The sequence below is a fragment of the Prionailurus viverrinus genome, chromosome B4 (assembly GCF_022837055.1).
Source record: "Prionailurus viverrinus isolate Anna chromosome B4, UM_Priviv_1.0, whole genome shotgun sequence".
NCBI classification, from domain to species: Eukaryota; Metazoa; Chordata; class Mammalia; order Carnivora; family Felidae; genus Prionailurus; species Prionailurus viverrinus.
The window spans coordinates 23,453,058-23,525,146 of record NC_062567.1 but is presented as its reverse complement, the minus strand read 5'-3'; the positions used below and the strand labels follow the sequence as shown (position 1 = coordinate 23,525,146).

Here is a 72,089-nt window from a genome sequence, read left to right as displayed (position 1 = left end):
AAGTGGTTGTTTACACAGTAAGAAGAAAAAGAAAAAGAAAATCGAAATATTTTCTTCCACGTGCATAATATTCTGTAATGTCTTGAAGTCAATGGCCTGCTTCACAAGGTGAGGGAGGTGTGGTATGCAAGCCAAATAATGGAATTTAATGACAATATGGTTGTCAACTGCCAAACTACAACAGCATGTCCCTTCCAACCTAAACTCTAGTTTCAGAAACACAGAGAACCAAAACAAACAAACAAAAAACCTAGCACCAGAGAGAGGCAGATACAAATGGGCACAGCCCACCCAGAAGGACCATTGAAACTGTGGGTCTCCCAGGGACCCTGTCTTTGGGCACAACCATCGGCACATGCAGAAATTCATCATTCCTACCCAACCTCCAACAAAATTCTCACTGTAAGACTTATCTGCCCAAACCAGGTTACTAAAGCCCGAGCAGAGGCTCGTCCTCGCCACAGATCAGACGTCACTTATACTTGCCACGTGCTAGGCTGTTCCGAACTCGGAGATCTTAAGAGCATTTAGCGGCACATAGGGGCGGTTCCATAAACGTTTGTTAAATTGAATGGAATCACTGTTCTCGGCTAATCTGCCTTGCTTGCCTGTTTCTTAATACCAAATTGAACCCTGGTAACCACCAACCATCTCTTGGACCTTCTATTGTCCACATTTGCCATCAAGGTTTATATCCTAAGACACCAGCTCAATTTGCCTTCTAGACCCTGAACTTGCCTAGGATTTCCACTCGGACACCTCAGAATGACCTCTGCTGGGACTCAAGACTCACCTGTCTCCACCATCTGGCATCTCTTGGTCTAGCCACAGCTACAAATGTCCAGCTATGACATTTAGAAGTGAGATCAAGGAGGGCAAGGATGACAAAGCAAGAGAAGGAACTAACACTCGTTTCTCCCCTAGTTCTGTGCCTGGCTCTGTGCCCAGCCGTTGCATGTGTTACCGCTTTTAATTCTGTTCTCAAGAACACCAGGGAAGAAGGAGATGATACATCCACTGTCTGAGACTTTGGGTCAGGAAATAACTCATACCCCAAGATCCCAAGTGTTTTTCCAAATGGAAACACTGAGCCCTTCCCTTCAATTACTGAGTTTTAATTGCAGGGCTGAGAACCGATGACCATCCATAATGAAATTTTCACCCATCCACAACACAATGAGAAAAATAAAGGCAATGAAGTATGTTTCCCATAGGCTGAAATATTCTGTTTAAAGGACTATCCTTTGCTCTGAGATCATAGAGGAACCATTTCTTTCGATGGAGTAAAGTCATTCCTTGTAGCAAAAATTACATAGAGCCAAAAATAGCCTTCGAAATTCCTTAAGAAGGTACAAAATGAAGTTCAATTTACTATTTATTGGCAAGGCCAATCACAGCCTATTTTTCCTCAGTATAGAAAAGATTCTTAGCACTACGGTAGAGTATATCCGATGAAATACCTGGCTTTCCTTGAAACATCATGTTGTTTTTAAAAACAAACAAACAAACCTCTTCCTGACCAGAACGACACTTTGCTGAGGAACTCGGGGCTACCCATGAAGGGGAACAGGAGATCCGCTGCTTTATTTTTCTTACATCAGTTACCACCTTCCAGTATAATATACATTTTATCTGTTTATTTTTGTACACGACACATAAGTTTTATGTGTTTTGTTTTATGTGCTTTATGTGCTTTGTTTATGGCTATTTACCAGCATATGGTAGATACTCAATATGTATTTGTCGAATGAATACCATTCACTCCAATTATCATATTCGTATAATCATGAATATGATTAGTGGAGTGCCTGGGTGGCTCAGTCAATTAAGTGTCCGACTCTTGGTTTCAGCTCAGGTCATGATCTCACCTTTCATGAGATTGATCCCGGAGTTGGGCTCCGCGCTGAGGGCACGATTCTCTCTCTCTCCCCTCTCTCTCTGCCCCTCTCCTGCTTGCATTCTCCATCTCTCTCTCTCAAAATAAATAAATCAGTAAACATTTAAGAAAGACAATATAATAAAAAATAAAAATCCTTAGCAAACTGGGAATATAAAGGGAAGTCCTTCAATCCGACAAAGGAGTTCTGTAGCTGACATAACAGTAGTGAAATAGTGAATTCCTTTCCCCTACGATTAAGCGTGCAAGAATATCCACTCTCACCATTTTGGCTCGACATTGCCCCGGAGGTCCTAGCTAGTGAAATAAGGGAAAAAATTAAAAAGCATACACATTAGCAAAGACAAAGCTAAACTGTTTTTAGTCAAAGATGACGTGATCGTCCACGTCGAAAATCCAAAGGAATCTACAATAGATTAGCACCGGTGAGTGAACTTAGCAAGGTGGTGGGGTATAAAGTCAACACCCCCAAAATCTATGTTACTTCTAAATGACAATAAAAACAATGGAAAAAATAAAAGCCTAAAATGCCATTTACATCCCCAAAAAGGTTAAACGTAGAATTACCATACGATCCAGTAATCTAAACAAAAGAATTGAACACGGGGACTCAAACAGATATTCAACACCAAAGTCCACGGGGCATCATCCACAATCGACAAAAGACGGAAACAAGCTAAATTTCCATTGACAGATGAGTACATAAACAAGGTGTGATATACACGTACAATGGAATGTTTTTCAGCCTTAGCAAGGGGTGCAATTCTGACCCCTGCTACAACACGGATGGACATTGAAGACATCAGGCTAAGTGAAATGAAACACACACAAAGGGATAAATACTGTATGATTCTACTTACCCGAGGCACCTGGAGTGGTCACATTCTTAGAGCCAGAAAGTAGAAATGTGGCTGCCAGAGGCTAAGGGAAAGGAATGGGCAGTTATTTCTTAATGGGTACAGACTTCCAGCTCAAAAAAAAGGGGTGCAGGTAGGTGATGGTAGCGAATGTATTCAATGCCACAGAAGGGGACATTTTAAAATGGTTCCAATGATTAATTTTGTGTTATGTCTTTCTTATCACAATAAAAAAAGATCGTTTACAATATCATCAAATACCTGGGAATAAAGTTAATGACAGATGTGCAAGTCTTCTATACTGAATTTTATAAAACATTCAAACATTGCTAAGGGAATTCTTTAAACGAGATTCTTTTTTTTTACATTTTTTAACGTTTTTTATTTATTTTTGAGAGACACAGAGAAACAGAGCATGAGTGGAGGAGAGGCAAAGAGAGAGGGAGACACAGAATCCGAAGCAGGCTCCAGGCTCTGAACTGTCAGCACAGAGCCTGATGGGGGCTCAAACCCACGAACCGCAAGACCATGACCTGAGCCGAAGGCAGACGCTTAATCCGACTGAGGCACCAGGTGCTCTACTAAGGGAATTTTTTAAAGGCCTAAGTAAATGGAAAGAATTACCTCATTTGGTAATAGACACACTCAATATTATTAGGATGTCACGTCTGCCTGAGTTGATCTGTGGGTCCAATGCAATTTCTGTGACAATTCCTGCAGGATTTTTTTTAAATAAACAAATGGATTATAAAATGTATGTGACCTAAAAGCAATCTAAATATCCAAAACGATCTTGGCAAAGAAGGAAGAGGAGGACGAGGAAAAGGAAGAAGATGGGTAGGCAGCACAGAAGGATTTTGTACTACCATTATTTCAAGACATACTATAAAATTATACTAATTAAAACTGTGTGGTATTGGCATAGGAACAAATAGATCAATGGAACAGAATAAAAAGCCCCCAAATAGACCCATACGTATACGATCATTTGATTTTCAACAAAGGCACCAGTGAAATCAACAGGGGAAAGAAAACTCATTGATCTAGAGTGAGAGCAGCTGTGGATATCACCTGGATGTCCTGTTACTTCACACTGTGCGTGCACACACGCACACACACACACACACACACACGCAAGAATAATTCTCAGTGGAGATGGGTCTAATACCTAAATGTGAAGGCTAAACTATAAAACATTTGGAGGAACTCACAGAATGGCATCTTTGGGGGGCACCTGGGTGACAGTTACAGGAATCTATACATGTGTAACAGATACGAACTGTATATACATAGAAAAAAGTGAGCACAACTGCATGTAAATTTAAAATTATTTACCTGGAGTGAAAGAAGCCAGACATACAAAAGAAAACATTCCTTTTATCTAAAGTCAAAAAACAGACCAAACTAACCTATAGTCACTGTTTACCTCAGTAGGGGTGCCTGGGTGGCTCAGTCGGTTAAGCGTCTGACTTTGGCTCAGGTCACGATCTGGTAGTTCATGAGTTCAAGCCCCACATCAGGCTCTGTGCTGACAGTTCAGACCCTGGAGCCTGCTTCAGATTCTGTCTCTGTCTCTCTCTGCCCCTTCCCCACGCACGCTCTGTCTCTCTCTCAAATATAAACAAAACATTAAAAAAAATTTTTAAATAAATAAATAAATTTACCTCAGTAAAGTGTTATAAAAAATATTTATTATTGGTGGTCTCATGATTCTAAAGAGAATTCTCCCTTCGTTTTCCCACAACTGAATTTAAATCAATAAATACATTTAAATGCCTAAAATTCCGAGATTTAAGGTCCCTCCCTGACAGGCTATTAGGCACCTAAAGAAGATTCTTAATTCTGTCAGATGTTAAGTGCAGAAGCCAGATCTGTAAGCTCTGCACTTATTACTAAAAACAGCCTTGAGGGCCAGGGAACCTGGGCTTTCACTGACCTCTTTACAGACTTTTCCCTCACCTTAGCTGAAACAGTATTTACCAAAATCAAAGTGTAGGTAATCCAACAGGAATGTGTTTCCTTTTGGGGTTACAGGCCCAAGAAAAAATGCTAAGCCAAATGTTTACTGCTAAGCTAACAAACAAAAAACGAAAAGAAACAAAAAACTCAAATCTCCAGGAAAAGCTATATGAATGACTTGTTTAGTTCTACAAAACGAAACAAAACAAGAAAATGTGTTAACTCTTGATTAAGAAAGAAATCAAAACAATACTTCATTGTTAGTATGAAAACAATCTAGAAAATGGTACAGTAAGAAAGCATTAGCCATCAAGTTAGCTATTAAACAGCTTCCTTTCCCGGTCCCCACTCAGCTCCAGAGGAGAGGTCATTAACTTAAGGGGCTAAGTTCACATTAATTAAGCTTAACTGCCCTTGACCAGTTGGATAGTTAATCTGTAAAACATGCAGCTGCTTTTGGGTATATAGATACATTGATCGATAGAGAGAGAGAGAGAGAAAGAGAGAGATCTAAGCTATTATCTATTTATAGATACATATCTACATGCACATACATAATTATGGACAGTTCTTTCTTTAATGTCTCTGTTGCTTCAACCAGACTGCATTACCAGCATGCGTCATTAGTGGGCAAATACATAATGATGAAGCGTTTCCTTTCCCATGTGCAGTGTTTTTCATGTTGCAGAAAATTGAAATAAAACCAGAGCATCAGCCTTGTAAATGGAAGCGCTCCCCGTGAGCGGGGGCGGACTTTCCCACTGCGGATGCTCAGTGTCTGGAATCCCTAACCCTACGCTGCCAAGCAAGCTCAAGTTGAGAGCCCCCCGCCGACCAAGAGAGAGCCTGACAAAAGAATAGCGACCGTTAATCGCTGTTCCGTGTCCACTCCGACCTCCCAGTTCGCTTCATGATTCCTCCTCCGGCCACCTGCCGCCAAGCACTCAGACCAGATCACTCTGGCAACTGGTGAATGCCCTCTGCTCAGATAAGAGGACTGTTTTTCCCCTGCGCTCTCTCTACGGGGCTGCTTCACAAACAGCGGGCGGCTGGGAATGGGCCTGCTCGCAGCGCTGAGCTGGCCGGATCCGCTGGGCCCCCCTCGCCCCTACAGCCACAGGGCTCAGGAATAGGTCGCTAAGGCCTTGGCGTTGCTCACCCTGAAGACGCGGCCCCGGGACAAGCTGGGGCACAGATCGTGCTACCTATCTGAGTCACAGTGAGGACGGGGCTGCTTCCGTTTAATAACTTACATTCCCACAGGCCTGCGACAATGTCCCAGAGTTGGTGGGGCTTTTCTCCCTCGGGCCCAGTAACTATCTTCACTCCGGCTGTCTGGGCAGGCACGTCCACCTACAAGAGAACGACAGGTGTGCTTCGGGTTTGGGTTTGGGTTGTGAAGTTAAAGGGGGAAGAGAAAAGAGGAGAAAGAAGTCGCATCCGTGTATATGACCTGAATGGGCAAGTGCGAAGTCGGGGGAAGACTGGAGGAGGCCATCAGCAGTGCCCCCTCCCCCGCCCACATGCCCCCCAGAGGGACCGGAGATTGGGAGATCCCACCAACCACGCCCCACTCACTTTGCTGCGTGAATGAGTGCGTCTGAAACTGCGGGAGCTGGGGAGACCGCTGTGTTCTTGCGGCCTAACTGGCCTCAGAGGCTGTCACAGTCGCCACGGTGACGGACGGTCACAAAGTCCCAGGCAGGCTAACGGCAGAGTCCACATGCACCCATTTTACTTCCATCTTCTACAGAACACTGAGCCATAGAGAAGAGCTTTCCTAGCGGCTTCCTCCACCCATCTTGTCTTTCTCTTCCTGTAAGATGGCTTCCCCGTGGCACCACCCCATACTCCGACGGTTCTGCTACAGCGTGAGCCCGTGCTCAACAAAGAAACATTGGGATTTGGACGTCTGTTCGCTGCCTGCACGTGTAGAGTCAGATGAACAGATTTTCCTAGAGTCAATGATGTGGACACTGAATCTGGAAGGTAAAGGAAACACTCTGTCCCAGGGCTTGTCCAGTCCCGACAGTAGACAGGGGTCTCCTAGTTTACATGACGAGAACAGATACATAGGTGCAGACTCCCCCAGGGACCAGGCTGGCTCCCTCCTCGCCGTCTGCCCAGCCTGAGAGGACAGGGCTTATTGGGAGATGTTCCGTGTTCGCTTGAACCATAACTTGTCCTCCCCAGGCCTTGGGACCTTTGAGCTGACCCCTCCCTAACACTTACAGTCACCTCCCAGGGGGAGCAGAAAACAGGCATTTGGGTGCAGAGTCTAGAGGCACACACACCACAGCCAAAAATAATTTACCCAGAATGGCCAGGGGCACATCTGTTCTCAATTAAAAATATATCTGCAAGCCAGAGATCTTGATTTCAAACAGACCCAATGGTACAAAAAAGAACTTTTAGCACATAAGATCTAGTACATAATAATACGGGATATAAGGTTTTGTTAGAACAAATAAGTGTTAACTACATATATTACATATTACACACATATTTTATATATAATATATATACTATATGTGTGTGTATATATATATGTATATATATATATACATATATGTGTGTATATATATGTATATATATATATATATACACGTATATATATATGTATATATATATACTGGAAAACGTTTTTGTATCATACAAATACACTGAAGCAGGTAATAAGTACTTACTGTCATTTTGTGTCGATCATAAAATTCTACACGTACCTGAAAATTAAAAAAAATTTCATAACATTACACTCTGTTAAAGACTAAACATAATTCAAACTTTATCCAATCTAACCACACCAAAAAAAATACAAATTTGCATTTTTGTATTTTTCTTTACGAGATCTTCAAAGCTGTCATTATAAAAATCATAGTTAATCAAAATTCCTGTTGATCTACGGAGCAGCATGGCAAAATGACATAGGAAGATCTGCTGTAATTTCATCCAACAAAACCAGAGGAAAGAGCGATGGAATGAGAATTTGGAAAGATCCTGCAGTATTATCTATTCTTTCTACAGGTTTTCCTTTAAATTCTTTCAAATTCTCTTCAAGCTTGTACATCTGGACTTTTTCTAAACAGTAAGTCAGTCTCGTTTCATAGCATTTATGAGATATTCACAACATGAAAGAGGGGCGTATTTGATCCATTTTCTCCTGTCTGTGTTATGTAAATTTGTTTCCATGACAACACCAGCTGCTCAGTCATATCATCACCCCCAACAACGCCATGACCCACAGCAAGCCATCATTCAGTTTTTAAGTAGATGACCATTTACAAAGAAATCTTTTGGGGACTATTCTGCTGTTTGGATGTGTCTAGTATTTACATTGCCGGAGAAATGGTTTTCTCTGTATTTGGTAGTTTAGTGGCAGAGGGCCATCAGGGGGCTCTGGGCCCTGGAAATCATTCCTAATATCTTAACATGGTCAGTTCAGTCGAGCTGGCTTCCTAGGGGTCGTTCCGACCACAGTGTGACTCTCCCAGCCCCCAGGGTCCGCGCGAATACACACAGACAGACACATTCATCACAGGGAAACATTCTTGAGGCTCTGTGGCAACTAAAGCTTCATTTGTTAAAGGTTAATCCAAGGCTGAAGCAAAAATACTCAATAAGGGGGTTATTAAATTTTCTTATTAAATGTAATCAGGGAGCTTTGTTGTCTGAATGTCAGGTTAAAGCCATGACTGGGAAACTTTCTTCTGAAGACAAAAAAGCACAGTGTTATGACTATAATCATATATCAACATACTCTGTCACTTGCACTTGAGAGTTCTTTAATCTTAATGAAAAGTATCAAGTGTTGAGTGTGCATTTTACAGCTTACGCAGAGCCATAAGCCAAGGGAGCTTGTCCAGTATTTCAGAAATGCCCTTCACTGCTAAGCCATTGACTCGGCACTAGGGTTTGACAGGAGGGTGACAGGCCATTATCCCCTTGTCAGGCAAGACTCCTGCCAGGGTCCCCTTCCTGCCAGTTCTGGATCTTTCAGCTAGAAGACATATTACACTCAGAGACATTTCAGAATGAATTCATGTTAATCACAGACAATCAAGTACCTTATAGATCATCTGTCCAGACCATTTATTTTTATAAATAAGAAGCTCGACACCCAGAAAAGTAAGAGGAATTCTCAAAATAACGCTGAGCTCAAATCAGAAATCAGGTTCCCGAATACCGGCCCACTACAGGAAATGGGGGGTGGAGGAGAGTTGGGAGGGGGGAACATGGACACCAAAGGGCAGGCCTATGCTTCCCAAACTGGGGCAGTGATATCCTCAGACACATTCCCCACATGGAGGCTTTGACTATGAACGCATCAAAGTGGAGAGCTGGAACATTCTTCATGCTGAGGATGAACACACTGAGCAGGTAACAGAAAGGTGGGTTCAGCAAGGAATCAAACTACCCACCACTAAAGGGAGAAAGCCAATCGGGCCCCATGTTTCTTGAGAACAGACCTAGTGATGCCAAGAGAAGCCAGAAATCCAAGATTATTTCATGTCAAGTCTCCTAATTTCTTAATGCTGGCACCCTATTGAAAATATTTTTTAGGAAGCATGTCTACAGAACAGATTGATCTCCGAGATCTACAGCTTTCAAGTTCTGTCCCAAAGCAGTTAATAACAGATGCTTTTCTTTTTCAGACAACCATGTGAACCCTGCTGGGTGACTCTATTCATTCGGTCACGTGGTATTAACTGTCTACTGTATCTATCCATCAAGGTCCAGTTAAATTCAGCTCTCGGCCTCCTCCACACCTGTGCCCAAGAAGTGAGACTTTGTAGGGAAAAAATAGTCAACCATGAGCCACCAGTGTCACTTCATTTTAATTCCGTGGCCACACAGCTCAAATGAGTCCTTAAAACTGCCTGTCAGTCTCTCGGGAGCACCTGTTTCAAATGTTCTTCCTTTTCAGACCCCCAATGCCCGCCCCCCGCCCCCGCTCTGCTCACCTGCAAGCCAAGGCCTTGCTGCTGAGGACCTTGAGGCCCTCCCACCAGCAGCTCACCCCCTGAGGTCCTGACCTCTGCTGCCCCTCTTCAGCGGGTGAGCTGCTCTTTGCCCTCCTTAAGGCCCCTCCCCTTAGGCTCAGGGCCTCCCACAACTGCCCTTTATTTCTTCTTCATTCATTATTTCCCCTTCTCTACTGGATCCTTTCCATCAGCATACAAATATGCTGCAATGTTTGCTGTCTCGAAAATAACCAAAATCGGGGTGTCTGGGTGGCTCAGTCGATTAAGCGATTAAGCGTCTGACTTTGGCCCAGGTCACGATCTCACGGTTTGTGAGTTCGAGCCCTGAGAACAGCTCTGTGCTGACAGCTTGGAGCCTGGAGCCTGCTTTGGATTCTGTGTCTCCCTCTCTCTCTGCCCCTCCCCCTCCCCCAAAATAAATAAACATTTAAGTAAAACAAAATAAAATAAAATAAAATAAAATAACAAAAACAAAAACTCCCTTACCTTCAAACCCCTTCCAACTGCATTCTCATATTTCTGTTCCCCTTCATAACAGAACGTCTCGAAAGAATTGCCTATATTCTCCTCTCTCGTGCTCTCCTGAATCTGTCTCATTTAGACTCAATTCCTTGCCACTCCACAGGAAACCGCCCTTGTCAAGGTTGACAATGACCTCCACGCGGACCACTTGAGTGGTCAACGCCCTCATCTTCCCACTTAAGTCACCAGTGCTGGGCACACTGGGACAGTCCCCTTTCCTGAACACTTTGCTCGTTTGGCTTAGGAGACGCCATTCTTCTTCATTCCTCCTCCTACCTCTCAGTCCCCTTTGAGGGCTCCCCTCTCCCTTCTTGACTTCATGACAGCGGTTCTCAACGCCACTTGCACATGAGAACCACTTGGGCTGTGTCCACACAATTCCGATCCCTGGGCCCTACACTAGATGCTCGAGCCAGGAGCCCTGAGAGGAAGGCCTCGATATCACTGTGTGTTTTCAAAAACCTCTGAAGGTGACCGTGGGAAGGACCGCTGCTCCGCACATGGCCATGGCTAGCCTGAGGTGCTCAGGCTTCTCTGACCTTCTCCATCCATACCCACCTCTTAGATGATGGATCCCATGCTGGTGACTCTCGGGTATGCCTCTCCACCTTACCTTTCCCCCACACTCATACTTTATATACCTCACTGCCTCTTAGGCAACACCTCTCTAAATGAAGAAACAATTCCCAAAAAGTCCTTTTGGCAACAAGAATCCCCATTACTCTAAAAGCCCTTTAAATTTATTTTTTGCCCACTTCACCTGTTTTTGGCATATGCTCAATAAGTGACAGTGACCAGTAAACTGTTCATGGTTCAAAGAAGCAAGGTATGAATTCTCTCAGATTGAAATATAATGTAAATGAAATGAACCAGACGATTCTGCAGATAGAATACAAAATGGCGCCTACAACTTACAAGTTAAAGTGAATTCCAGATTAAAATGAAAAATTATATTGCACTGATTCACTGGGAAATGCCAGGGAACAAGAGTGTGTTATTTTGTAACCTGGAACTAGGCAAAGAATATTCTTAATGTTTTAGGTCTCATTCAGGAGAAACCCCAAACTGGAAATGTCTTCTTCAATCATCAAAACATAGTAAGCACTGATCCAGGGCTCAGAAGAACTGGTCCAGGTCCGAGCAGTTCCCAGCTTTCGGCAAGTCAAAAACTCGCATTTCTTCTATCTTCCGTAGAAAGCGAATATGTGTGCACTTCCAACCTTCAGGGGTTTTGTGTGGTTGAACTGAGTATTTTTGGTAATACTCCTCTGAAGATTATTCAAAATGATGTTACATTTATTATAATTGTACAACGTCATGCTCTATTTAATAACCAATTATTTTAAATAATGCTGTGTTAACAATTTATCACAGAGACCTAGGAAAAAAAATCTAAAAATTTGGAATGTCTCATATTTAAGGTTCCAATTTTCCCCACAATAATCACAAGGGTGATTTTGCAATAAGCCCATGTCCAAGGTCATAAGACTACCAACAAATTCCTTAAAGTTGGTCATTTCAAGTTCATTTTATTTTTTAAAAAAATTTTTTTTAACATTTATTTATTTTTGAGACAGAGAGAGACAGAGCATGAACGGGGGAGGGGCAGAGAGAGAGGGAGACACGGAATCGGAAGCAGGCTCCAGGGTCTGGGCCATCAGTCCAGAGCCTGACGCGGGGCTCGAACTCACGGACCACAAGATCGTGACCCGAGCTGAAGTCGGACACTCAACCAACTGAGCCACCCAGGCGCCCCTTCAGGTTCATTTTAAAGTATCTTCCTTCTGCTATGTATTATTATTATTATTATTATTATTTTAATTCTGTAGATTCTTTTTTTTTTTTTTTTTTTTTTAACGTTTATTTATTTTTGGGACAGAGAGAGACAGAGCATGAAGGGGGGAGGGGCAGAGAGAGAGGGAGACACAGAATCGGAAACAGGCTCCAGGCTCTGAGCCATCAGCCCAGAGCCTGACGCGGGGCTCGAACTCACGGACCGCGAGATCGTGACCTGGCTGAAGTCGGACGCCTAACCGACTGCGCCACCCAGGCGCCCCTGTAGATTCTTTTTGAAAGAAGTCCAATTAGGCAAAGTTATTCCTGCCTTACACCTACCAAATCATTGTAAAAACTACTTACTTGCCAAAGTTTTTAGCAAATTCAGGTTTTCATTAAATTTTTAAATAATCTTTAAGAAACACTTTTGTTTCAAGATGTAGTGAAAATTTCAATGATGCTCATCTCTGGACCACATCTAGGTCCAGAATTACCTGATTCCAGTCAGACTCCATGACCTTTAGGTTATATATCCTGTAGCTAGCTTTATGCTCTATTTCTGGGTGATACCATTTAGTCTTCAAATTAACTGTTTGACCTGGACATTTAATCCTCAGTGGCTATGATAGGAAACCCAGTGAAGATCAACCATATTTAAGAACTGTCTGATTTTTTTTTTTTAATTTTTTTTTTCAACGTTTATTTATTTTTGGGACAGAGAGAGACAGAGCATGAACGGGGGAGGGGCAGAGAGAGAGGGAGACACAGAATCGGAAGCAGGCTCCAGGCTCTGAGCCGTCAGCCCAGAGCCTGATGTGGGGCTCGAACTCACGGACCGCGAGATCGTGACCTGGCTGAAGTCGGACGCTTAACCGACTGCGCCACCCAGGCGCCCCTGATTTTTTTTTTTTTAACCAGGCTTCACATCCAGTGCGGAGCCCATTAAAGGGCTTGAACTCAAGACCCTGAGATCAAGACCTGAGCTGAGATCAAGAGTCAGACGCTCAACTGACTGAGCCACCCAGGCGCCCCGAAATATCTGGATTTTTTAATGAAGAAAATAAATCATGTCCCTCGCAATTTCTTGGAAACTCGGTATCTGTTAATTCATGCCTCCAAGTAATCCTGACATTTTAACATTGTTTCACAGTTCAAAGTGAGAATTAGCCAGAATAATGAATCTATTACCCAAGTCTCCTCACAAACTCAAGTTTGGTTTTACAATAGAGACACTGAATGCTTCTGTCTGATCTCTCTCTTCCTTGTGGTTCCACAGGGCGTCCCCATATTTCAAACATGTCTGGCCCTAATGAATTTTTTTCTTATTATGGCCACAATCTGTTGTGGTGTCATATTCACACCAGCTTTGAGGGCTTTGTGGTTCTCTTTTCAGCTTCAGTCCCTTGCAGTTTCTGGAGTGTTGACTGAGAGCACAAAATAACTGGTCTGGACAGATCTGCAATACTACCGTGGTATAAACCAGATTAAACATTCAAAACAACTCCTTTCTTCTCTTGATCACTGAAGCAATGGAAGCCTAATATGGTGAAGGATATATATATATTTTTTTATCTGTAAATCAACTTAAAACAAATGCACACCATCTTGAGAACAGACTTCCCCAGAACTTCCCAGGTCGAGGGCAGCCAGGGCCTCATCATTTTTAGTGTTGAGGTCACTGCTTGGGGCTATGTTTTCATAATTTATCAAGAAATTAATCAGCTGGGAAATACCCTCACGAGGGAAGATCTCCATGGTCTGCTCAGAGTCTGAAAATCCCCATAACCCTTCAAGGTAACATCATCTATATGATTTTTGTTAAAAGAAAAGGGTAAACTGACTTCTAGGTCACAGAGAGTCACACAAGCACTGCAATTTAATTTCTCCATTTTCAAATTTCTGTTTAAAAATTCTATGCCTTGGGGCACCCGGGTGGCTTGGTTGGTTGAGCGTCCAACTCTTGATTTCCGCTCAGGTCTTGGTCTTGAGGTTCGGAGGTCGACCCTGCGTCAGGCACTGCACACACAGTGCAGAGACTGGTTAGGATTATCTCTCTCCCTCTCTCTCTGCCCATGCCCCATTTGCATTCTGTGTGTGTGTGTGTGTGTGTGTGTGTGTGTCTGTCTGTCTGTCTGTCTCTCTCCCTCTCTCTCAAAAATAAATAAATAAACATTAAATAAAAAAAAAAAGACACATCTATACCAGGCATTCTGGAAAGGAAGAAAGGGTTGTATACTATACAACATTTCCTCTTCCAATGGCATTGTGTACTTTCTGTGTGGCGGTTGGACTTGTTCTGTGGGAGTCTGATACCTGTCCTACTAAGGACACAGGGTACAAGCCCAGCGTAAAGTGAGCTCCTCCCTGAAGGGAGGAGACATTCCAAGACTGGGGAGGAGAAATAAAATGGATCCCGGAAGATTCTTCTGCGAGAAGGAGCCCCTCTGTTGTTCCGGGTGTCGATCTTTTAGTTCTCTACTTGGAACAATCTCTTTTTTAAGGTTTTATTTATTTATTTTAAGAGAGAGAGAAAGAGAGCCTGAGGCAGGGGAGGGACAGAGAGAGAAAGAGAGAGAGAGAATCCCAAGAAGGCTCCATGCTGTCAGCAGGGATGTGGGGCTGGATCTCATGAACCGCGAGATCATGACCTGAGTGGAAATCAAGAGTCCGACGCTCAACCAACTGAGCCACCCAGGCGCCCCTGAGCAATCTTTCAGTGCGTGAGTGTCCCTCCTGGAGGTAGACTCAAAGATGCCCATTGTCCTGAGAGGCCAGGAGAAAAGCTCTGTGGGGAGACAACCGTGTGGAAACATCAATCTGAAGGTAACATCATATTATTTTATGAACCAGATTATTTGATTTCATGTCCATTTTTCCATCTGTACCCTTTCTATTGCCTCTTAGCATTTATTTGAACTCTGAGTTAAGTGCTTAGCTTGGACTGATGCCAAGGTTGCCAAGGTGCCTAAGGCTCTAAAATCAAGTCTACAAGTCCTGTCATTTTTGTCCTCAGGAAAAATGTCCCTATTTAGAAACCCCAGGATCTCTCTGGTTCCTGGGTGGCTCAGTCAGTTAAGCGTCCAACTTTGGCTCAGGTCATGACTTCACAGTTCACAAGTTCAAGCCCCACGTTGGGCTCTGTGCTGACAGCTCAGAGCCTGGTGCCTGCTTAGGATTCTATGTTTCTCTCTCTCTCTCTCTCTCTCTCTGCCCCCCGTCTCAAAAATAAATAAACATTTAAAAATATTTTTTTAAAAAAGAAAGAAACCCTGGGTATTTCAATTTTGTTACTAGCAGAGTTTAGTGGGCAATGCTACCACTTTTGGTAAGGTCAAGGTGCAAGAACTACAGGTTAAGAACATGCTACTTGGATTTGATTCAACTTCTACAGATAAGAAATTGTCGTGGAGCCTGAAGGTTTGCAAGGAAGCTCCTCCAAGCAGAAAGACAGAAGGGTGGTGGGACCCTGGACCATCAGGCAGCAGCCCTCCGGGGAGCTCGGCAACCGGCAAAAGGCAAAGGAAAAAGTCCTGGTGTGGAGGGCGCACCAAGCTGAGAAGCAGACACAGAAAGGTTCCCAGGCCCGATGGAGGCACAGACCCAAAGAAGCAGCACAGAAGGCAAAGTTTCATTGCTGAGGCTGACTGCAGCTCTGGAGCCAACCTCAGGCTTCTAGAGAGCTAGACAGATAACGGACATTCACAGCCAGTGCTACACAGTAAGGTGGCTCCTCTGGAGAAGGCGATTCCTCTACGTTCTGACAGTTTGAGCCTTTTCTGTACACAAAGCATACATTACTTTTGACATTAAAAACAAGAACAAAAACAAAACACCAAAAAAGAGGAAGGAAGGAAAATGGAAGGAAGGAAGGAAGGAAGGAAAGAAAGAAAGAAAGAAAGAAAGGAAGGAAGGAAAGGAAAGGATTGGGGATGGGAAGGAGGAAGGAGGAAAGGAGGGACTCTGGTGTGTTCACCTCAGTTTCCCAATAAGGCAAGAGAACTCTCCATACATTCTCCTTTGCATTTACCAGCATCCCAGAGGCATAGCAGGGATGGACGGTGTCCTCATGGAGCAGTGATGGTGGCCAGGTGGGCAGTTATCGAGAGCACTTGAGGAAGATGGAATAACATCCCCTCACTGACATGAAATTCCTAAAGACCGTGAACGTTGGCGGGTTGGCCTGATGGACACATACTTGCCTAATCTCTTCCCAGAAGGCAGGACAGATTTTTGTGTTTTGACCTGAGAAGATGGCCTCACCATTACCGCCCGCCTGTCCCTCCCCCCCGTTGCCAGAGGAAAATAATTTTTTCTAACTCGTCAAAGAAAAGATAGACACATTGCATTTCCATTTAATGTATCTAAGGGAGAAATAGAAATAGAAATAAAACCCACAAGGCAAATGCTCATCTATTGGTTCACAACAGAGTTGAAAGAGAAGGTGAGGATGTTCCGTTCACCTTGAACAATCCCCATACCCCTGGCTTTGCAGGTGTGAACTCACTTTTCAACTTCTTAAGTGCTCACCGGGAACTAGGCATGCTGTCTGGTGCTGGAAACACCAAAATGAAAAGATGAGGGATCCATCTCTCCTCACCAGGAGTTTAAACAATTGGAATGTTTACATTTGCTGATGCAGAATGGGGTGCAAACAATGGACACACGAGGAATAAAGTGTGTAAGTAAGCCTGAGAATTCAGGAGGATTCTCTACACCGAGACTCACCGTCCATCGCATTATTTCTGAGCGGAAATTGCTTTCTTTAGCTTAGGCCCAACTTCCGTTGCTATCACGGCTCACTCGTTACCTGAATTTGGCCACTGTTAAAAATAAGCTGCCTTGAAAGCACAGAGTCACAATGAAAGAAAATATTCCATCTATCCTTTTTTTTCTCTAGCTCTTCTTCTCTTGCCTTCTCCACACCAGTGCCCTTTAGTGAAACAATCATGAGCAGGGTCCATCCCACACCCAAAAAGAAAGCTAAAACCAGCTATCAAGTGCGTCTCCTCAGTGGACGGCAGTTTTGATTCATTCAAACTTTAATTCCGAGTAGGTGACCTACCATCCCAATTTTCTCCAGACTGAAGGGTCTGCCAGGACTCAAGACTCTCCGTGTTAAAACCAGGATGGCCCTGAGCAAACCAGGACTACTAGTTACCCTGAATCAGCTGGGCAGCAATGTTTTCTTGTGATCCGGAGGCTCATGCCAGCCTTCCATAAGGACACTAACTTGCGTTCATGATTTCAGAAGCAATCATCTCAAATCACTGCTTTATCAAATCAGGTTCGTGGCCACAAGAGGGCAAAAGGGCAATCTGGTCTGCACTCCCTTGACCCCCTTCCACCGTTTTAAATTATGGCCAAAGTAAAAAAGAAATCAAGCCCCTCCAAGCCAGGTTCTAACCAAATCTAATTCAACCTCTCAAAGAACAACACTTAAAACCAGGAAATAGACAAACCTGTAGGCTGGGGATCGAAGAGGAAGAGCAAACGTTCCTTGTATTGCCTGCACAATCTCCCAACAGGGATCATCTCAGGGATGTCCAGTAAGTGGCTTAACCAGGGACCGCCTCCTTTACGCCAGGTCCTTTGGGCTTATCTGCTGTTTTGAATTAAATACAAAATCATCGCTGTAGATCTTACTGTTTGTGTCTTAACAGTCAACCATTAGAACTTACTGATTGCCTATGGGAGACTAAAAAGTCCCTTTGACTGGAAGAGAAATACCTCTATGCTCAAAATGGCTCCAGATATGGGATACGATTCTTGTCTTCAACCATTGGCCACCCTTGTTGAAACAAGACTGTATCATCCAGGAAGCCCATCCCAGGAGGGAAGTTAGAGTCTCCCGTATTTCTCTTAGGTATTTAAGGACGTCCAAGTACACAGCCCTCAGCAATTCTTCAGAATATCTTCAGATTCTCTGACTCTGAAGTCCCTTGGGAGAGAAGACAAGCGAGGTGAGCAAAAGGGTCAGGGAGAAAGCTCTGAACCCCACACGCTAACAGGGTGTGGTTCATTATGGCACCACTCATCCCCCCTTAGCTTCCCAGGGCTGGGTGGTTATTGGCAATTGCAGTTCACGGCAACTGGAAATACTAAAGCTTGCCATGAGGAACATGGAAAATGCTGAACTTCAGAAGGGCCCTAAATGGGGATCTTCTCAGCGTGGAGAAAAAAAACAGAAGACGACGTAAGTCTTAGTGAGGTCTGTGTGCCCTTTGTAGTCACCACAAGAGCACTGACTAGGGTAGAAAAAGAAACTGGTGGGGGCGAGGGATCAGAGATTGAATGCAGTCCCATCCCCCTCCGACCAGCAGTACCTATCTTCTGAGCGCTCCCTTCGGAAACATCTAAATGCCCATCATAGAAAAATACACTTGCATTGTTGAACCATGGGGAAAAGTCACAGCTTGGTGGTCTTGGCTTCTCACACTTTCCAATCCTTCTGTTCCCCCAAAATGATAGCCACTGGCAGGGCATGTAAATGAATGCCCCCCTCCCAGGACACCGCCACAAGGGGTGGAGCCATCAGCCCAGAGAGAGGCTTCTGCCTGGTGCAAGGGCTAATTAGGACACACGGTCCTCAGCGCTTCTGTGGTGTGGGTTGGCCTGTGGATGGATTTTCCATTCGATCTTTAATTTTTTTCTCTTCACATTTTCCACACTGCACTAAAATTACTCTCCAGAAAAGCATTTCTCTTTCCTTTGGCCACTTCACAGCCTGTCCCATTAGAGGATTTTCAGGAAGGACTAGCTGGTACCTGTAAAAATATCCACTGACTTTTACGAGTGGAACATCACAAGAAAATCCTATTTTCTTTTCTCCTCCTGTCCCTTGCCTGCTACCCACTCAACTCATAAACTCCGTAAAAGGATTTCAACATTTCTTGTCGTTTTCCTTATTTTTTTTTTCTTCTACGTTTTTTTCTTGTTGGGGGAAAATTTATTTCGAGAAAAATTTGTATTTCCAGTACCTGTAGCTGACTTCCAAAAACAGACAAGAAAGTTCACAGTGAGATGCCCCAGTCTGCCTTGTGTTAACAACCCAAATATGTGTGTGTGCGTGTGTTTGCATTGCTCAAGAAGTTACATGTCAGGGCCTTTTTTATTGTTTTTGTTTGTTTGGTTTTATGGGTGTGTGCTCGGGTATGTGTGTTTGTGTGTAAAAACTATTTCCCCACCAGGTTATTTTTTGAGTCTTTTTTTATTACAAAAACTAATACATTCATGATGGAATATTCAGAGATATCAAAATAGAAAAAACAATTCTCACCAAGCTAAAAGCCAAAGGCCACCAATATTACTGTTTTAGCATATTTTTCCATTATCCGACCGCCTACGGTTTTTTTTTTACATGCTGTTTCAGATTTCTGTAGAGGTTCACCAACTTACTTCAAATGTTCCCTTCCCTGAGAAATCTTTCCTAAGCCTTTCGTGGCCCCGGAGTCGGCTTCCCTTGTGATCCCACCTATCACGTCAAATGACAAAGATTCTCTGTGTACGCATTTGTGCCGTGCACTGTACTGAGCCCTCCTGTTTAGCAGGGACTTTCTTTCCCTTGCCCTAATTGCTCTGGGATCTAGCACCTAGCAGTACGTGCAACAGTCAGAGCGAATATCTATTTGCACAGTCTCTGTGTTAGAGCCGGTTACCAGGGACTGAGCCGAGGGGACCTGAGGGGAGCCGGCCATGGGTTGTGTGTGTGTGTGTGTGTCAAAAAAGAGCAGGGACAGGGGGATAGGATAAAAGGGCTTGAAGAAGAGCAATGCCCAGACCCAGTGTCACCAGTCCAGTGGGGACACTGGAGGTTTTATTCAGGCATCATGCTTTCCCTGGATGCTATGCAGGAGAAGATTAGAGCTGCCTCCCCCGACGTGGAAGCAGTCGTCACTTACAAAGCTGAGGGTGGCTCGGGCTAGAACTGAGAGAAAAAGAGGAGAAGAGAAGTGAACAGACTCAGATGTACTTTGGAGCTGGACTAAGCGGGAAGTTCTGACAAACGGACTCTGAGGGTAGGTGAAGAACCTCGTTGGTCATCCACGTCTCTGGACGCGAGCAAATGCGTGGATGAAGGTGTGACTGACGGAGACGGAGAAGACAAGGTGGCAGTCAATTGAAGTGGCAAGACTGGAGAGGTCATCCTGGGACATACGAAATTTGAGATGCGTCTGAAATGGCAACATATAGCAGGCAGTTCGACGCATGAGCCTGGAGTTCAGAGAGCCAGTCTGAGTTGAGGCTATAAATTCCGGAATCGCCAGCAAATAAATGTTATTTAAAGCTTTGGGCCAAGTTGAGACCACCCACGGAGAGCGTGGCAAGAGAAGAGAGGACATGGGCACAGGGTTTCGGCGAGCTGGGGGAGGGGGAGGAGCCAAAAGGAAGTCCTGGCAAGGAGATAACTGGTGAGAGGGTGCAGCTTGATGAGTGTTTTTTCACTTCTTCACCAGAAAAGTTTTCTGTAAATAAGCCATGAATAAAGACACTCTACATACCAGTGCTTACCAAACACTGAGAAAAATGAGGTCAGTGTCTCAAATAGTCTATTTAAATTTCTCACCTGCTGTTTACTCTGCTTCTGTTCTTTCTATGGGTTTAAAGTTAAAATGCTCCCTTTTCTGTTTGAAGGAGTCCTGATTGTTTTCCCACCAGTCCATTCCTTGATGAACACTGTTCATCTCTTTCCGTTGTTCAGGTCATTTTAAACGTATCTCTGTCCCCTCCACTTAAGTAGATTTCCCCCACGCTTGCCCCTACTATTTTGTTACTGAACTCTGTTCATGTGTTCCATCAGCCTTGAGAAACCTCTCAGCTCTGTGGAACACAAGACCACCACTCAAAGTGACATAAACAAGAAAGAAGCGTCTTAGCTCATACAGCAGGCTGTCTCATGGCAGAGCCTTTCCAGAATTGCTTTATTCAAAGATATGGCAGCCTCAAGGACACAGCCCCTTCCATCTTCCTGCTTTGCTGACCACAGTATGTTGGTTTCCCTCAACCTAGCTCCCTCATCTTTCAAGATGGCGGCCACAAAGGTACTGAGGTCACCTGCAGACACAACGGCCTCCAGTACGAAAAGGACCAGGTCTTCCCCGGTGTCTCTTTTTAAGAATCATTTTCCAAAAGGCCCCTCTACCAGTCGAGCTGTGGGCAGGGAAGAGCTGATGCCCTTACAGAATTTAACTGAAATGAATTTAATGAAGGGACAAATTATAGCCCATGGGCAGAGTTTAGGGGACAGACCAACAAGAGATGGTCAAGTGTCAAGGACTAGTAATATCAGGAAGCCATGACTACTTCCGGCCCTGAAGGGATAAGAAGAACTGAAGTTCCCATCCCTGTAAGGACAGCTGTCACCGAGGAAGGGAGTCACAATCAGAGCGCCTTTTAGCCTAAGTGCTAACTTGTTCTCCTTGCCTTTTTGTCTTAGCTCTCAGCAGTGCCTCCATTAGCCAAACTCAGTGAAAAACGGGGGACAAGAGAGCCTCCCTGAATTTTTTTTTATATAATTTATTGTCAAATTGGTGTCCATACAACACCCAGTGCACATCCCAACAGGTGTCCTCTTCAATGCCCATCACCCACTTTCCCCTCTCTCCTACCCACCCCCATCAACCCTCAGTTTGTTCTCAGTATTTAAGAGTCTCTTATGGTTTGCCTCCTTCCCTCTCTGTAGCTTTCTTTTTCCGCCTTCCCCTCCCCACCCCCCCCCCCACCCCCGGTCTTCTGTTCAGTTTCTCAGGATCCACAGAAGGGTGAAAACATATGACATCTGTCTTTCTCTGTATGACTTATTTCACTTAGCACAACACTCCCCAGTTCCAACCACGTTGCTACAAAAGGCCAGATTTCATTCTTTCTCATGGCCAAGTAGTATTCCATTGTGTATATAAACCACAATTTCTTTATCCATTCATCAGTTGATGGACATTTAGGCTCTTTCCATAATTTGGCTATTGTTGACAGTGCTGCTATAAACATTGGGGTACAGGTGCCCCTATGTACCAGCACTCCTGTATCTCTTGGGTAAATTCCTAGCAGTGCTATTGCTGGGTCATAGGGTAGATCTATTTTTAATTTTTTGAGGAACCTCCACACTGTTTTCCAGAACAGCTGCACCAGTTTGCATTCCCACCAACAGTGCAAGAGGGTTCCCATTTCTCCACATACATCCTCTCCAGCATCTATAGGCTCCTGATTTGTTCATTTTTAGAGGCCAGCCTCCTGGGGTACTCAGAAAGGCAGAAAAAGACAGAAAATGGCTCTCAAAAGAGAGAAGCAAATGAAAAATGACCATCATATCCCCTAGACAACTTCCCCATGTACATCATTGTCCAAAATAGAATCCCATGCCCATCCTTACACCAGTCGCTGTGGAGGATATTGATTAAGAGCCTCAGACTAATCAGGATTTACCTTTAATTCACATTTAACTTTAACTCACACTGGAGAGGGGTAGACTCCAAAACAAATCTAGAGTTTTGTCAGCAAGGAAGGAAGGAATAATATCGGCCACAATAAATACTTCTTTTAAAAAAATACTGTTTAATGAATTTTTTAACTGTTCCAACCTGACTTTAAGAAGTTTTTTTTTTTTAAATGTGTTGGTCTGGGGTGCCTGGGTGGCTCAGTCAGTTAGGCAACTGATTCTTTGTTTCAGCTCAGGTCATGATCTCACGGTTCGTGGATTCAAGACCCACGTTAGGCTCTGCACTCACAGCACACAGCCTGCTTGGGATTCTGTCTCTCTGCCTCTCCCCTGCTCTCTCTCTCTCTCTCTCTCAAAAAAAAATAAATAAACATTTAAAAAAGAAAGAAAAAAATGTATTGGTCTGTGAAATGTAAAAGTTTTGGAACAACTTTTATATACTTATAAAAACAAAAAACTATACAGTCCCATTAGGATTTGAGGATTGAAATTTAAAAGAGGTCCGGGGCCTAAAGGCTGCAAAATACATATCCACTTGGTAATCTGAAATGGAAAGGAGACAGATCACCAATCAAAAGAGTCCTCTACGGAACATTCCCCGGCATTTTGTCTACTAGGGTTTTACGTGTTTCACAGAGTGGTGATTCTTGGGAAGACCAAAACATTTCCTTTCTTGCTCTGAAATAGGTCACAACACACAAATGCAATTAATCCTTGTGCAGGGCAACAGTTATGATACTACACAAAAAGGCAAAGAGAACAGTTTAGCACTTAAGCTAAAAGGCACTCCGAGTGTGACTTCGTTCTTTCCCGAAAGAACAAACCAGGAAAGGAAACATGTGTCTTAGAGTTATACAGAAGCCGGCTTTGGAACCATCATCACCTAACTGTCTCGTGAGTAACTGATCATCTCATCTGATTGCAGTCGACAGAACACTTAAAACTTTGGCCTTCCGTTCTCAAGATGCAGATGCTATGGCTGTCAGTAAATACCGGGATCTAGAATTTTCTCATTACTGTTAAAGTTGGAGCTGACTTTCAGACAGTACTGGTGTGAAGGACGAGAGAGTGTTACACGGAATTAAAGCCAAGAATTAAATTTTAGAAATAAACATTTATTGACTTTGGACAAGGTCTTAGTCCATGCACGCTGTTATAACAAAAATACTATAGAGTGGGTGGCTTATAAGGTGGTGGCATAAGGGTGCTGATCCCATTCATAAAGGCTCTGCCTTCATGCCCTAATCATCCCCTCAATTCCCACCCCCCCCCCATAATACCATCACACTGGGGATTCAAGTTCACCATGAACTTTGGGCGGACACAAATATTCAGTCTACAGCAGACGATAGCAAGAGCTAGGAACTAGGAACAAAAAGGCAACGAAGGACGCCAGAGGTCTGGCTCAGTGGAAGATGAATGAACAAGTACCCACGAACACTTGGTATAAGTGAAAGTTTCAGAAGCTTCCTTACGCGTGTTCTCCTAGATGTGTTCTAACGACAGAGGACACAGAGACGAACGCTTCAGAACAGGGGAAGTATAGCATAGTTATTTGTTAGCCTAAATAGAGCCCTCAGTTCTGACGGCACACAACTATACAATCCTCAGAAACAAGACAAATTGTGCCCTCCGTCTACAAATAAAAGATGGTGTTTTCCAAGCACAGTCTCATTTATATACACACACCTGTGGTATAACGAAGTCAGGGTAGTTCAGCTGTAGTTATATAAAACAAGAAATGGGTGATTTTTGCCAGCTGGTTCTCTCAAGTACAGGCATTATGTTTGTATCATTACACTTGTACAAACAAGCTGAAGAATAAGGAAGCATTAGGATAATGACTAAAGAAGAAGAAATAATTTGGAGACCGTCAGAATCGACCTTTAGGAGAAAATGCGTCCTCAGAAGGAATCCGAAGATTGAAAGAGATATCGATAAACCAAGGAGGGTTGGAAAACAGTCTAGAAACATTCATTCTCAGAGGAGAAGGCAGGGGCCGTTGAGGATGTTGGCTTGGCTGGAATGTAAGATCCGAGAAAACGCATTCATACAGAAAAAGGGAGGACACTGATATGCAAAGATGCAAAAAGTCTCAAAGTCCATGTGCTATCGTCTGAATGTTTGTGCCCCTCAATTCCAAATTCGTATGTTGAAACCCTAACGTACTAGGAGGTGGGACTTTGGGGAAGTACCTGGGTCATGAGAGTGGAGGCCTCGTCAATGAGATTGGTGCCCAAATGAAAGATCCCAGGTTGCTCCCTAGCCCCTCTGCCGTGTAAGGCCACAATAAGAAGTCTGCGGCCCAGAAGAGAACCCTCACCCAACTATGCTGGCACCCTGATCTTGGACTTCCAGCCTTCGGAACTGTGAGCGATCAATCTCTATCGTTTACAAGCTTCCCGGTCTGTGGTATTTTATTATAGCAGCCCAAAGGGACTAAGACACCACGGCTCAAAGCTGTAAAGAAAAAAGAAATTGCATGATGGGAAGACCACAAAAGGACCTGAGGTCAATGATTATGTTTTTGTATAAAAGTTATTGGGGAAAACTAATTTCACCTGGCAAGTATCTGAAACGAAGAGACACAAATCAGAGCTGCCCACCTCTACTCTTATCTCAAGCCACATGGCTTCTTCCGGAAGCCTGACAGATTGACTCTTGTCAAGGATCTCAGACATAGAAGACTAGCAGGCACATTTTAATGCTATTGTCTGAATCTGCTAAATGTTTACGATCACGGTGCCACAACAGTACTCGAAAATCAGAAAGGCAAGAGAGGTTGAAATGGAAGGCAAGGAGCTCATCCACTACCGTCTTTAACTTGGGGTGACTCTCACGCCTCACGAGGAAGGGGCTCAGCCGCACAAGGTGTTTAATCTAAACGTGAGACCAGTTTGGCTTTGTTGCCCCTGAATTTTGCCGCTTCAGAGATATAACAAGGAAATCCCATAACAAGCAAGAAAAGTTTATGTGCAATCCACAGAACACTAACCCAATTCTGGGTAGAAGAGGTGGGGTGGATGCTTACATTTAAAACAAATATTTTTGCATCTGTAATTAACTTAGATTTACCTTCAATTTAGTTTTCCTGTTCAACTTCCAGAATATTTTAACTGTAAAAGCCCCTGAACTGAAAAAAGAAAAAAAAAACTATAATAAGAAAATCTGGTACTACTTTGTGAATCAACTTTTTAAATGGGCATAAATATTTCCATGTGTTAGCATGCCCCCGTTAGCCACTTACTGAATCTTACTGCTTTTATCTGTGGCTAAACTGACTACAACCAGCTGACTGGAGCATTGTGTCAGTGAGTCTCAAGGAAAGCAGACAGTGAGGTTGTCTCCGAAGGGCAAGAAGTTTGGAGGAGGGGAGAGTGACGTGTGTGAAAAGAAGAGAGGAGCGAAGAATGCAGATGGCCGGGGGTTCAGCCCATGCTTCAGATCTGACACCTGTAAAAGGGGAGCGGGGGGGAGGCAACAAGATAGAGCAGAGAGAGCCTCAGATCACGGGCCTGACAAAGATTTGGCCAACCTGATGGGGAGCTCTGGAGCAAAGATTACCTATTGGAGGAGTCCCGTGTTGGACAGCTATGACCACGGTGCCCGGTCAGGGGCTGGGATCTGCCCAGGGAGTGCGTAGTGTTGGTTCAGAAGCTGAGGCAGATCCTAAAGATGTTGGAGCTGGGGCGGGGGGGGGGGGGGGGGTCTCATTGACTGCATTCCTGCTGCCCAGGGTGTTCTTTCTTGAATGTAGACCTGAACAGCACACTCCAGCGCCGGCTACAGTCCACCCCTATGCCTCGTAAGTTTTGAGCATGTTTTTGGAACAGATCCATATGTGTTTTTGGAGCAGCTCCTCCAAAAATCCCACGGGGCTCTCTTTCTGGGGGAAAACATAAGAGGGGGAGTTAGGGGGATAAACTGCAGCCCCTGTTCCTGCAGTTGGCCTCAGGACTGCCCCTAGTGCTCCTCTTTTCTCCCTTTCATCACCCATTTGAATTCCTCCTCACCCTCAGCTATTACCTCCACTGATGTTGGTGGCTTTGCCGGTGGTACAACCCAAACTCTCGTTTCCTGAGGGGTGCTTGGTGGCCACAGGCTTCTCAGGCTGGGATTACGGCACTTGTCCCTTCAGATGGACAAAGAGGAACCTGAGTCATTCACCTGAGTTCTACACGTAATTCCTCTGCCTCCACTGGGCACCAGCAGCCCTACGTCTTTCTTCTGATCAGACTCAATTATCCCTACCAAGATGGTGACTCTTTTTCTTGTCCGGGCAGAAGCCATAACTTGTAGCTTAAAAGCCATAACTTGTAGCTCATAACTTGTAGTTCATAACCTTGCTAGGTTCCCCTAGCAAGGAACCTATAACCCTGAGGGGTCCAGATTTCTGGGGATAAGAAACACAAAGTATCTCCCTGGGTCATTGTCAATGATAACAAGTAGGGTCAGTTCTGCTACCCCCCTTTGGTTCTGGGGACACAATGCCAGAAAGAGGCCTCTAAATCAGTAGGTCTCGACATTGTCTGTAAGGAATGCATGCCACTCTCCCAGAGCATGGCCTCCAAGCTGGGGCCCCAGTGAGCAGCTTCTGGACAGTGTGGCATATCATAAAACCATTGGATCCCTCACTATGGACCCATTCTTGCACCTCTTTTGCTGTGAAGGTGTTCCCAGATAGATGTTATGTTGTGTGGGATTCTGTGCTTATAGACCAGCCTTCTCATAAGCCACCAGACACCGGTGCTGGCTGAAATTTTATGAACAAGAAAAGCAACCGCATACGTGAAATATGTATCTATTCTTATGATAACAAATCATTAACCCTTCCAGGAAAGAAGGAGGCTAATGGAGTCGATTTGCCACCAAAGCTGGTTGGTCTTCTCAAGTAATTGTGCCATACTAGGGGCTCAGCAGCAGTCTCTGTTGCTGGAAGAGACAGCAATAGCTAGATCAGTCTTGGTAAGTGGGAATCCATGATGGCGGGCCTATGTGCATCTTCCATCTCTGCCACCGTGGCCATTTCATCCACGTGCCCATCATGCCAGTTCTAGTGTGGCTGATTACAAAGACAGGCTAATGTCCATTGGCCACATCATTTGGTCCACTAGGTTCCGTGTCTCTTTCATGGTGCATGCTTTCTAGTGGCCATTAACATGTGGTACCAAACTGCAGACTTTATGCTTACTTCCCTATGTCTGCCTGTATGCCTTTAGCTCCAGACTTCTTTGCCTCTGATTTCCCAGTCTTTGTCTTTCTAGATCTTTGCTCATGAGTTTCACCTTGGAACACTTCTTCCACACACAGTAGCCAATCCATCTAAAAAGTAAGCTTGAATTTCTTCCTCTTCCTTCAGTTGGTCTTATAGGCCCTGTGTTAGTCAGAGCTCTCCGGAAAAAAGCAGAACCAGTATGAATATATAGAGAGAACACATATAGAGAGTTTGTTTATATATACATGTGTGTGTGTGTGTGTGTGTGTGTGTGTGTGTGGAGGGGGCGGTAGAGAGCGCATGTGTCTGACCACTGAATAGTTAAAAACTTTCCTAACATGGCAGGCCCTTGACTCTTCAAACATTTATCTCCCAACCTTTGGAACACATGTTTCTAGCCACCTGCTGTTTATTTCGCCTAGTCAGCTTGCTAGTTTTGATGTCATGGGTTACTATGTTGTTATCAAGGATAACTACGTGGCCCCAGTCTCAGACAATATTACGACAAGGAATGTGGTACAGTTAACATAGACTGAGGGCAAAATAGTCACTGTGTATTGTTAGCTGTTCCGTATGATTATTACCTCTTTCTGATCCTCTTTTTGATTGGGATAGAAAAGACGGCATTTGTCAAATCAATGGCTGCACATGAGGTCTCTGAGGCCACATTAGTCTGCTGTGATAGAAATATTCCACCAGACACACAGCTGTGATCACTTCTACTTGGTTGAACATTTGGCAATTTATAATCACTCTTCAGGATCCATTGGCAATTTATAATCACTCTTCAGCATCCAGCCAGTTTCTGCAGTGGTCAAGTGAGTGTAATAAATGGAGATATAATGGCACCTACCACCCCTATGTCACTGAGATCCTCACAAGTGACGTTAACCCCCATTATCCTTCCACTTTGTTTTAAAACACGATGTGTTAGGGGCACCTCGGTGGCTCAGTTGGTTAAGCTCAGGTCATGATCTCACTGCCCATGAGTTCGAGTCCCGCATCGGGCTCTCTGCTGTCAGTGGGGAGCCCATTTCTCTCTCTGTCCGTCTCACACTCATTCTCTCTCTCTCTCTCTCTCTCTCTCTCTCAAAAATAAATAAACATTTAAAATACAATGTGTTAAAGGCCAACAGATCAAAAGACAATTGCCATTAAAAATAGCTTGTCACTCAGTCCCTCTGGGAAATGGACACATGAACACAACCCACCACAGGAGACCACATGGAGAAGCCCCTCTGTGGTCAGTCAGAAGGCAGAGAGACAGGATAACTGTGGACAAGAGCCTTTATTTTCGTTTCCATGAGAAGGAATGGGTAAGGCAGGGAAAGCAGGTTTAGGATTGACTAGTTTGAATAATTTCAGTGGGTTCGGAGTGTAAGGGCTGTCCCTAGTGGTGCAGTACCTGGCCCTGGATAATTGTGGCAGGTGGATAATGGCCTGGAGTGTGACAGCCTGATAAAGGAGATGGTTGGGTGGTGAGTTGCAGATTGGTTGGTTTCCACTTGAAAAACTCTCATAGACAAGTTGTTTACTCTCTCTAGGACTTGGCTAGCCCTGAGAGGAGAGGGACCGTCCCCCCTGGTTCCCGCAAGGCCCCAAGAGGTCAAAGTATCAGAACACAGGAAATAAAAGAAGTCGTTAATATAACGTAACATAACGTCCGGATGCAGTATTGTTTTATTTTCACTATTTTGGCCAAAACAAACAATTTCAGCAGCTTCGGCTTGACCTCCCCCACTATGACCAAAGTTTAGCCAAAGACCCAGTGGCAGGATGATTCAAACTGCCAAGTATATCAAAACCAATTGTATATTCAGGTCCTGGACAAATGATCACAGGGCAGGAGGTCCGTGAGCCACTGTAAGCTGGACTTTGGCCAGAACTCCATTTATTACCTCGATCCCCTCCGCCACCTTTCTGGCCCCGGGGTTGTAATGATACTTAATGCCTCCAAGGTAGCAAGGCCTGCTCAGAATCTGTGTGTAATCATCCTCAAAATGTTTAGGAATTTTTCTCCCAAGTAGAGTCAGCTACTTGAAGAAATGGTCTCTGGGGGAAGGGCTGTGAGCTCCTTCTATTATAGACCTGCTGTGGTATTTCTGGGTCCTTCCTCCGAGAAACCTGGTGGGTTCAACTGGTAGGTTCCAGGTCTACCTAGAGTTCCAAAACTAGATAAGGAATGGCAAGTGTTTGACAGAGCAACCATGCTCAGCCTCCTAGGCATCCCTGCGTGCTTTCTTTTGATTCTATATAGTAAGAAGTATTCTCACTAGGGGTCCATCTTTTTTACCCCCTCATCACTTACTGTCCATGGACTCAGCTCGGTGACAGCCCTTCCCACTGCCAGGCAGAAAGGAGCCACCACCAAATTTCCCAACGGCCCGGCATCGTAGTCTTCCAGTGGGCTTTCTGGTTGACATAATCTATCTTCTCCAGCATATCTACTTCCCTAAGCTTTTTAACCCTTCTCTATACTCTCTGCCATGACATCTTAGACTTTCCAATGCTGCTCCGTATGGGCCTGTCTTTAGTCTTTCAGGAACCAGCCAAACAGCAAGTCTGCTCCGTCCCCTGGGCGCTTGGCCAGGGTGTTAAGTCCCATATCCTGAGAAAATGCCTCGAAATCCATAAACTCTCTCCTGTCCAGTCTCGTGTTTTAGCTACCTTGAAAAGCATCCTCAAAATCCAATCCCAAATGCTGACAGAGGAAGTTGATGACTTCTTGCCATTGGGGGGAAAGGGGTATATTCTCTCTCTAACTTACCAGGAGGTGGGGATGCTAAGGAGGCCCTTCTTGCCTTGTGGGGACGGGACTCTGTGGTGTCATCCCACACAGGGGACATCCTAACTTGTGATAGGAAAGAGTGAACCACCTCTGCAGGCTCCGAGGGTTCAGAGGCACTGGAGGAGCCAAAATACTTGGAGGCATGCACCCAGATGTCCCCATGTCGTGTGTAAGGGCCCCACATTCTCCCAGCCAGGGCCCCGACCTTGGCATAATGGTTCAATTGTCTTTGAACCGAGGCAAGTCCATTAAGTCCTAAGTTTGGTCTTCTGCTTTTTCTACCTTGACTGTAGGATCAGACTTCTCCCAGAGGCCCTCTGGCATTCATACTTGGTTTTCAATTATGTCCTAACTCTCTACAGTTTCACCTTAGCCCTCTGTAGGGCATCGATGCAACTTAGCAACAGCCAGCCGATTCCATGGTCCTTGAACACCCTGCATCTCCGACCTCTCAGATGCCTGCATCTTTCTCCAGCCAAGGCCACTCCCTCTGCTAGAATATTCTCCCAAGGGACCTCATGAAAGTTTTAGTGATTGAATCACCCCCTTGTGCCAGAGATCATCCATGCTCCGTGCATCACTGGGATGGAGTCTTCGTTGCCAGTCGAGTAAGTGACTTGATCCTGAATACCATCCCGCCACCTCTCTCCTGGTCCGTGCCTAGTGCCAGCTGTATCAGATTGGGTCCTTCAAGAAAGCGGACAGTAGGAAGGGAAAAGTACAGGAGGCGTGTTTGGTGAACACCTGTGGAAGGTACAGGGTGTGATCAGACTTAGGCAGCAGAAGTCCCCGGGCCAAGATGCGGATCTTACACCTGTGGGAGGAAAGAAGAGCAGGACTGGGGTGTCCACAGTGCAGAGCTCATAGAGTCTCGGCCTCATCAGATACCCAGGGCCAGGGCCCAGAGTCCCCACCATGTTCCATCTCTGGCTGGTGGCTGCCCAGGGAATGCATGGTTGTGGCTTGAAAGCAGAGAATGTTGGAGGCTCTAACAGCTCTTTGCAATGGATCACAGGTTCTTTCTTTTGGTTTTTTTTTTAATGTTTTTAATGCCTATTTATTTGAGAGACAGTGATTGAACGAGGAGGGGGGTGGGCAAAGAGAGAGGGAGACAGAGAATCCAAAGGAGGCTAGGTGTTAGCAGCAGAGGGTCTGATGGGGGGCTCAAACCCACAAACTGTGAGGTTATGACCTGGGCCAAAGTCGGATACTTAGCCGACTGGGCTACCCAGGTGCCCCCACAGGTTCTTTCTTCAAGAGAGATCCAGCATCCTGCCTCCATGGCTGCCACTTGGCCAAGGGACTACCTGGTGAGGTTCTGATTTGAGCAATAAAGCAATCAGCATATCCTCATCTTTTCCTGTTCATATCCCAATAACTAAAACGATAATATGGTCCCTACACCATCTTCACAGAATAAAAGAGCTCATCATCTTCAGTCAAAGACACATATTGAGCACCTACTGTATACCAGGAACTATGCCTGCTCTGAGAGAACAAAGATGAGTAAGTAGGCAGCCATATAATTCATCATCAAACCAGGGAACTTTTAAGTGGAAGAAGGAACTTAACAGCCATGCTGGGACAACCGGTGTAAGCCAGGACCGTCCTGGGGAAGCTGGGATATATGGTCACCCTATGAATAAGACACATCTTAGGTCTCAAGGAATTCACAATCCAGAAGGAAAAGGTAGATATGTACATAAATCTACTAAGTTGAGTGTGATAAGAACAAAAGGGTAGGGGTGCCTGGGTGGTTCAGTCCGTTGAGCATCTGACTCTTGATTTCAGCTCATGATCTCCTGGTTTGTGAGATTGAGCCTTACATCGGGCTCTATGCTGACAGCGTGGAGGCTGCTTGGGATTCTCTCCCTCCCTCTCTTTCTGCCCCTCCTCACCCCTCAAAATAAACACATAAATAAATAAATAAATAAATAAATAAATAAATAAATTTAGAAAAAAGAATAAAAGCAGGGTGCCTTGGTGGCCTAGTTGGTTAAGCATCCAACTCTTGATTTTGGCTCATGTCATGATCTCACGGTTCGTGAGTTTGAGCCTCCCATCAGACTCCACACTGATAGCACAGCTCTTGGGATTCTGTCTCCCTCTCTCTGCTGCTCCCCTGCTCGCTTGCTCTCTCTCTCTCTCTCTCTCTCTCTCTCTCAGAATAAATAAACATTAAAATTTTTTTTAAAAACATGAAAAAGAATAAAAGAGTAAATACAAGCATCAGAGGTGTGAAGTAATTCCGTACTTTCTGAGAATTACGAGGATATAGTATCAAACAAACCTATGAATTTGAGTTCTGCCGCTGACCAACTTCGGGACCACGGGCACATTCCTTAACCTCTCTGTAAGGAGACTGTCCCTGCCGTACAGATCTCCTGCAGAGACAATGACAGTAAGAGTCCCTGGCTCAGTGGGGTGCTTTGTGAAATTAAGCGAGATAACTATAAAAATGTCAACACGTCACTTGGACTAGACGAGTTCTCGATAAATGCTTGTTGAGGCTTTTTTGTTGGTTGGTCTGATTTGATGTATTTCCTGGATCCCAGGGCCTAGGAAGAGGAGATCCAAGGAGATACCAAGTGGTGAAGGCTGTGCTAAAGAGACTGAAATCACCCTGTGGGGTCAAGGGAAACCACAGAAGGGGTTAGGGCTCAGGAAGGGCCCTGCCAGCCTGGGTTTCAAACGTTACCTTTGAAAGCAGCATCCAAGAACATGAGCTCCATCCCACGGCCTCCTTTTTGTTCGCCTGAATTCCGCCAACAGCCTCCTACCCGGCCTTCCTGCTTTCTCTCATTCCTCTGCCTCCAGGGTAGTCACCCCAACCTGCTGATCTATCCCTGTTGCGCACCTGAAGAAACATCCTCCGAAGACTCTTCTTGCCAACAAGATGGAATCCAAATCCCCCGTCTTGCCCTGAGCTCCTTCAGGAGCCTGGCCCTGCCCGCCAGCCTCTCTCACTGCTCCCCACTCACCACTCGCGGCCGCGGGGGCTTCCAGATCTTTGTAGGTTGGCTTCCCTCTGCATGTTTCCCCCTGAACGCGTGGGATCCGGCTTTCTAGTCACAAAAGTCACGGTACGGATCCAGCCCCGTCCGCATGCCCACTCTCGTTCTAGGTGTTTGTGATGTCTCCGTGAAGAAAACAGGCATCCCCGAGCTTCTGCCCTCTGGGGTCTATATTCTCAAGTGGTGGCGAGGAAGAAGACTGACCATAAATGCGTAAAATATACAGCATGTTGGATTTTCAGTGCCCCGGAAAAAGAAAAACAAATGATGGGACAATGGGGTTACCGAGGGGAGCAGGACCAGTGGGCAAGGGGGTCAGGTTGTCAAATGAAATCAGGTGCTCAGGACGAGCCTTGCTAAGAAGGTGACACATGAGCAAAGACTTAGGAAATGAGGGCATTGGTCAGATACATTTGAAATTGGGAGAATTCCAGGCAGAAGAAACAGCTAAAGAAAAGGCCCACAGGCAGGAGTAGGGCTGGGGTGTTAAGGATAAGCACAGAGTTGGGGGGTGGGAAGCAGGTGGACCCACAGCTTCTTTTTTTCTTATTTTTTTTATAATGTTTATTTATTTTTGAGAGACAGAATGCGAGCGGCGGGGGTGGGGGGGATGGGGGGGAGCAGAGAGAGGGGGAGACACAGAATCTGAAGCAGGCTCCAGGCTCCGAGCTGTCAGCACAGAGCCCGACGCGGGGCTCGAACCCAGGAACTGTGAGATCATAGGCCCACAGCTTCTAGTGTGAGTGAAACGGAAGCGGGTACCCTGCTTTCAGTAGAGATGTGACATGACTGGACTTGAACTTGAAAGTCCCCAGTGGTGCCGTGCTGAGGAGGGGCTGAGGGATGTAGACGCAGGGCGACAGTCAGGACGCTTGCTCCAGTCCAGGCAAGAGACGATGGGGAAGAAGTCGCTACATTCAGGAGAGGTTTTTAAGCCGTTTGAGCCAAACCTATTTCCTGATCAACCGAATGTGAGATGTAATCACGACAGGGGAGTCATGCCCATAAAAGTTTGCCTAGAGCAGCTGGGAGGATATAGCAGCATTTCTTTCTCTGTGCTTCCAGAGCACATATCCTTGAATTATGCTCCATCCTTACACATCTGTCTTCTCCCAGGAAACAACAAGTTTATTTTGTCCATGAACCCTGTCTCACGGGTCCTTTCGGCAGGGCCTTCTAAATATTTATCAGATGAATGGCTGTTTAGTTTGCTAGGGCAGCCATCACAAAGAACCACAGATGGAGTGGATTAAACATCAGAAATTGATTTTCCCATAGTGCTGGAGGTTAGAAGTTCAAGATCAAGGTGTTGCAAGGGCTGGTTTCTTCTGAGGCCTCTCTCGTTGGCTTGTAGACGGCCACCTTCTCTCCGTGTCCTCACACGGTCTTCCCTCTGTGTGCGTCTGTGTTCCCACCGCCTCTTCTAATAAACACCCCAGTCATGTGGATTAGGACCCACCCTAATGACCTCATTTCAACTTAACTACCTCCTTTAAAGACCCCATCTCCAAATACAGTCACATTCGGAGGCACCAGGGGTTAGGATGGCAACCTATGAATTGGGGGGGGGGGGGGTGCGGATTCATGATTCAGTCCCATGACAATGACTAAATGGGTTAATTAACCAATTTCAGAGATGAAAAGAACAGGCCCAAGGAAGGAGACTGAGATGGAAACTTAAGACATCCGAATAGAGTCAGGAGAAACCAATGTCACAAAAGCCAAGAGGGAAGAAAGGCTGGAGGAGAAAAAGGTGCCCAGCGCCCGGTGCCACAGAGAACCCCGAGGAGCTGAAGCGCGACACGGCGTTCCAGTGGAAGACGCTGTTTTTCCTCTGGGATGTGACCCTTTCCATCGCTGAACCGTGAAACTGAGACATGTCCTCTTCTGTGAAACACTAGCTGGGATGTCTGTATGCAATCTGAAATCGCACCTGCAGAAAGAAGAGGGCACCTGGCTGGCTCGGTCGGAGAAGCATGTGACTCTTGATCTCAGGGCCACGAGTTCAAGCCCCATGTTGGGTGTAGAGACTAAACAAACAAACAAACAAACAAACAAACTTTAATGACTGGGGAAAGAAAATACCTCAGTTGTCCTAGAGATCTGAAAATGCCTAAGAAATTTTAGTGACCAGAAGCGGGCTTAATCTCCTCCAAAATATCTTTCAACCTATCTTTTAAATCCCAAAGGCTCCACTCTCATTTCTTCTGGGCTTAAGGGTTTCCTCAAGTCGTCAAATATGCCAGATGAGATTCTGGGCCCAGGAACTCAGAATCTAGGATATGAAAAGATTTCTGGAGAGATGTTCTATTTCTCCTAATGCTAACTTTACGTACTTACTCACTCACTCACTTACTTAACCGTAGTAAGACATAGTTTGTGACCCGAAAGGAGCAGGGTGTAAGAAACCACGGACAGAAACGGATTCCTTTACCCTCAGTCTTCTGAATATGTTGTAAAGTTGTGAGCTTTTTAAAACTAAGTTACATCCACTGAAGGGGAAATACAAAAATAACACCATTTTCCCTTACCTTGACGGGAAATGTGTGAGTTTCTTTTTGAATGTTCCAACATAGGTTTTGCAAGTCAGTGTATCAGCATTATAAAAAGTCCAATATAAACTGAACTTTTAAGCTCCCTGTTCCTTTAGGAAGCCATGCAGATCACAAAACAGTTTTATCGAATCCTTTGAGTTTTGATAATCCTGACTGAATGGAAAGCTAAAGTATAGATCAGAAGTTAGAAGTATTGTTATTGATCCTTTTCTGATATATCTTTTTTTCATTGATTTGTGACAAAACAGATTAAGAAGTAACATTTATGGAGAGCTCACGGATTTGCAGAGGCAGGCTAAGTGCTTTACATTTCTATTCAAGCCCTTCCCCCTCCCCAAATTACCCCAGCCCCCACCCCACTTTCCAATGACCCAGAAGGCTCTGCCCATGTTGCATTTTGAAAGTTTCTCCCATGGTTTCCAACTCCCGGAATCCTTCTGCTGTGCCTCCTGGAACCCAAGGGCAGGAACTGAGGGAAGAAGGGATTTGTAAATGTCAGTCCAAAGGGAATGATGTCCAGAATGAAAGATAGAGAACATAACCAGAACAGAGAAGGGATATTTGCTGTCATCCTCTGGACACCAAGCCCAGAGGAAAAGGGGCCTCTTTCGATGAATGGACTGACTGTAAGTGTACCTTTTTTTTAGATATGATAAGGCATGGAGATATAGTGACCTTTTTAAATCTGCTAAAAAGAAAGAGAGCCTAATAATATCAGGCAACAAGTTTGAATGCATTCTTGGGTGCCACAAAACGTGTCGCGTATTTACTATGTTCAGAGAACTGCAGTCATACTATGGGCGATCTGAAGCCAAATAAGCAATTCTATTATCTTGAGGATGTGAAGACAGAGCAGAGAAAGAAGGCAAAATAACAAATAACTATAAATATGAAGTAGCAAATGGCTACAAGTGAGGCAGGAGCAAATGGAATGGGAAAACAGAACACAGAAGTTATATTTTGCAGGGGGCTAAATCAGCACCCTGGCTACAAAATTGCGAATAATGAAAAGGTCATTTCTTTCCTGGCAGCAGTATATCCTAACTTCAGGCCAAAACAAAAAACAAAAAACAAAAACAAAAACAAAAACAAAAACAAACAAAAAAAACTTTCTATAGCATCCTAGAGAAACAAAATGGATAAGGACAAAGCAGAAAATTCTGAGTGTTTCTACTGCAGTTCTGGTGAGCAAAGCAGAGGCAGGATTACACGGTAACAATTTGCCTGATGCTTCACTTTAATATGAAGATCTGTAAGGAAATCCCACATATTCCTTGATATGGAAATGTTGGGAGCAAGTACAGAAAAATCCCCAAGGAAAAAGAGGGACCTTCTGGGGATTAGAAGAGGGATTCTCAAATCAAATTGTACCTCCAAGAGTGGAGAGCCTCCCCTGCTGCCCACCTCCAAGAACATGACCTTGCTTTTATTATCGGAGACTCAGACATACAAAGAGTGGTTTTGGTTTCTACCATATGACTCAGGCTGTTGTAATTAAGTTTTGATGTGGAGGGGCAGTACTTATTAAAATTGAAACAAACAAACAAAACTTAAGCCAACCATTAGCAACAATCTATTTATATGATTTCTAGAATCATATAAAGGTGGTTGGCCTTTCTTTTAGTGTAGATCAAATTCCTCCCTATCCTAAAATATGAACAATCCATTCTGGAGATACAGGTATTATGTTACCAAGCCTAAAGTTGTGTGTGTGTGTGTGTGTGTGTGTGTGTGTGTGTTTATGGGAAAACAATGTCAGTGTAACGTTTAAAGTTTTGCCTTATATCGTTCCCCCAAAATGGTTTCCTGAACATTTTATAGATCTTTGTCTAATAATTAGATTTACATACATATAGAAAAATGTAACGTATATGATTCATTCGAAACCAAATATTTCCACTTCATGATGCCACGGGCAACAACTAATGAGATTAATGCTTATGTTAGAATATTTGGTATGTATTTAGAACAGTTGCCATTTCAGCCAATAGTGCCTCTTTGAAGCAAACGACCCCACCAGGCACTCAAGTTGGGACAGGGGTAGGACCCCACCTTGCGTGTTACAGAATCTGCGGTATATGGACACAACCCAAAGGTCCTGTCATTCCTCTTAAGCTTTCAAGAAATCCCCTCCATTAATATGGGTAGCTAGTTTTCTTTTAAGCTTTTTGTCCGAAGGAACATATTATCAGCAGTTTTGACAAAACTTGTTTTAGTACAGCCAGCTTAGATTGTACCTATTGTTGCTTTGACTAACCTCTGAAATTCAAGCAAAACAAAGTTACAGTATATATATAAACAAGCAGGTCACAGGGTTAATGTTTGACACTAATTATACTCCTACCCGCAAACGCAGCAGGCTGTATTACCAGAGGCAGCAAAAGATACCTATCCAAAGTCAACCAACCTGGAGCTTCTGAGTGATGAAAAGCTATTTCATCGTTAAAGCAAAAAACGCACGGAAGGTAAAGCTGTGCAGGAACCTCCGTTTTAGCCCAATGTACTCTGCCCCGGGGGCCCAGCAGACGATGCCAGAGGCCTTGATTCTTTCCAATTTTTGAATGAATGTGCATCACTTTAAAACTCACTTTTTGGAATTAAAATAATCTCTCAATGGATCTGTAAAAAAAAAAAAAAGGTATCCAAAATCTATCAGGGGGCACCTGGGTGGCTCCGCGGGTTAAGCGTCTGGCTTCAGCTCAGGTCATGATCTTCCCGGTTCCTGAGTTCGAGCCCCGTGTCAGGCTCTGTGCTGACAGCTCAGATCCTGGAGACTGCTTTGGGTTCTGTGTCTCCCTCTCTCTCTGCCCCTTCCTGGATCGAGCTCTCTCTCCCTCTCTCTCTTTCTCAAAAGTAAATAAACATTTTTTTAAAAATGTTTAAATGTATCAGAAGATAATATTTTTCAAATCCATTACCAATTAGGAATAAATCCCACATGGCACACATCATGCATGATACAGAGGATTTTTTTCTTGTTGACGTCTGAAGGGAGGAAACACATTTCCAAAGGTCAACTGTGGACAGGATGTATGTGTCTGTCTTGCACGCCCCACCTCCAGACGGGGCTCCCCAGAGTGGCGGAGAGCACAGGCCAGAGAAAGGGCTCAGAGAGTCTTACAGTGAATTTCACTTAAACAGGCAAGTAAGTAACCACCAAATCCTGTTACCAACAATAATCGTGAGCTCTCTTCCCTTGGCTTCTCCTAACTTCAAGTCCAAACTCCCCACGGAGAGGATTGGAGAAGAAATTATACGCAGGAAGGCCATGGTTGTACAGCAGCCCACAAACACGAAGGGGAGTGCAAATGCATCCAAGCCCGGGTATAGTTGAGAAACTTGATTCCAGGGTGCAGGAGCCCAGCTCCCTGAGTGTGAGAAATGGCGTGTGCACCAATAAAAATGTGTGCAGGGGACAGGCCCTGCAGACTCTGACAGGCGGGCCCCAGGCTTGATGGGCGTGGTTTGCAAAGGCCCCACGTGCGGGCAGTAAGTCGGTCTGTCCTTCCACGTCTCTCTGGGTGACGTTCTGCTCGGGGCTCAGCGCGGGAAGCCGCGCATGCGCCCGGTACCACTGATTCTGGCAGAGGCTCCGTTTCTGCCCCTGTAGCCAAACGAGGCTGGTGAGATAATCAGAGGAAAGGCTTGACCTCCCTGCCGCTTCTTTGCTCTGCTTCGCTGCCCCTCCGAGCATTTTTCTCAGGGATACAGGGAGTAAATTTAACCCCCATCTCCGCCCCACAGGGGAGCTCAGAAACATCAAATTCCAAATCAGCTTTTATCATTATTATTATTATTATTGCCCTTCCGACCGCAAGAGCGTCTTCGTCCTCGCTTCTCAGCAGACATAGCGACAGCTCCTCAGTTATCCCACACGAGATGTTGAGTCACCTGTCCTGGCCCCAGAACGGTCTTAACCCTGTGTCCTCACACGGCCTCTGGAGTGGACAGCCGAACTGTCGCTAATGGTCAACCTCGAATCCATCCTAGAAAATGCTCTCCGCAAGTCCCTGATGGAACTGAGAAAGCAAAGTGAAGCAACAAGCCCGTAACTGATCGCATATTTTCCAAATTAGTACATCTTCTTATGGGATGATTGACCAAAGGACCCATGTGGTATCATGTGACACTGTTAGTGGCAAGGAGTACATGGGTGTGGGCAAGCATGTGGATGACAGTACAAGGGTTTCCTTCCTACCACCCAGGTCTTGCTTCAGATCTTCTAATTCGAGAACCAACCTTTATGTTCTTAATTTCAGCACTAGACTCAACTGAAGGGCACAGGGCAAGACGCTCAAGTACGGTGCCTCGTTTATAAAAAGGTAGATTTCCCGCAACTTTCGTAAGGGTGGTTCAGAAGGTCAGATTCTGATCTAACATAGAAGAGAATGGGATTCTCCTTGACGTTTCTATGGATTCCTCATAAATATCAGTCAGGTAATAGACATAATCTCCGCTGGAAAGATGTTAAGAATTGTTTCTATTATTATTAGAAGAGAATCTGATAGAATCAACACACATTGGCAGCTCCCCACTTTCATAGGATTTCATATCCGTTGTGTACAGCGTCTTAATACACATTATCTCCCCCAGACAGAGTTTATCATTTCCTCCTTTGGTCCTAAGCGGGGACTGTCATTGTTTGTTTAAGTGTCTGCCTCTCCCGTGAGGTTTGGGCTCAGGAGAGCTTCATGCTTTGTTCATCTTTCCAACGCCAGCAACGTGCATGCTCCCTGGTGCACCCGAGTGTCAACAAAATTATTTCTGGAAATGAAATAAATCATTTCCTTTGATCTTTGCAACAAGGCTGGGAGGAGGGCAGATAAAGAAGCGGATGCTGGGAGAGCCACACAGCCAGTGGTAAGTGACAGGTGGGAGGCTAAATCCCATGTCACCCCGCCAGGTGCCTGACTTCATGCCACACTTAGCTACTCAGACATCCTGATACCTCAGAATTCATTTTCACATCGGTATGTTTTATGTCTGCACAAAGACCTTGTGCCTCCGAGGGCACAAGATTTTAAGGTTTATAAAATCCATACCGTACATTTACACTGATCTCCACACAGTCTGAATTCCTTGCTCATTTCAAGGAGTATGAAAACTCATGTTTAATCATGTTAACGTGAACCCTAACTTGTAACTTACAGAAGTTGTCTCGTGACACCAAGAGAAATGACCACTGGGACCCATCATGAAAGTGAGACATGCACCCTCCTCTTCCTGGCCTCTGGCCACCAACACCAGTGGCTTTTGTCTCTCACTTTATCTTTCTAGGACTATTGGTTTCCAAGCCTGGAGACATACTAGTCTCAGGCAGGCTGGTGGTTCAATATTCCAGCTTGATTTTGGGAAATTTTTATGTCCTCCCCAAACTTCCCGAAGACTCAAGATCCAGTGCCCCCTATGATTCCCCAGTACTAGGAAAAGAAGTTCCAGGCTCAGATGCATTCAGCCCAGCATGAGATTTTTACCATCACGGCAGCAATCAGGCTCCTGGAAGCTTTAACACCTGTCACTTTCACTATTGAACTTGAAGCTTCTAATGGGACGTTCAGTAAAGTTCAGTCGGTAATTCCAATCATCAGAATGAAACTCCGGTTAAACGATTAATTTAGTCCAGGGTCAATACTTAAAGCTCTAGGCTTCGGTTCAATATCATCCTTGTAGTATTTTGTTTTGAATACTGTTGCTTAAACACTATGTCCACAAGCTCAGTGCTTTCTTTCTACCAAATTCATATCATGATCCACTCGATGGACTTAATTTTTCCAACCCAGTACCTCATAACATTGACATATATAGTTTTGTAGGTCCATGGTGTTTTTATATATTTCACATATGCTCATTCTGCCTTTTCCCACAAGGGGGTAATAGGAAGGCAAGGGCTGTATCTCCTTATCACATCCAACTTAGAACTCTGTGTGGAATGAGTGAGTTTTCAGGAAAGGCTCTTTAAGTTATTTGATAGAACCTAAACAGAGGCAAGAATGTGCCCGTCAGGGGTCCGGGGTGGCTCAGTTAAGCGTCCAACTCTTTTTTTTTTTTTAATTTTTTTTTTATGTTTTATTTATTTTTGAGAGAGACAGAGACAGAGCTTGAGTGGGGGAGGGGCACACAGAGAGGGAGACACAGAATCCGAAGCAGGCTCCAGGCTCTGAGCTGTCAGCACAGAGCTCGATGCGGGGCTCGAACTCACAAACCGTGAGATCATGACCCGAGCCGAAGTCGGACGCCCAACCGACTGAGCCACCCAGGCACCCCAAGCATCCAACTCTTGATTTCAGCTCAAGTCATCATCTCCAGCTTGTGGAATTGAGCTCTGCACTGGGCTCTGCCCTGACAGCTTGGAGCCTGCTTGGGATTCTCTCTCCTTCCCTCTGCCCCTTCCTGGCTCACGCACTCTCAAAATAAATAAATGAACACTTAAAAAAATTTTTTAAAGAATGATCCTGGGGACGCCTGGGTGGTGCAGTCGGTTGGGCGTCCGACTTCAGCCAGGTCACGATCTCGCGGTCCGCGAGTTCGAGCCCCGCGTCGGGCTCTGGGCTGATGGCTCAGAGCCTGGAGCCTGTTTCTGATTCTGTGTCTCCCTCTCTCTCTGCCCCTCCCCCGTTCATGCTCTGTCTCTCTCTGTCGCAGAAATGAATAAACGTTGAAAAAAAAAATTAAAAAAAAAAAAAAAAAAAAAAAAAAAAGAATGATCCTGTCTGTCATATGCCATAGAAAAGAACAATCTGTAAAGATTGAGCTCTGGGTAAGCAAACATCCATCCGAATTCTGTCACTGTTCTAAGTCTTCAAGAGAATAGAGATGAAGTTCAGTTGAGCATTGGACGACATGGGTTTGAAGTATGTGGGTCCACTTATACATGGCTGTTGTTTCTTTTATATATATATATACATATATATATATGTATGTATGTATAAATACAGTACAGTGTTGTGAATGGATTTTCTCTTCCGTATGATTTTCTTAATAACATTTTCTTTTCTCTAGCTTACTTTATGGTGAGAATACATTATATAATACATATACAATATGTGTTAATCTGCTGTTTTTGTTAGGCTTCTGGCCAATAGTGGGCTATCAGTAAAGTTTCGGGGAAGTCAAAACTTACATGTGAATGGGGTGCGCAGTGATTAAGCATCCCACTCTTGATCTCAGCTCAGGTCTTGATCTTGGGGTACAAGTTCAAGCTCCACCTTGGGCTCCATGCTGGGTGGGAAGCTTGCTTTAAACAAACAAACAAACAAACAATGTGGATTTTCGACTGCACAAGGGGTCCATTCCCCTAACCTCTGTGTCGTTCAGAGGTCAACCGTACACACAGAACAACTCTCTTGTAAATAGAAAACAGACTGCACCAGTAAAGATTTACCCAGAAACAATCAACAAAAGAGATTAAGACCTCAGCCATTCTGTTTTGAGTACCTCCAGGATGCAGTCTGGGCAGGTGAAAATGTGTCTTTGGATGACACAACCAGTTCTCATTTCTGAAGCTTTAAAATTAAACACTAATTCCCACTCAAACAGGTTTAAGGACTAACCTGATCGCTGTTGAAATTTAAGTTCTTATTTCCTCGGGGCAACCCTTCCAAGCTACATTTCCTCCTAAATAGGACTGATGTTTGAGGCCGGATCAATCCAGTATCAGATAGCTAGACTTTTTTTTTTTTCCCCAGTCAATTGCACACCATGAAGAAAGCAATGGAAACAGAAATCTGCACTTTAAACATTTTGACATAAATCTGAGATTAAAATAATGTAACTGGGGGCGCCTGGCTGGCTCAGTCAGTGGGGGAGGCATGCAACTTTTGATCTCGGGCTTGTGAGTTGGAGCTGCACATCGGATATGGAGATCGCTTAAAAATAAAATCTTAAAAAAATATAAATAAAATATGTAATCCATCCTACCAACTCTGTTTCTACACTGTGATGGCTTGTGTCCTGTCCCTGCATGATTATCATCATCTTTTCAGGCCACATCTAAAACCTAGAAACATCGGATGCTCGTGGCTTAAGTTTTCAATGTAAGTATCATTTGATCAGTTTTCATTGTGGGATACGGGCAGCATCGCACACTGTGAAGGATTCTTCACCAGATTGAATAGAATACAGGGTAAATGAACACTCAATACCTTTAGTAATAGGAACGTGACATTCATTTCCACAGCACTTGAGCAGTAGCTTCCTAACTGTCCTCTGTGTTTATCCAAAGGGGCCAACGAGAACCAGACAGATTTGAATAACCTATAGCAAGTCAGGGGCAGAGCCTAGAACCTGAACGTGGAGCCTTTCCCAGTATCCCTGCCGCTGCACCAGCACGGAACAATAAATCAAGCAAAACAACAACTACATCAGCACTCAGTCCTGTACCATGGAGACTCCGAAGATCAGGTTTTTCTTTTTATACCTAAGCCATGTATTTGTAATCTTATTCCAGCCTATTAACAAACAACCGATTTTGGAACATTTAAAGATCTTGCTTGTGAAAACTTTAGAGTGTTAAAGAATTTCTGGTGTTTTGATAATTGTTTTTACAGCGTGTTTGGGCATACCGCATGATTTACTTCACAAACATCCCAATGTGAACTTAATTAAGTTCTGGTGAGAAGGAACAACACTCTCAAGAAATAGATTATTAAGAAAAGTGCAACCAACTTAGTTCTTGGCTCCTGCAACTTAAATGTAGATTACTGTAAATACACCCAATCGTGCATCCTGCCAAATACCCTATTTCAGTGTTTGTTCATAAAATGTAATTTGAAATGCATGTAGGATGAGACAGCCTTTTTGTAAAAGGAAGTTATTATCTGTGATAAAAGCAGTTGTTGACATTAGAAATGCAGACACAGGGATCCAGACGGGAAATTTAATAAAAAGAAAACAAAGGTAGCAGGGGAAAGGGGGGTTAACAATATGGAAAAGCAAAGCCAGATGTGGCTGCAAATATCTGCCTACAGGCGAAACGTGGACGCCTACCTTTCAGATGGGCCATCAACAGCCACTAGAAGCAAAACATGGCCCCAGATTAAAAGGGAAAGTAGGCTGTTCATTTCAAGGTTGCTTGCTGTAGAGGACCCCTGTGAGTGGAGATAAGCTTATTCGTTAATTTCTGAGCGGGCTTCTTTTCGTGTGTCAAGTTAATTGCCTGTGGATTTCCATACTCCCGGCTTCCTCATATCCATTGCTTCCTTATCGACCTTCCCTAGCACGCCCTGTATAGTGATAATGAACTGGCTGTAACTATACTCCCCCCTCCCCGTAGAGCTGCAGAGAGATGAGACCACGCCATAGCCACTGTGCTTCAACATGTTTTACCAGGTTCAGATAATCTGGTAAATGTTAGATTCTTTACACAGAACACACTGGAAAGTTCTCCTCTCTTCACGTCCATGCAGTTTTCATCCTGCAAATCAGTATCACGGAATCACCGGGATCGTGTGTGTGTGTGTGTGTGTGTGTGTGTGTGTGTGTGTGTGAGAGAGAGAGAGAGAGAGAGAGAGAGAGAGGGACTCCCCGTGTATCTTCCTGACGCTCCCCAAAAAGAAGTGATTATTGCGTAGTCAGCCTCCAGTGCTGGTGCTGCTGTATGGGAGCTAATGTCATTAGTGTTTCCCGTAAGACAAGTGTGTTTTTCAGCTTGTGTTTTACCCCAGGCTGCCTTGTGGCAGTTCTCTTCCCTTAAAGCCCAAAATAATTTCATGCCTATGCAAATAACAGAAAATTCATTGCTCTTCCAGAAGGAGGTTGTTAGGCACTAATTTCAAATTATCACTCGACTCCAAGAGTTTACTTGAGTTTGGCTTTCAGGTCAGGGATTCCATTCCAGGACCCAGGGAAGATATTCTAAAAGCATCAAAGGAAAGTCAAAGTTTTTTTTTTCTGGTTTTTTTTTTTTTTTGAGATATTTTTAGTATAAGTGCAACCCTTTCAAGATTGAAGCTTTTGATAGTTCTCCAACCTTTGGCATAATTTAGCAAACCATGCGACAATAATGCCCTTTCAGTTTCTTAAATTCCTATCACTCATGACAACCCATAATCTTGAGTATCACAGAGCCCTTGTCTTTTCCTTCTTCTCTTCCTAAGTAAATTGCTGGAAGACTCGAATTATAATGGGTCTAATAAGCGTGAAACCTGTGGGTGGTGTGGAAATACTTGATCTCGCCTCAAACCCACAAAAATGCCAGAAGGAAGGCAGCACCCAAGGGCGTGCAAAGGACATCGTAGGCAAAGGACCAACCTTGAGATCCAGAATGATTTGCCTAATTTCCTGGATCTGTGCATCCAAAAGCACAGTAATGTTTCTAATAATGTGATCCTCAACAAGAAGGCAACATCTCTTCAAGTCTTGCCATGAGTATGTTTGAAAACAGCGATAGACACATTAACGGAAATCAGCCCTGGAAAGATCTAGCCAAAGTCGTTTCAAGGACGTTCAAATTAGGGACACCCTTAAACAAAATTTTCTGACCCGTATTGGGCAGCACCCAATTGCTAAATGAGACTGCAGGGGTCCTGAGTGGGAATTCTCAGTCCAAGAGGCCGTTTTCAGCCTCTGGGTGAAATCCAGAGCAGGATCTTTGGGCCCGTGCTCATGCAGATTGCCAGGCCCATGAGAACAAGCATACATGGGGCCAGCTAGTTAAATTTCAGCCACATGGTAACCTTCAAGTGGGCGCTTTCAGGATCTGGGGATGAACACATAATCATATCTTTTACAAGGTTTCAGACCTGAAGGATATTGCATAAACAGGTATTTACGAAGAGTGGGGACGAGCAGATCTTAATGTCAGCCTTAGCTTCAAAGACATTCTGTAAGCTCATATGTGACAGTGTCATACTAGCTATGAGGCAAAACAAGATGGGCAGGTACAGATTGTAGCCGCCACTTGGGATTCTAATTATTTGGATCTTATTTCAACAGGAACACATGAACATAACATAAAATTTGGGGAAATACTTATATGCAAAAAGGAGAAAGTTATCGATCTTAGCATACAGAGGCAACCAGTGTTAGGATTTTAGCGTATGTCTCTCATTCCTGTATCCCTTTATTACTCATTTATTTATTTAGCATTTATTATAGGCCAGGGACTATGTATATCCTTTATCTACACATAAATATGCATACTTTAAAAAATTTTTGTAGTGTTTATTTATTTTTGAGAGAGAGAGAGAGACAGAGCATGAGTGGAGGAGGGGCAGAGAGAGAGAGGGAGACACAGAATCGGAAGCAGGTTCCAGGCTCCCAGCTGTCTGCACAGAGCCCGATGTGGGGCTCGAACTCATGAACCGCGAGATCATGACCTGAGGTAAAGTCAGATGCTTCACCGAAGAAGCCACCCAGGCCCCCCTAAATATGCATGCTTTTTAAATAGAATTATTTTCTACACAGGATTTTAACCTGATTTGCACTAATATGTCAAGAAAGTTTTATTTCATTATTTTACACCATTTTATTGTTATATACTACTCTATTAAATGTATAGGTTTACTATAGCTTTCTTATTTATTTTTTAAAGATTTTAAGTAAATTCTACACCCAAGGTGAGGCTTGAACTCATGACACTGAGATCAAGAGTCACGTGCCCAAAGAAAAAATCACATGCTCTACTGACTGAGCCAGCCAGGTGCCCCTACGTAAGCTTATTTCAACACACCATCATTTTCAAGTATATGCCTTTTATGCAATTACACAAAGTAGCGTGCTAAGTGGAAATTTTTGCACACATCTATGATGGTTTTATGATCGTAAACTCCTATTCTATGTCAAAGAATACATTTTTTTATGGCTTTCCAAACTTTTGCCACAGTAGCCACCACTTATATTTTAACACCAATGTGTGATTTCTTGTACTCTTGCAAAGACTGATCCTTTTTGAAAATTTTGTCAATCTGCTAGGTAAAAATGATGCTTTGTTTTGATTTGCAATGCTTTCAATTATTAGGAAAATTGTACTTTTTCTCACTCGGTAGCTTGTTGTTTCAATTAAAACAGAAAGATATCAGAAAGAAAGAGAAAGAAAGAAAGAAAGAAAGAAAGAAAGAAAGAAAGAAAGAAAGAAAAGAAAGAGAAAAGAAAATAAAGAGAAAGAAAGGAAGGAAGGAAGGAAGGAAGGAAGGAAGGAAGGAAGAAAAAGAAAGAAAGTTATTGAGTGCCTACTTTGTTACAGACCAATTCTAGGCACTGGGAAAGATCTTATCTACTGGGAAAGATAAGTAGTTTGCAATTCATGTAAAGAATAATAAAAGAATAAAGAATAATAAAATGCCAAGAGGTATAACGAAGAGAAAATAAGACTGAGAAGGGCCAGTCGCTGCACTAGCTACAATATAAAAAGGAAAAGTTAGAACCAAATGTGTTTTCTTCTTCTTGTAATCTTTATTTTTGTAACTTTTTGTTTTGTATATATACTATATACAAAGGAATACATGTAATGCATATGTACATTTTAAAGAACTATGATGTAAAAATAAATGACACAGACGCCCATGTGCCTATTACTCAGCTTAAGAAACAAACATGACTGATGATTACCCTGAAGCCCTATGAATGCTCCCACCGGATGCATTCTCTACCTTCCTTCTAAGAAGTTACTACTGAGTTTTACATTTTTAAACCTCTCCTTGATTGTCCTTCTAAATGATATGTGAAGATACTCTATAACATACTATTGAGTTTTGCCTGGTTTTGAATCCTATGTAAGTTCTTCCGCAATTTGGTTTTCTGTTTATTCGTTTTGTTCTATTTTGGTTTTGCACACACTACAGTTTTGACTTGATGTGTGTCGAGCGTAGGTTTTCATCTCCACTGATGTAAAGTGTTCCATTACATAACATACCCCAGTATACTTATCCACCCTGTTGTCATAGGACATTTAGGGTCAGATTGTTTGCTTTTTAAAGCTGTTACCAGCAAGGTTGCTATGAATAATCTCATACATGTCTCCCAATCAAAAAGCGCAGGCGTTTCTTTAAGATGTGAATCAGGTTGAAGTCGAAAGTGGTAGAATTACTGGCTTCTAGGTATGCGTCTGTTCAATCCAATTCCTAATAAATACTTTCCTAGTAAGATTTTCTGACATGGTTTCACTGACTGGAACATACGTGGCATTGTTTGAAAGTCCCTTTGTTCCATATTCCCGCCAACACTTAGTATTGTGAGACGGTTTAACTTCAACCAATATGGAGGCTGTAGAATGATATCTCACTGAGGATGATCCTGATACCTGGCGAGGTTGAGCATTTTTCGTGTGTTTACTGGTCACTCACACCCTCTTCTGGGTCTTACCCGCTCATATCACTCATCTCTTTTTCATCGCGGATTTATTGTTTCCTTATTCGTTTGGAAACGTTTGTGCCTATCTCCCGAATACTAATCCTTTGTCAGCTAGGTGGTGAAAGGTTCCCGGTGATACTTGCTTTCCCCTCCCCTGCTCATGTATGTGCACAAGCTCTCTCTCTCTCCCTCTCTCAAAATAAACAATTTTATAAATAAGTATAGTATTTATTTATTGTATAAATAATAAATAAATAAGTAAAGATATTCTACATTTTCTTCTAAGTAATCTTAAGTTTTACTTTTTACATTTTTTATTTTCATCCATCTGGCCCTCTGGCTTCAGTATTATCATTTGAATAGGGGCCAAAAGACAGCCTGTTATGATTTTCCCATATGCGTAACCAATCCCAGCACCACTTGTCGAGTAACCCATCATTTCCACACCGGTCTGCAATTGTCAGCTCTGTCGTCTCTCTGATTTCTGTTTGACGGGCCTCTTGCTAGGCTCTCTATGCCTTTGGTCTCCCTTGCCAACAGACGCTATCTTAACTTGCTGAAACTACATCAGAAGATTTGCCATCTTGTAGAGCTACATGATCTGCTTGGTTCTTGTTAAGAATGTCTGGGTGGGGCACCTGGGTGGCTCGGTCGGTTGAGCATCTGACTTTGGCTCAGGTCGTGACCTCACGGTTTGTGAGTTCTAGCCCCACATCAGGATCGCTGCTGTCAGCACAGAGCCTACTTCACATCCTCTCTCTCCCTCTCTCTCTCTCAGCTCCTCCACCACTCACACTTTCTGTCTCTCAAAAATAAACACTAAAAAAAAATTTTTTTAAAAGAATGTCTTGGTGATTCTTATCAATTTAATCTTCCATGTAAATCTGAGAATCTGCTAATCAAGCTCTGCAAAAAATATTCTGTTGGAATTTTAACTAAAATTATATCAAATCCCAAATCTCTGGGGGGGAATTGACATTTTTTTATTGTAAGTCTTTCTACCATGAACATGGTCATCTCTCCATTTATTTAGTTTTCTTTATTATGATTGAGTATAATTATATCATTTTCTACGTAAAGGACCTACACAGCCTTTGTTAGATGTAGGCTGGGGATTCACCGATTGCCCTCAAGTGTGCCCTCCATCCTTCCCATCACGCCCTGTGTCCACGAGATGAACTCTGTAGACCACATCAACATGTCCCTATGTCCTGATTCTCGGGAGGGTTGGAAATGGGAAGCGATGGCCAGGAGAGCAGAGGACAGGAGGAAAGTGAGACTGGGTGTCATTCCCTATCCCCTTCTCCTTCAGGCAGCTGGTCAGCAGGGCTGTGCGCTTCTGCTGAAATAAACACAGCCCTCCCACCTGCGATTCTTGCTGAGACCTGCAACTCTCCAGGTTCTGGTAACTGCTCACCTTTACCCACTCAGTCCTCTGGTGTTACTTGCCCTTGGAGTTTGACCATCTTGGTTGGTTTCCCTGTATCTGCACATATCTTTCTAGTCATTAAACTCTGCATTGAGAATGCCACCTGTTTCTTCTAGAGATCCCAACCAATAGAACAGTATATGTGTGTGTGTGTGTGTGTATGTGTGTGTGTGTAATTTCTGATAATTTGTAGATTACTTTGCATTTTCTATAGGAAAGATCATCATCTGCAAATAGTGATATTTTGGGTTTTTTTCTTTCTGATCCTAACACTTTTTCTGATTGTCTTACTACCTTGACTTGTATTCCAGAGCAATGTTCATTAGCAGTGCTAAGAACAGCCACCCTTGTTTTATTCTTAATTTTATTTTTTTTTCAACGTTTATTTATTTTTGGGACAGAGAGAGACAGAGCATGAACGGGGGAGGGGCAGAGAGAGAGGGAGACACAGAATCGAAAACAGGCTCCAGGCTCTGAGCCATCAGCCCAGAGCCCGACGCGGGGCTCGAACTCCCGGACCGCGAGATCGTGACCTGGCTGAAGTCGGACGCTTAACCGACTGCGCCACCCAGGCGCCCCTTATCCTTAATTTTAAAGGGATTGCTCTTCATAAGTCTCTACTAACAAGATGTTCACTGTAGATAAAGGAAGCCCGATCCTAAACCTAGCTTGCTAAGCTTTTATCTAGAATCGTTGATGAATTTTGTCAAATGCTTATCCTGATCTACTGTGATCGCAAGATTTTTCTCCTTTAAAGTGTAAATATGACAAATTACAAAATATATTTTACAATGTCAAATCACTCATGTCAACAATAAATGCTGCTTGATCTTTGCTGGCTCTAGATTGCATATACTTTATTTAGAATTCTTGTCCCTAGATCTGTGGATGAGATTGATCTGTGATTTTCCTTTCTACTAAATGTTCTTATCTGCTTTGGGAATCAAGATTACATTAGTCTCATAAATATGAGTACGAAGGATTCTTTTTTTCTTCCTGTTCTTTGAAAGAGTTTGTGTGAGCTTGGAACTATCTCTTCTTTAAATATCTAGTAGAAACTACCTGTAAAAACATTGGGTACTGGTATTTATTTTGTGGAAAGATTCTTTAACTACTGACTCAAATTCTTTAAAAAATTATAGGACCCTTCAGGTGTTTATTACTTCTTAAGTCAGCTTTAATAATTTATAATTTTCTAGGAATTTTTCAATTTCACCGAAGTTTTAAAGTGTTTGACATCAACTTGATTATAATATTCCCTTAAAATTTAACCTCTGCTGCATCCGTACTCAAGCCCTTTATTCGTTCTGATATTGTTTGTGACTTCTCTTTTTCCCTTGATCTGTCTTGCTGGAAGTTTGTCATTTTAAGCAACTTTGGCTTCGATAATTTTGTGTTTGCTATTTCATTGACTTCTACTTTTTTTTCTTTCTAATGTTTTTGGGCTTATTCAGTTATTTCTTTTTTTCTGTCTTCCTAAGATCAATACATAGGTCATTTCTTGTCAGCCTATCTTTTCTTCCAATGTAAGTGTTTAAGGCTACAAATTTCACTCTGAGATACTACTTAAAAGAAGTCTGGATTGCATTGGCTTTTTTTATTGTCTTCATGGCACATCTGAAATCATCCATCTTATATTTTTTTTATCATTTGTCTCACCAGCAAGGAGATGCTCCATGTGAATGGCGACCTCTCCACAGCCCGGAGCCCCCCACTTACTAGTCACTGAATAAATTATTGTTGAAACAGTGAGTCAATGGATGGATAATTATACCTAATTGACTGTCTGAACAGACAGATACCCAGTCAAAATAGCCTTTGGCTGAGGAAGGAACTATATTCCCACTGTTTTGTTGTTGTAGTTGTGGCTGTTTATTTGTTTGTTGTTGTTTTATCCTCAAACAAAAACCACGATGTTTTCATCTATCAAAGCCAAACCAAGAGTCTCCCCATCAGTCTATTCCATTAAAGGAGCATCCTCCCCTTTGCTTTAAAAGGGATGGTTTTAAGGAGAAACCTTAGTGCCCCTGCTTAAGGGAAGTATTTGGATGGTTAAAAGTTGGATGAAGCTGTCAGTGACCCCTCAGGGAAAAAAAAAAGTTATACTTGCTGCCCATGATTGAAAATCAAAACAAACTTAGAATCAAACATTTTCTTGTTCTGTAAAATGTGTATTTGAGGAGATACAGAGGACTATAGAAATGGACACGGCGTTAAAAACATTTCCTTTGTCTTGCATCAGATTGCTTTGCTACCTGCAAATTTCAGAGAAAATAACTTGGGTTTTCGCATCCTCTGTCCCTGCTCCGTCTCCCTGAACATCCCTCCCTAGCTCTGTTAGCCTGCCTGCAAGGAGACAATCAGCCCATCTCCCAGATTCCAAATCCAGCAACCGCTGGCTGGTCCTACCTCAACAGTACGAGGAAGCAGGTGACGATAACTCTTGCTTCTAGCAGAGGAAAGCAAATCTGCGAATTCTCACGGAACTGGACAGACCCTTCAAGATCCACCAGTCACCATAGGCATCCTTAATTTCTACCCAAAAGAGCACGCATTCCAGTCCTGCTCTACTTGAAGTAGGGTGAGCTGTATGCTTGTCTTTGAAACTCCGCCCTCTCTGCTCGGCCGGCTCATGAGAGAAGGTACAATGCCTGACTCGTTTCATATCCTCCAGAGCCTGACAAAACAGGGTCATTTCCATAGAAGCACTCCGTAAACTCAGAATGAAATGGAAACTGGGGCCAAGCAAGAGGTTTCATGGTTCATTTTGTGGTAAAGCTTAGGTCCTCTGGGATTCTACTCCAGCGCTTTTTCAACTTGACTACACCCCTCTCACTCAAAAACTCAGCTAACATTCCTTCTTTCAGATTCCCTAATTCAGATGACATGCCTTCATTCAGATGGCAAACACATCCACTGGTGTTTCCCCAATAACTATCCATACTTCAAATGGGTCTGGTCTCTTTCTTCCTAATTCATACTCTGCAATATTTACAAACCATCACTGAGCTTCTAAAACACCCAGAAAATTATCGCTTGAATTAGACACTTTGATGTTGAAGGACAAGACACATAAATCATCTCCAGTGATGGAACTTGGCTTTAAGAACACACAGAGAACTGAGGCAGCCCGAGGGCATGATAACTGTGGCGTTTCCATGTGGACCTCAGGGTAGCTGAAACAGCGCTGGCTGGGTGCTGCTCAGAACGTGCCCCGAGCTCTAGTACCATTTTGCCTGATATTCCCCCCCAAGAGAAATATGTTGGGTCAGTTTGCCTCCATCCAGTAGGGAGCCATCATGTTGGGCAGAATTTCTTACCAATGAATCTCCCTGGTGTAGATCCTTTGGTTCAGTCACTGAATCCGGACTTGACACCCCAATACCTAGAAAGCAGGTCTTGACTCTTGAAGAAGCCTATGACTCCTCTCCAGGACATCTCCCCTAATAAAGAGAAACTCTTTTTCAACTTTCCAGTGAGGATTAATATCTATGTTCTTCTCAGTTCCCCTTCACATCTTCATTCAACTCCTCTTGCTTCACGTCGCTTCGATCTTTTACTCCTCACCACAACTGCTCATTTCACTCGGTCTCCATTCTGCCAGTCAATTTCTAGAAGGCCCTTCCTCCCATCCCATCCACAGCAGCACTCAGAAGCTCCAGGGCCTGCTGTCTGCAGTATTTCCTTGAACTACATCAATTCAACTTCCATCTCGCCAGAAGCTTCTCAGAAATCTTCAGGTGGCTTCTGGCACGATGAAATTCCTAATGAAGTTTCTCCATGTTCCATTTTGATGCCCCTATTCACTAATAGGGAACATATTCATCACTCTAGATAAGCAAACGTATCTGCTATACCCTCGGTATCACTTATTCACTCCTCTCAGAGCTGTTGTGTTCACCCAACAGCCTTCCTCCCCTTCACTTCCTCCAAAAGCCTACCGCATAGGCTCGCCCCACAGACTGCATCCCCAGGGACATGCCATCAGTGCAACAGCAAATCTGTGAAAGGCTGCATTATTGATCTTGAGTTCTACAAAGTAGCTCCAATAACCTTCCACTCCCCTCCACCTCCATGTAAGCCACATCATCTCTTTCGCCTGGAGAAACATGAAAAGAGGAACAGTGAGGAGACTCAAAACTGGCCCAAGAAGGTGACTTAACTAAAGTTCCAAAGAAAGGGAAGAGCTAGCCACAGGGAAATCTGAGGGAAGAATATTCCAGGCAGAGGGAACACAGGTGCAGAGCCCAGAGTGCAGATACACCTGACATAATAAAGAAACAACAGGGTAGCCTCTAGCTGAGATGGAGGGAACAAGATCGGTAGATGAATGGATAAAGAAAAGGTGGTATGCATACACTGGACTATGACTCAGCCATAAAAGAGAATGACATCTTGCCATTTGCAACAACATGGATGGATCTAGAGAATATAACACTAAGTGAAACTAAGTCCATCAGAGAAAGACAGATACCATATGACTTCACTCATATGTGGAACTTAGGAAACAAAACAAATGGGGGGGACGCCCAGTCGGTTGAGCGTCCAACTTCGTCTCAGGCCATGGTCCCACAGTTCCTGGGTTTGAGCCCTGTGTTGGGCTCTGTGCTGATAGCTCGGAGCCTGGAGCCTGCTTCACATTCTGTGTCCCCCTCTCTCTGTCTCTGCCCAACCCCACTCTGTCTCTCTCTCTCTCTCTCTCAAAAATAAATAAGCATTTTAAAAAAAAGAAACAAAACAAATGAACAAAGAAAAAATAAAGAGATAAACCGAAAAACAGACTCAACTATAGAGAACAAACTGGTGGTTACCAGAGGGCACAGGGGTGGGGGCATGAGTAAACCACGTGAAGGGGTTTAATCAACACTTGACGAGCACTGAGGAATGTATAGAAATGTTGAATCACCGTATTGTACACCTGAAGATAATATAACACTGTATGTTAACTAGACTGGAATTAAAACTAAGAATCATGATAACAAAATATAACAGAAAGTATCAACAACACACACACACACAAGAAGGAGAGTAAAAGGAGATGAGGTTGCAAAGGCCTTGGATGTCACTGATGGTTTTGAGCAGAGGCGTGACAAGATCTGATATTATTGAAGATCAGCTGGGACATAGTTGTAATAACGTCAGCACTTTGGACGGAGGTGGCTGCATTGGTGGCCACGGGGAGTGGTGGAACTCTGGGCATATTTTGGAGGGACACACGACAAGATTTTCTGGATTGAGTATAAAGTGTGAGAGAAAGTCCAGAGTCAGGATGACCCCAAGGTCCTGAGATTCCCGGTGGATGGAATTGCTGTCACTGGAAAGGGACAGATTGTCCCGCTTTCTGAAAGCCAAGTGAGGCTGTAAGTGACAGTGTCACACTGACAGTTCCAAGATTTGCAGCATTGGAAGTAAAGGGAGACAGCTCAGAAGAACCAGTAAGAGCCCCAAGGAGGAGGTAAAAACACCTAGGTTTTTGGGCCACAGCCACTGGATGAGGGAGCTGCCTCTGATCAAAATAAAAGCTCATGTGACCCCGAAGAAGGGTCTCAGTTCCTGACTGTCCAATGTTCACTTTCAGAGCCCACAAGCTCCAGCCCTTCTTCCCACAATAGGGCTCTGGAAAATCAATAAAGCCAATCAATAAATTTGCTTTCCTTGGGCTTATTTGAATGGGTTTCTCTTCCTTGGAATCAGACTGTTGGCTAAAATAGAGTGAAAGAGAAAGAAAGAAGGAAAGAAAGAAAGAAAGAAAGAAAGAAAGAAAGAAAGAAAGAAAAGAAAAGAAAAGAAAAGAAAAGAAAAAAAAGAAAAGAAAAGAAGATGGGACCCCTTAACTGAAGATTCATTCTATTCCATGGTGCTGTCTTTTTTGTATATACACCACGTATTGACTGTGTGTGGATCAGCTTTGAAATAAAAGGCAATATCCCCTAATCAACAGAACAAACAGTAAATATATAAAATAGCCTGCATCCGTCAAAGTTGAAAGCAACAGAAATCTGACTCAAACCAGCTTACCCCAAAAGGGGAAATGTATACCTCCTATCAGTTGAGAAGTCAGAGAGCTGATTCCTCAGGTATGATTGCCTTCAAGTTCAAATTACAGCATCAGGTATCTGTCCATCCATTTATCTGTTATTTATCCATCCATCCATCCGTCTCCTTAGCCCTTGGTTTGCTTTCCTCCGTGCTGACATCATTGTCAGGCAGATACTACCCACATCATAAGAAAGACAATTCCCAGCAGCCCTGGGCTTTTACCTGCCTTGGAGAGACGATCTCATCTCAGTATCCCTATCGTCTCTGAAAAAGGGTTTCGCCTGGGCTGCTTGGATCCCCTGTCACCTTGTGGTGAGACTAGCATTCCAAGGGCTTCATTGACTAACCCACCAGAATGATACAGAATGCAAGAGTGGTAACTTCTAGAAGGGAGGGATAATCTGAGTCAAAGGAGAAAGAGATACTTCCTGCATATAGATCTTGCTTCTAAGGTCATGAAAATGGTTTTCTCTGTGCTAGGCAATTAGCATCACAATGTACCTGTATGCTAATCATCGAAATGATGACAGGCATTGCCATATGTTTAAAGGAAGTTTCTCTATTACACACAAATACACAGACACTAGCCCACGTGTAAACTTAGAAATTCATTTGAAAGGATGTTAGGTGGGGCGACCGCGTGGCTCAGCCTGTTAAGGATCCGACTCTTGATTTTGGCTCAGGTCATGATCTCAGGGGGTGAGATCAAGCCCCAAGTTGGGCTCCATGCTGAGCGTGGAGCCTGCTTGGGATTCTCTCTCTCCCTCTCTCTCTCTCTCTCTGTCCTTTGCCTGCTTGTGCTCACTCTCTATTTCTCTCTTTCTCCACACAGATAAATAAAGATTGAAAAAATTGCAAACTTCAAAAATAAAAAAATTTTTTAAAGAAATAAAAAAACTTTTAAAAGAAAGGATGTTGTTTCAGAGGGATGTAAATCAAGGGGGTCAGGATCAGCTAGCTCTTCCTTTTTTTAACGGCTGTGCGTAAACTGTAAGGGAAATACTCTTTGGGCTGGCTGCGAATTGGTTCCATACTGTCTTGCCTAAGGGCCATTTTTTAAGACACTAAACTCTTCCGCTGAGAACAAAAGAGCAAGGATTGCGTGGAATGAATGAAACACAAATAAATTTCCTAACGCGGGAAAAAGAAAGGCCTCTGGGTTTGAAATACAGCGTGGAGAGTACAGGTCACAAGAAAAAAAGGAGGGTCATTCAAACAAAGCTACCCGAGAGGGCTACAAATGTGTCTCGTTTCGTGAGCGTTACCCATTTCGGGGAGAGGGTGGTTTGGCGGATATTGATTTATGTACCAGGCCGCCAAATGTAACTTTTGTTTTGTTTTGTATGTTTAGGAAATCCAGTTGTTACCTTTGAAGGGGAATGAAATCCAACTAGCCAGCCTTCCACCAGGCAGGGACTCGCTGCCTTGGTGGGAGCTCCCCAAATCCGTTCCCTCCAAGACGGCTTCGCAGGATTATGTCACCCGAGGACAGCGCAGGGGAGGAAGAGGTAAAGTTGTAAAACATCGGCTTGGGTCGTGAGGAAGGAAATCCACCAGCCGAAATGAGAGATATGGGCAGGTTTGATACCGGCCTCAATGCCCTGATCCTTCCACAATTTACGAGATTATCACTGTATCTCCTGGGAGCCTTCCTGAGCTTTATTGGGATGGGAGAAGGGCCCCAGGCTGGGGGGTGGGGCCGACCAGAGGTCGAGGTATTCAAGGGAAATGAATTCTTCTAGAAAAGAAGGCATAAAAAGCCCTAATGACTAAGAATTCCTGGGGCCTTTTACATTGCTTAAGTTTGGATACAATGTCTTCTTCATAAAAAATGTCCCAGCTATTGACATATTGCTTCTTAAGTCAACGTTTTTCTTACTTAACTGAGAATGAATATATTCTTTTAAATGTTCGTAGAATACAGAACTATGCAGAGTACTACAAGAGCCATCTTTGCCGTCCCCATCCCCACTCACAACACCTCCCCCGTGGTAACCACTGCAAAAGTTCAGTGTGTAACTCAGGCTTTTTTCTATGTAGTTGTACATGCATATCCACGCGCGCACACACATACAGACATGTGCACACACGCACACATGCACACACACACACCCATGCATGCATCCGTGCACACATACAGAAGGCATATAAATAGAATTAAACCATAGGTACTGTTCTCTGTGTACTTTTTCACATAAAAATATATCTTATAAATCTTTCCATGTCAGTACTATAGTTCTACCTTATTTTCTTTTACTGCGGAGTATTAGTATATAATATTATATATATTACAACTTATTTCCCTAACTATGCACATTTAACAGCTCTCTAATTTGGGGGGGGGAGGGCACCTGGGTGGCTCTGTCGGTTGAGCATCTTGACTCTTGGTTTCAGCTCAGGTCATGATCTCACGGTTTCAGGGGTTCAAGCCCCACATTGGACTCCGTGCTGATAGTGTGGAGCCTACTTGGGATGCTCCCTCTCTCTCCTTCTCTCTCTACCCCTCCCCTACTCTCGCTGTCTCTGCCTCTCTCAAATAAACTTTAAAAAAAATTAAAAATTAAAACTAAATGGTTTCTAGATTTTTGCTATTATAAACAATGCTGCAATGAAGACCCATATGGATGCTTCTTTGTACACATGTGCAAAGAAGTCTCTCAGAAAGAAACAGAATTGGACGTACTGATAATCATTTTAACTTTTGATATACACTGCCAAATTGATCTCCAAAAGACTATACCATTTTGTACCTCCTCGACATTGAAAGGAACAGAATTTTTCTTTAAATCTCCAATACAATGGGTGAAACTTTGATCTTTCTTCATCACTTACTAATTAGATTAAATATCTTCATATTCGAACCGATCACTTTTAAGTCAATGACATGACTATTTCTATTTTCCCCATCTTTCTACTTTTCTTTGATGTTTATTTTTGAGAAAGAGACAGATAGCAAGCAGTCGGGGGGGGGGGGGGCAGACACACACACACACACACACACACACACACACACAGAACCCAAAGCAGGCTCCAGGCTCCGAGCTATCAGCACAGAGCCCAATGCGGGGCTCGAACCCATGAACCGTGAGATCATGATGTGAGTCGAAGTTGGACGCTTAACTAACTGAGACACTCAGGAGCCCCTGGTTTTACTTATTTATTTGTATGAGCTCTTTATGTTTTGTGGATAATAATCCTTATCTAATTATGTAGCTTGTAAACATTTTCCCTCAGACTGTTGCTCATGTTTTAAACATTTCACTGTATTAAAACTTAAGTCTCTAAATGTAGCTTTAAAAAACTTTCTCCCGGATAGTTTCTGTGTTTTATACCTTGTTTAAAAAGACATTACTCATCTGAAAATTGCAAAATAGGTTTGCTATTTTTTCTAATGCTTTCATAGTTTTTCTATAGATTTAGTTTTTCAACCCATAAGGTTTTATACATATTGGGAGATTAAAATGTTCTTTTCTTCTTATTGTCCTGACACAATTTATTGAATTGGTCATCTCTTCATAATTTGAAGTGCTCCCTTTGTTATACACTAAATTCCTATGTAAACATAATACATGGATCCATTTATAGACTCATTTCATTGATCTATTTCTCTGTTCTTGAATTACAAGCACACTGTTTTAATTACCACCATTTTAAAGTATGCTTGAGGGGCACCTGGGTGCCTCAGTCGGCTGAGAGTCTGACTCTTGATTTTGGCTCAGGCCATGATCCCAAGTTGTGGGATCAAGCCCCCACATTGGGATTCATGCTGAGCATGGAGTCTGCTTAAGATTCTCTCCCCCTCATCCTTCTCTCTCTCTCTCTCTCTCTGCCTCTCTCTGCCTCTCCCCCTCAATCACACTCTCTCTCTCTAAAAAAATAATAATAGATAAAGTATGTTTTGATATAAAGTAGGACAAATCTATCACTGTTAACTCTTTTGATTCATCTGTGCATCTTCTATTTGATATAAACTTGTACCCCAGCTTGTCAAGTTTCATGAAGTAGCCCCTCGTCATGTTTCTGAGAATTGCACTGAATTAATAGATTACTTAGGGAAGAACTGACACCTTCACAAGTTTGAGTCTCCCAGCCAACACAGTGTGTGTCTGTTTACTCAAGTTTTCTTTTGCCCTTCAATACAGTATGATGGCTGTCTTCATATTAGGGGGTTTTTTGTGTTTTTTTGTTTGTTTGTTTGTTTTTGCTAGATTCCTTTACTACTGTAATTAAAATGTTCTCATGACATTTCCCAATCGTTTATTGGTGTCACCCGAGATTACTAATCTTTCATCCATGCATTCAGCAGGTATTGTCAGATGTCTGCTCCGTGGGCACTCTGCACAATCCCAATTGCCTGCTGTCGGAACACAAATGATTGACTTTTGTGTTGTCAAAGGATAAGCCGAGTCCTATGAAATAGTCTAAGAGTGTATTTTCGCAGAAATCGATGCGAATCAGGCAGAGCCAAACCAGAAGTGGTCAGGAGCAACCCACTTACGGGAGCTCGGGGAGAGACTTAGGGAGCAGTCGCGGAAGCGGAGCCAAAGAACCATTTGATTGGCTACAGTGGAAGTGTTTGCCTTATTTGGAGAAGCCTACTTGGTTATTTGTGATTGGTTGTCCTTCGGTGGCCATTTCTTAACCTTGAAGCATTTGCAAGCTCAGGTTCTGGTTTCCTTGCCTAGACTACCACGGCATCAGAGCCACCTAAGCCTCATGGCTTCTTTGCTTAATGAACTTAACAGCGTTGGGAATCTCTATAGGAGAAGCTACAGCATGAAATATCAGTGAATAACCTTTAGCAGCCAAACTCGGATGGATACGTGGGCCAGAAAACTTAAAGAAAAGTAACATGTGGAGAAAAACTGCTTGAGCACATTTTCAACCACATGTCTAGGGTCTTCTATATAAAGTCACACAAGGAGAAATGTCTTCACTCCTGAGTGGTGGAAGAGACTTTGCTATCCCTGTGGTCATGTGCTCTTTTCCTCACAAAGAACCAAAAATAGGCAATTGCATATATCCCTCCCCAGCCCGCCTTCTTTCTGCGTCTGATGCCAGGAAGTTCACAGTTAACTTGCTTGGTCAACCACAGCCACCGTGCATTATCCCCAGTCTCCTCTCCCCACCTACCCGATCCAGTGGTAGCTTTTGTTTACGTTTTTAATGTGTATTTCCTATAAAATTGCTTCATCCGGGAAGCAAGGCGAGGAAAGAAGGGAAAATATTTCTAAGCATCTAGGACACTAGTTGGTATAAACAGATTTGAGGGGGATCTTTCCTTCAGCCTCCTGAGACTCCCAAGGGCAAGGTCAGTCAGCTCTGGCCCTCTCAGGCACCCCCACCACCCCCAGCCCAGCTTCTGGGAAACCAAGCAGCTGTATACAGACTCCTGGCCCCTTCGCTTTGGGGCTGTTGGCTCTTGCCCCAAATTACCTCTGGCTTCTCGGTCAGCAGCTACGTTCTCATCGAGCCACAAAGGACAGACAGCCCTGAATCCTCTCATCCTGAAGACAACAGTACTTTCTTGAGTTGTTTGTTTTTTGGTTTTGTATTGGCGTTTTTGTGTTTTTTTCTGAGTGTAAGGAGAAAAATGGGAGGAACCTTCTCTCAAGGCCCAAAACAGTTTAAAAGCTGCGTGCTCACCGCAAACAGCCTCTCTTATTCTGTTTATATGTTTGGGCCCCACAATTTTGAGTGACTCAGACGTCAAAAAACAATCCTGATCTGGGGGAAGGGCGCCCGCCGGGGCTGTTGCTCTGATTTAGTGCATTTTCATCCTGTGAAGCTTCCGTGACAGAAAATGCCAGAAGAAGCTGGGAACCTACTTCAACCTAAGCGACAGGTTTGCATTTTTCCATTTCTCTGCATTCCCTTCCGCAACTCCACCCCACCATCCACACCCTGCACCCCACCCCCCAGTTTAGCTTTTCTATTGCAAATGATCAGGGACGGAATTTGAATAAAAGCTGAAGCTCTTTCCTCTGCTGCCGACCTGCAGACACGTGTATCACAATTTGAGATGTTTTGCACACCTACCACCAATTGTGAAATAAATGAGCTTATCTGATTTATGTCATTTGAGTAAAAGAAAACTACAAAACACTAAGTAAAAATAAAGGTTCATTGTTGTGAAGGCCGCCCCTGGCCTTTAGATTTTCCTATCATGAGGCTTGAGCAAGAGAACAATAACAAAGGATTTACAAAAAAAAAAAAAAAAAAAAGTGATCACCACAACCTTTGCAACAGATTTCTGACCCTTGAATAATTCAGAACCCGGAAACTACTGGAGCTAAGCTGCATCAGAGACAGAGAGAGAAAGGATTCTTCCACTACAGAAATTTCTAGAAGAATCAACTAACAAATTTTCAAGCAAAGTAGCTCCAAGAGAGCTCTCCCGTCGAGTTTGTTGAAAGACAGTCAGCGCGCCTTAAAACAGATTCCTGTGTTTGGAGACTCCTGATTGCAGGGTAGTGTATTTTTTTTCTTTTTTTAAATCTGATGATGCCCACAGTCGCATGGGAGGGGAGAATGCCCCAGCATTTTCAGAATCATCTCTGTTTAAACTCCGACCTTGATGGAGAAGTCTTTTTTTCCCCCCTCTGCATCTTTATTCTTTAATAGCATTTTTCCTGACCACGGAAGTAACGCATGTACCCTCCGACATTTTGGAAAATACGGAAAATCACAGGAAAGAAAAATTCAAATCCCTTGTTTGTCCGGCACTCATCAAGTATCCTTATTAATTGACTATTCACGTTTTGGTGCTGAGTCTCCCGGCCTGTACTTCTCCGTGTATAAGGTTCATATTCTTCCACAAAAATGACTACATGCCATGTTTGGCTTTTCATAAACTGTCAAAAATCCTTACCATCATGGTGGCCGTTAGAGGCCATCATTAAGCTTGCAGCAGAAGTTTTTGAACCCATCCCGTCTTAAGGGGGCTTTTGGGTTTTTTCCTTGACGGCTCTTGTCAACATGGAGGTCATGGTTAAAGTTGTGAAGGATGGGGGCGCCTGGATGGCTCGGTGGGTTAAGCGTCCGACTTCAGCTCAGGTCACGATCTCGCGGTCCGGGAGTTCGAGCCCCGCGTCGGGCTCTGGGCTGACGGCTCTGGGCTGACGGCTCGGAGCCTGGAGCCTGCTTCCGATTCTATGTCTCCCTCTCTCTCTCTCTGCCCCTCCCCCGTTCATGCTCTGTCTCTCTCTGTCTCAAAAATAAATGAACGTTAATAAATAAAAAAATAAAGTTGTGAAGGATGTAAAAACTAACTTAATTCACCCCAAAGTGACCCTTCTACCTCTGTGACCAGGAATCCTCCTGGGGCACATGCCTGATGGAGAGCAAACAAACAAACACGACAGGAAAACATTTTACACACTTTTCGGAGACTTGGCTAAACTAGAATCTAGTGCCATTATTAAAATGGCTAGCACTTACTTCATGGCTACATGGGCATGGGAACAACCCATCAAAAAGAAAAAGCATTCTCTCTGTGACAGTGCTCTTACCCCTTCCTCTAAAAAAAAAAAAAGAAGAAAAAAAAAAAGAGCAAAGAAATCATTTGAACCTTTCCATCCTTTTTGGCAATGAACGCCAACATTTTAATGTCACCTCCTCCATTAACTGTCCACCTGGGTCACCGCTTAACCCCGCTCTCCCACCCCCCTTCAACCTGGTAGCCCGACACAGTAGGCACATAAATATTTGTTGAATGATTCTTTCAAGGCACCTTGCTTGGCAAGGGTCTCAGGGTGCTTTTTCTGCATTTAGGTCTCTCACAGACTGGAGGCCACAGTTTAACAAAGCCAGGGCAAGGTCAAGGGGAGCCCGAGAAGGCAGCTTTCAAGTTGAGTAATGAAAGGCGATGTTAATTACCGACATGGGCCATTTAGAAGGAAGAAAAATGCTATCTCTTATTAATTTTGCTGAAATGGACACACTCTTGTCAGTGGCTAATGGTTAACAAAGCCGTTCTTTTCTGAAGACAGAGAAGGAAAATCTCAGAAAAGGACCTGGGTAGACACAGCACAAAAGCCAACTTCCTGCCCCCACATGTCTGCGCCGGCCAGAGATACTGTGTCTTACTTTTTGGTTGTTCGTGTGTAAAGTTAGACAGAAAGCCATCCATGAGAGGTTAAAAGGTTCATTTGTACCAAGATGTTTATGATGGGCTTACAGGGAGCCTTAGTCACAAAAGCCGGGCTCGGGAATCAAGTTTGCATGTTCGTGGGGGATGGGGGAGGCAGAAAGAGAAGGGAAATCAGCCTGGGGAATGGGAAACGCTAATTTAATCAAGAAGAAAGGGTTTGTGGGCCAGGCGCCCTCCTTCGGCTTTCAGCCTCCTGGATAATCTTGGGTAAGGAAGTTCATAAATGCTTCTCAAATGCCCCCATGCTTTCAATCTGAACACTGGTTTTGGCAGTTGTGAACTTCAAGTGGACCTATTTAAGCTGATCAGAGGAAACAGGCTGACAGTGAGCTGATTAGAAACCTCTTAGAGACCTTCTTTAAAGAGGGAAAGGCGTTCTTAACTTTTTTTCCATCAGCTTTGGAGAGGGCCCCGGGAGTGGGTCATAAAGAAGAAAGGATGGGGGGAGGGGAGCGTCCATTTTAGAACACGAAGAAAAACAACCCCCTTGCCAGACCTTTGCCAACCTTCCTGTTCTTGTCAAGCTCTGCTCGGAGGGAATGTTTGAAGATAACAGGAAAGGAAATAATGAAATGATACGGCGGGTAGAGCTAGACTTGAAGAGACGAGTGCAAGCTGTTTCCTTGACCCGGGCTTATCTCGAGCCTGCCAAAAAATCACCATCTATCAGAGACCCATAAATAGGTTAGAAACATCAGAGTGAAATGCCTGTCAACAACACAACAATTTCTGAGTTCGTTTAGAAAACAACAGAGCAGCCGTTCCCCAAGGTGTGCATCCGTCTCCAGGAATGAAAGGTGGGGCTGAGTCTTTCCAAAACGCTGCCTGTTTATTAGGAGTGAGTTCCATTTGAGAAATGTTATAAACAAACATTCAGAGGGAACATTTCAAAACCTCTGGGGGGACTAGGAGTCGCTGATAGTAACGCGCGCTCACACACACACACACACACACACACACCCCGAAGAGAAGTTTCCATGGCCAATTCTAAACAGATGAGTGAGTTACCCCCTCGCTATCCACAGACCCCTTAGCAGCCACAAAATATGCAGGTGAAGGATTTGCTCTCCAAACTGAGAGCCCACGGTTGACCGAAAATAGAGCAGGCAGTTGGGGCTGGGGGAGCCCGGACCCTCAAACCCCATTCTCTTGGAAGTAAGTCCTCGGCCGGCTGGCCTCCGGGGTTGCCGCCTGTGGGGACAGAATGGCAGTTTAGATTCCAGACCTAAAACTGCAAATGAAGTTTACAAATTAGCATTGAATAAATATTATCCTTCCCGTCTCCAGCGAAGAGCTGTGGCCAAATTAGAAAAAGACCCAATTCAGCGCCTAAGTACACAGAACCAAACGTAAGCCGACCTAACCTGGCATATTATTACTCTACCGAAATAGCATGGTGACGTCATGCTTTTCATCATCCGCCCCCCTCCCCCCACCCAAACCAGCCACCTATCCCTCCTAAAAATAGCCTGATGCAGTTCTAAGGGAAAAAAGGCGGAAGTCGAAATAGAAAGAAAAAAATGTTTTTAACTTCAAACCAGCCAGCAATAAAAGTCAATCTTTTCCTTCCTGTTTATTCGTCTCCCTGACTCTGTGAGAGTGTGTGTGCGTGTGTGTATGTGCGTCCAAATCCCCCGAAAATTGTACAAGAGGGAAAAATCATTTCTGAAACAATGTCATTTATGTCACCTTCTTTCTGAAAGCTTCTCATTTTTGTAGATTTTTCCCTTTGTGTTTCAACAGTCCATGTACTAGCGTTAGGATTGACCAAACTCTTTAATTTGGAGCCCTTTGAAAAATGTAAACGTATCTGTGGAGACGAGGGAACAAATCAGGGAGACTGCTAAATAGCAGGAGCCTCAATCGGTGGTTCGTGATGCTATTTGAGCCTCAGGACACATGTCAGGCTTTGAAAATCCAGAGGCACAGGACCCACAGGAAACCTGTTGAATCATTAAGCGAGGCCCAGACGTCTGCCTTGTTCAGAAAGAACCCAGGCGGTCCTGCGACACAGTCAGCATTCAGATCTGTTGAACAGACTCTCAATGCAGACCAGCGTTCTAGAGAACGAGTTCATGTGTCCCTGTCCCCACACCCAGGGACTGTGCCTTGTCCCAGCTTTCACAGATACAGCAGAGGCCAGCTAATCTGAGAGATTCGTGATTTTAGAAACACCTTCCCTCAAAATAGCTGAGCATCCACACTTCCCACTTCCTTTGTTTCTCAAAATTCGCTGTCAATTAGAATCAAGTTCCCCTATGAAAAAGGGAAACACCTTACCCACCACTTTAGTGGAAGATGAGTCAGGAGACCCCCTGTCAGAGTGGAAGACTGAGTTCGATGAGTCTTGTCTGGAGACAAGCAGAGTGAGGGCCGCACCTACCCTGCACTTGGGGAGACTGCCATTTACCTGAGGGTTAAGTAAGAGGAAACCCAGGTCAAAAAGAAAAAAGTGATCCTTGGGGCGCCTGGGTGGCTCAGTTCGTTAAGCATCCGACTTCAGCTCAGGTCATGATCTCACAGTCCGTGAGTTCAAGCCCCACGTCGGGCTCTGCACTGACAGCTCAGCGCCTGGAGCCTGCTTCGGATTCTGTGTCTCCCTCTCTCTCTGCCCCTGCCCTGCTCACGCTCTGTCTCTCTCTTTCTCAAAAATAACCATTAAAAAAGAAAGTGATTCCTAGTAATAAAAATCTCTCTCCTTTTGAGACTTCTTAACCTTGTCAAAATCCTTCCACATCTATCTGTTTTCATAATGAATTCCATAAATAACCATATATTCGTACCAGATCTATTAACCAAGCAAATGTAATATTGCTGTCATTTCCTAGCTCGACTAAGAGAAGCACAGGAAAACTGTCATGGGATTATGAAACTGGTTTCTAAATACCAGTATATGTATGATTTACTTTTTTTTTTAATTCTCACTTTACCAAGTCGAATATCTGCCTGACTTAATGTAAAAGCCAAAGCCTTTGGGCTACAGTGCACCATGGTGGGGAAGGCAGGTGGTCATGTTTTCAAATTTCTGTCTTCTGTCAGAGCTTCCCTTAAAGACACAGAGGGGTGCCTGGGTGGCTCAGTCAGTTAAGCATCCAGCTTCCGCTCAGGTCATGATCTCATGGTTCGTGAGTTCGAGCAACACATCGGGCTCGCTGCTGTCAGCATGGAGCCCACTTCGGATCCTTGTCCCCCACCCCTGTCTGCCCCTCCCCTACTCTCTCTCCCTCTCTCTCTCAAAAATAGACATTTTAAAAAGAACAAAACTGAAAGACACAGAGTCAAGAATGTTTTACCCCTGCCCCAGCATGCCGTCTCTCTCTGTTAGTGGACATGCAGACTGGCTACTTAACCACATGCTTAGATTCTCATGAAATTACCTTCTGTGCTGTCTCCTTCCAATGAAATACCTCTGCTTTTTTCAAACACCCAGCCATCTTGGCTTCCAGCCTTTCACCACCCCCCAGGTCTCCTCAGATGCCCTCAAGTTCTACGAGACTCCAGGGGTCTCTACCCAGTGACAGGGCTAATGAGGACAAGGACAAGGCAATGTCACATAGACTACAAATGACTTGGAAAGTCAGAGGAAGGTGAGTTCCCTCCACCACAGACCTACTGGAAAGACCTCACTGGAGGAGGCAGGTCCGGATGTGGGCTTTCAAGGAAGGATTGGGATACGGGAAAGGGACCTTGGCTTTGTATCATGAAGTGTTCCAGGCTTGCCACCCAGCAGTGCTGGGACAAGAGCAAATGTGGCGTGGGGTAGGGGTGCCCCAGGGAGGAATAAAACAATTAGAAGACTCTTCTCACTCAAGAGATGGATCCTCTCCTGGAGATTCCTAGAAACAAAGATGGAAGGAAAAAGCCAAAAACCCAGTAAGGCCTGAATGCCAAGCTAAGGGCCTCAGAAATCATCAGAAAGGCAATTGAGAGGCCACTCCTGGCTTTTAAAGAAGAGAATGATGTTTAAGAGGTTCACACTGGCAGCCGTGTGCACGATGCATCGGAGCAGGGGTAAATTTGCAATCTGGGTCTCAGGTGAAAAGACCTCTACTAAGGTTTATTTGTAAGCATGTTGCCCAAGACTGAGTCAGAAGTCTCCCTACCGTCAAGCTAGATCGAGGCTGTCCTTGGCTTTAACCTTGCAGGCCACCCAAGATGGCCAAGGAAGGGATAAAAAGCTCATCTCATCGGGTCTTGCTTATGAAGCCAGGTGAGTGGTTATTCGCAGTATTGAGTCTCTCTGAATATGCATGCATGGGACAGTTTTCCCCTCCCACTGCCAGTAGTTTCTGGATGGAACCGCTGAAAATTATTAGAGTCATAGGCTGTTGGGATGCGACATCAGCTCAGGAGCCGTGTGGTTGCTCGAACCCACTGACACACCATTTTGCGCGGAGAGCCGACCACAGGCCCAGAGCTGCTCAGGGAGGAAATGGAATGGGGGGGGGGGGGCAGCACCTCCCCAGCAAGCAACACCGGCTCATTCAACTCCTCTGTTTTACAGCAGGGCAAACTGAGAGGCAGGGACGTTACATGATGGGTCCACAATCACGCAGGTATTCCAGAGCTGGGTGAAATATGCAGGCAGACGGAAAGAGGCGAGGGGAGTGCGTTTTTATAGCTATAACACAGTGCGATTATGTATTTATAACCTCCCTGTGTCTTTCCATTATGTGTTTATGTGTGTATGTGTATAAATACACATGTATATATGTGGAAGTCTCCAGGGTAACTGAGGTTATGGAAGAGTTAATACGTGCACAACCTAATTTGGCGTCCAGACAACGCGCGGATCGCAAAGCTTCCCTTTGATTCCCTTACTTGGAGGGAAAATATTAGCGATCTTTATCATTGGGCTCCCTGAAGGGAGCGATAGCCTGGGAGCAGAAAGGGATGGGCTTTTAAGTAGCGCTCTCATTTATAAACACACCATGCTGCCCCCCAAGTACGAGTAACTACAAAGCATTCCACTCTTAGAATACGCTTTCCCATCCTGGGATGTTTTCACTTAAAACAGGCAAGAATTGGTTGCATTCGGCACCGAGGGGCAGCCCCGCTGAGTTAGGCTGTGTGGTTTGTTTCCAAGGTGTAGCCTCCAAGGCGCCCCGTTCACAGGATTCCTGCGGATTTGGCTTTATCTGTGGGCAAGGGACCAGGCTCTGACAATCTACAGAACGCACTCCCTTCTCCCAGGATAATGAGAAGATTTGAAAAGCCATTTAGTCATAACTCAATCAGCCAATTTTCCTCACCCGTGGGCCTTCATGCAATTGCCTTAATTTCTCCCCTGGGTTGGGGGGGGGGGGGGAATGTGTGGTTCCCAGGGGCTCCGATGCCGTGTGCGTGGCAAGACGCTTTCGTGGAGGGTTTACAGCTGACGACACCCAAGCAGTGGTCCTAAAGGGCTTAGTAAAAATGGTTAGTTATGTTTCAGCTAGGAGTAAGACCAAACCTAGAGGTGAAAAGACAATCAACGCAGCCACAATGTTGAGACTCCTGAAATAGAAAGCAGCTGTCTTTAAAGGAGACTTTGGCTGCCCCTCCATACCACGGGCGGCCATGCGGCAGCTACCCCTTCAGCTTGATTTCTCAGCAGAGGATTAGCGTTCCTGAGAGAGAAAAACTAAAAGGAGGAAACCAAGAAAGAGCAATTCTGGAGGAAAAGTGCTATCAAGTTCAGTAGCGTGGAAAAACTCCCGCTTGCGTGCTCTTTGAATGTGGGAATGTAGAATTTGGTGACGGTGATCCCGTCAAGATCCTGGATCAATATAAATTTCAGCCACATTCTGAAGAAATTTGGTCAGGTATAAAAAAAGGGTCTTGGGCAGAGAGAGGCCAGCTGGAGCAGTGTTCGACTGAAATGCATATGGTTTGGATGACTTTCAGCTGAAATGAAAATGTAGGCTTTCAAGGTATACTTAAGAGACTTTTTTTTTTTTAACCATCCCAAAATATAGCTTGAAAGAATAGAAAAACAATTGCACCGGAAAAAAAAAAATAATAAGGGGAGGGTGAGGGAAGAAAATTGGGAGAGAGAACACAATGGAAAACGCCAGTGAGACGATGAAATTTTCCCCCGAGGAAGCTCCACTTTTCATTTTTAATATTTAATAAATCTTTCCATATCAAAAAAGCTCTCAGTACACAAAGTTTACAGAATCAGGAAGGGCTCAAGAGTCCGAGAAAGTAATCTCCGGGGTGGTTCTGGCCTTAGGAAAAAGAAGTTAACTCCCGGATGCACAAGCTGGAGCACAGGATAAGGTGCCAAGTTAACCTCCAATCCCAGGGGCCAACCCATGAGCCTGCAATGGGGCCGCCCTCCCAGAGTGGCCACACATTCCAAAAGTGGATTTGTGCTCATGCAGGCTGGATGGTTGTCCGTGCTGTCCAAGGGCGAGGTGGACCAAGATCCCTTTGTCCATTTGTGACAAAGGGTCACATAAACAAGGAGCCAGGGGTGAGGAAGGAATGGAAGAAAATTATATGTTTGAAAGAAGAAGATGGAGAGGCAGCAAAGATGAACATTAAAGAAGGGGGGGGGCTGAGAAGGAATATGGATCTAGAATTTCTAAATTACCCTTGGCTCAAGGGTCTGGTTTACCACTGAAACAGTATAATTATAAAGTTGGCTTAAAACAGGCCGAGGATCTAGTTACTAATTTCTTACTAGCAATAGCATCAAAACTCTTGCTGCTAGTAGCTGGTCTCTTGACAAAAACCGTGTGTCTCATACACGACGGGACCTATAGGGAGAACTGGTTTTAATCAGGCACATCTATAAAATGGTATGCAGTTGTGGTCTCTCTTCTCAGATGTCGATCTGAGCAGAGGAGAAAGTGAGGGTTGGAATTGTCAAAGTAATGAGGGGAAAAAAAAAACAACATTTTACATAAATGCTCCCTTGTCGTGCAGATGCAGCTCGTAGGCTGTTGGTCAGAAAATTCGGTGGGAACCCTCTCGTGGATTTGAGGAAAATGACCAGAAACATTCCTCTTGTGTTCCTGTTTTTGGACCAGATTCTGCACGGCCTCAAAAAGGAAATCCTGGCCTGGTTACAGCCTTAAATGGGTGCTCAAATCCCCTGAACATTCCTTGCAGAAATGCTTTCATTCTTACCCCACTTTCGCTAATAAGAACAACAGGCATCAAAAGCACATAAGGCTTTACTCCTGTTTACCTTGGCAA

The 72,089-nt window shown here is 44.0% G+C and overlaps 1 long non-coding RNA gene across 2 annotated transcripts; it reads left to right on the top strand.

The window, feature by feature from the left end:
- Positions 1-39,626: 39,626 nt before the first annotated feature.
- LOC125170962 (uncharacterized) lies at positions 39,627-58,255 on the top strand. 2 transcript variants are annotated; one of them, XR_007154143.1, is made up of 3 exons: positions 39,627-40,434; positions 44,219-44,397; positions 58,104-58,255. It is a non-coding gene; the product is annotated as an uncharacterized LOC125170962 (long non-coding RNA). The 2 variants fall into 2 exon arrangements; XR_007154144.1 differs by lacking the exon at positions 58,104-58,255 and having other exon boundaries at positions 39,627-40,174; positions 40,257-40,434; positions 44,219-44,451.
- Positions 58,256-72,089: the final 13,834 nt, after the last annotated feature.